The sequence below is a fragment of the Lycorma delicatula genome, chromosome 11, assembly GCF_047948215.1.
Source record: "Lycorma delicatula isolate Av1 chromosome 11, ASM4794821v1, whole genome shotgun sequence".
Lineage (NCBI taxonomy): Eukaryota > Metazoa > Arthropoda > Insecta > Hemiptera > Fulgoridae > Lycorma > Lycorma delicatula.
Window position 1 is genome coordinate 850874 of NC_134465.1, and position 58281 is coordinate 909154.

Here is a 58281-nt window from a genome sequence, read left to right on the forward strand (position 1 = left end):
AGGTGTTAGTGTAACAATGATAGATACGTATAATCACTACACGGTGTATTTTATCGTAATCTTTCTTTCTCTTCTATAACTCATACAAATTTTATTAAAATTTTAAAACTTATTCACTCTATAGATTACAAAAAAAAAACTAACCCCTCAAAGTTGTCTAAATTTTACAATTTGACCAAATACACTCTAAACTTATTCTCTCCTAACTTTCAACCAAAATAGAATTACAAGTAGTAAGTAATTACAAGTAATTTTGAACGGAACTGGTTTATTTATAAATTTCCCTTGCGATTTCGAATATGCTTAGTGTCCGAATTTCGTGCATATAAAACTGTGCGTAGAAGCTTGTGCAAAATTGTATTTCTCGTACAAACTAATTTACAGGTGCCTTAAATATTCATACGTGAACTCAGCAGAAGAATTTTTTTTATCTAAATTTTTTAAAATCTTTTACAGATTTAAATGAATTTACTAAGAAAAGATTTCTGAAAGAAGAATCTCAAAAATAACTCTAAAAATTATCTTTAATCGCTGTAAACATAAATATAAAATACATAAATACGAAATAGATAAATCCTTATTCTGATTGGTATATATTAATGCATTACATAGCTCCACGCCAGGAATGTATACAATTAATTATAAAATTAAAAGATCAGTGTGGTTTTGAAGTCTGTATTTATTATTTATTAATACAGTGCAATAATGTTAAGATTTATTAAAAATTATTCACGATTTCAAAGGCGTTATTGAAAATTATTTTAGCACATTTATGTATATTTTTAACGGGATGCAGAATATTTAAGATGTTTATAATAATAACAACTTATATTCAAAATCATCGTGATAACATAACGGTATATTTGGAAAATCATAATCTGTTAAATTTGTGAAATATTGTTATAATTTTTATAAATTAATGAAATTCAATAGTATATTTTGAATCCATTTAAAACATCCTACCACGTAACGTTTCACGTATATTATATAATTTATTTATGAAGCGCAAGAAAAATTTAACTGGTAATCGTAAAATAAATGCGTAAAAATTTATTAATTCTTGTACAAAACCTTATTATGGTAGAGACTAAGGTAAGAGAATGTTAAATGTATCTGAAATGTATCTTAAACACATTGAATTTATTTAATTTTAAACCACTTTTTGAACTTTATGTTCAAATCCACTCCACCTTGAGTTCAATTTCTACTCCACAAAATAATTTCTTATCTAAGCTTTTTTTTTAATAATTAGAAACTTCTGTGATATTTTAAAAATAATAATTTTTTTTTTCAGAGGGAGGTGGAAATACATTTACACACGGAATGTCGGACCACTCCCCTTTCTACCAGGACTCGACCCGGAACTGTTTAACACATTACTTCTGGTCAAGTCCTCCGATACTAGCCTAATTAGGTGCTACCTAATTTTCAGGACTATCCAGGTCAATCTTTTTGGTCATGAGAATATTGACGAATCGGGCTACGCTTTCCCAGCTGCTCAGATTACGGAGCATCATTGCAACCACATTGTGGGGGCTCAGTGCTTCGAGATCTGCCTATAGTGTCCCTCAACCTGCCGCCCACCGAGCACATTTGAAAAATGTGTGCTCAGTGTCATCCCATACAACGGGGCAATAGCCCCGTTGTATGGGGATAGTCTGGGGATGGTGCTTTTCCTATGACATGGAGGTAAGTGAAGTACCCGTCACCCATTAAAAATTGGGTCATGTAGTACTCCACCTCTCCGCATGGCAATTGCTTTTGAATTTCTCAGACTCTGTGGACTTGAAGAAAATCTTACCAAAATTCTGAAAAGTTGTGGCATTGTTACATAACTGATATTAAGGGACTACATTAAAAGTAGTATGATAAATGTTAAATTTATTTAGATATGTGACAGACATAAACATATTATTTTTTAAAAATTAGTAATAATAACAATCATTCATTACATACTTATCAATAATTTAAATTCTTTAAAAAAACATATTACTACTTACAATTCTAAACAAATGTTCAAACAATTACATTCAAAAAATGAAAATTTATAACTAAATATGTATTTAGATCGTTCAACAATCATCATCAATAGTTAAAAAAGAAAGCAATTAAAAATAAATGTAAATTAAAAATCAAAATATAAAAAAGTTGTAATTATTAAAAAAGTTCTGTATTAGATGAATGTATATACTTATTTTTCATAATTAATTCCTTTTAACTGATTATAATCATTTTACAATAGAAAAGTCTATGTAATTGTGTAGATTTTCATTTTCTGCAAATAGTTCTTGAGTGTTTCTTTTTGCTTTTTTATTTCAAAATTCATTTATCACAACCCTTTTTCTTTATTTCTATTTACATAATTAAAATATACATAAAAATAAAAATATAATTCTAACTTAAAAATAATATCTTGACATTAAATTACATTTCCTTAGGAAAAAATATTGATTATAATAAAGATACTAATATAACAATAATTTCCTACATTACAATCCCTCATTATTTGAAAATTTAATACTTATTGCTTTAGTTATTTTATAGTAGTAAATTATTAATTATTACAACATAGAATTAAAGGTAGTGTTTGAAATTTTTTTAATTTAGAAAAATGTTTGTAAGAATTAATAATATAGAATCAAAGATGTAGGAAAATAATGGCAAAAATGAATAAACAGATGACAGACATATTTAATTTTATAATGAATCCCATAAAATGAAATTCTGCGTCTAACAAGGGAGTTGTTTGCCAATTATCATTTTTGAGCAATAGTAAGCTCAACCTTTTCTGCCTTTAACTTGAAAAGCTTAGGGTTAAGAGGCATTTTTTCACGTGATACAAAATTCATTGTAAACACAGTAATTACTGTGTTATTGTTATTAGACGTCAGCCTGTTACAGTTTGAATGAATATTCTGTCAGATATATTTCTTTGATATATTTATCAATAGAATAAAAGTAAAAATTTAAAAGCTTGAAACAGCAGTGATACTGTAAAAATATATCTTCTAAGAAATATAAAGTACTAAAACTATTGAAACTTGTATTTTTTTCAAGCAGTGAACAACAAATAATTAAATACTCAAATAATTAATGCTCAATGAAGTGAGTTTTGCCTGAATAGTACCCTTCAACTGAGCCAATAGTAAAGCATAATACTCCCCAATGATGATCCTCTCTTTTTATAAACATGCTTCAAAAAAGGAGGGTGTCCTCAATTTGACCTGTAAGTTTTTTAAGCATATGATCACTCCTTATTCTTCATCATAAAAACAGACTATGATGATTTTATTTACTTTAGTTTTTTTATGATTAATAAATCACATAAGCAAAAAGTTTGTGTGTGGAAATATGAAATGGAAAATTTGTAGCATAAGAAAAATACAATGTCTGACAAGGATTTGAACTGGTACTTTCCAGATGAAAAGTTGAGATGCTACCATTCCATAATGGAGTCAACAGAATTTTGTAAAGGTTTAAGGTAAAATGATTTTTTAAATAAAGAATTATATGGTCAATGTACAATATCTTTGTGGTTGATATAAAATATCTTATTTTTTTCATAATCATCTTATAGCTTAGAATTGGATTGTTGTAACATAACTAATTTGGTGACTATATACAGAATAAAACTAATTTTGTTTTACTGAATTATCAAAGAATACAATGCTCTTTTTTCCATGTCACTGACACATGTTTTTATATTAGCTTGCGATAAATTAGTAAAATGTATCAACCTTGAATAACAAGAACTTATTAAACTTATTTACGTTTGTACTGAATCAGTATTTACTATTTGAAACTATATATTATAGTAATATTTTTGCATATCTGTTATAATAAATAAAAAAAATCTAATATATAAGTAAATAAATATTTTTGCTTATCTTGTAATTAAATGCTGTTAATTTTATTATAATAATAAAATATAAGTACTAGAGGAATAATCACCAAAAACTAAATAAAAAAATTGAATGATCAAACACTGAAGCCATTGGAAAGCAACAGAACAAAATTATAATACTAGTAGTATTAAGAAAAATAAGCAAACTTGAATCACAAAAAAACAAACTTAATTGTAGTCATGATTAATATGAAATGATAATAGACAATAGCAACAAATAAGATAAATAAAAAATAAGTAACAAAAATTAATATCAATTATTTGTTAAAAAAAAAAATATTAACAACACAATATAATCTACTTATAAATAGGGTTTCTTAGATACCTTAGCACAAACTTTCTAATTTAATTATATTAACTTAAATCCTAATGGTAATAAAATACAATAACAAATACTTGAATGTTTTTCTATTAATATATACACATAACAATTAGGATAGCTTAGCTAGAAGACTAACCATTTAAGACATGATTAAAACCACGTAGCTAATATTCCATTCAGTTTCAGTGAACAGTATGTAACTTTCATCAATTAGGATAATTAATGAAAGCTAATGATTTACCGCACCATTACAGAGAGAATTTTATAAAAACTTAAATATTTTAACACACTACAAATCAGCCAATACAATAAGTCAAAACCGATTTCATCCAAAGTTGAGCTGTGAGGTACTGATGTTGCTGTCTATTGAACTTCAACAACAAAAATTGAATAGGTACCAACAAAAAATCATTCAGTAAAAAATAATTATATTTTTAAGTAGATCAGAATCTGAATTCTGCAATAAAATCCAGGAAATACTTTTAAGACTGGAAACCTATTAGAATAGATAGGAGCGAAGAAAGTAAGAAATTAATTATTAAAGTATTTTTTTTATTAATGACTTCTTGGGTTTTATTATGAGGTCCATTTGGTAAGTTGTTGGCCTGACAAAGAAGACACATCATTTTCAGACAATGCTTTTTGATAAAATCAATTCATTTAGACCAACAATTTTTCCATATTTTTAATACCATCAGTGTTAGGAAATACGTTGTTTCAATATGTTATTCAATATATTACTTTTCATAATTTATTATGTGGTTGAAGTCATATGTTCATTGTGTATTGTTTGAGTCTAATAAAAAAAATAATTTTTTAAGTTCATTAATACTGAGTGTTGTATACATTTCTGGGTATATACTTGCCGCACTAACACTCAGTCTAATCAGATTTATCCAACTCTGCAAAATCAGCCGTTGATTCAGCTTTGACCTCATTATTTGAAGTGAATTTTTATCTGGTGAGTAATTTCTTCAGGTTTGGGAAGAGAAAGTAAAATTCTGGTAGTCAAATCCAGTGAATACACACATACACTTTGAACTGTAGGTGATGGAGTTTTGCAGCAACAACAACATAGATATGCATACAAGCACATTATCATTGTAAAGAGCAGTTCTTTTTGGGCAGATGTAGGTGTTTTGCCTGAATAATATCTTTCAACTGAGCCAATAGTAAAGCATAGTAATCCTCGATGATGATTCTACCATTTGCCAAGTATTCTATGACCACATCACAAGAATCTCTATAAACCATAGTCATGACTTTTCCTAGAGATGGAACCATTTTTGCTTTCTTTGGTGCATATTCATTTGTTCCAACCCATATTTGGACTACTTTCTTTTGGTTTAATTTCTGGTAGGTAATGGTGAATCCATGTTCCATTTACTGTTATTGTTGAACTGCATTTTCTTTATTGTAAACTGTAAATTTTTTAAAGAACTTATTTTCACTAACCCAAATAGTCTTTCACCAACTTACTTTCACTAACGCCAATTTATAATATTGGTCCTACATAAAATAAGAAACAAATTTAAACAGTAACAGAATTCAGAAACAAAAATTCAAAAATTCTTCATTAACACAAACAGTAACAGAATTCAAATTCAAACAGACATTGAATAGAAAACTTTTTCACACCCAAAATATTGTGTAAAATATATTAGACACAGTCTATCAAAAGGTTTACAATGATAGCAATCTCTTGCATACTTCAGTTGGCAATCATTTATTAAATATGGTATTGTGGATTTTTATGACAATTTAAGAGCCCAAGCGTTCATCATGAATGTTTTTTCCACAATATACAATTCAGCAGCCAAATTTTTACTGTCAAAAATGATACCAGACAGCAAAGACTCCTCAAAGTAGAATCTAACAGCTGGTACTTTAGTTTTAGCCATTTTTTTTAAAAAAGAAGCAAAACTTGTTTGCTTTACTCGTTTACTTTAATTATACTTTAAATCCATTCACTGTTATTGTTGAACTGCATTTGTTGAACTGAATATGATATTTGTAAATATCATATTCATTTGGCCTTACTTACACCATCTTTGTATCTGGCCAAGAACATATTGAATGTCCCTAGTATATTATCATTTAAACAATAAAGATAAAAAAATGATAAATTTTTAAATTAATGAATAATATATTGTTAAAAATTCAGTTAAAAAAAAAATAATAAAAAGGTAAAATTTATTTGTGTATTACATTACATACACAACAGCTTCTAAAAATTGCAAAAATACATTTACTTTTCAAAAACTATACGTTAAAACGTTTTACATGATATTTTCTTAGAGTATTTACGTTTTACAGCTACATTTTTGTCACCATTCATAAATTTATTGGAACTCCTGGAACCTTTCTAAAAACCTACTTCAGATCCTTTTTTTTTGTATAGAAGTCATTAGCATCTTGTATTGGTTTTCCTTCAGAATTTAAACCAAAAAAAAAGAGTAATAGTCAGTTGGTGCCAAACAGAGAAAGTGTGGTCAATGAAGTAGAGATATTACAATGTGCCATATTAACAAACTGCTTGTCCAGATTGAACTGATGTGCTGGCAACCTCTTTGGAACAGTGTGTTGACCACACATAATATGCTTTCAGACAACTAAACAGACAATTGTGGCAATTTCTCAGTCATATTCAAACATCTAATTCTATTTTCAGTAGGTTATTTTTAATCATTTAGAGCACATTCAATCTTTCAATATTTCCGTGGTGAATGATTACCTGCTATAAACTTCATCAACTTTAAGACAGCTCTCACAAAAATGTTTTCGCCATACTATTTTACTTTATACTTTTTCAAGTAATTCTGGATGTAATTTGTTAAATGAAAAATGAAATTTAACATTTGTTTAGTGTTCAACAACAGACTTTTAAACTTTGACAATGTAACTCAAACATACAACTATTATTGATATTGTTCAAGAGAAAATGAAAATAAAAATCATGTAGAAAATAAAGACAATCAGAGAAAATAAAAATAAATCATGGTTTTGTCCATATAATGATGTCACGAACATTGCTAACATATGAACTAATAATTTTATCATATTGCTGTTTAAAAAAAAAAAGTTGGTGATTCTGAGAACTTTTTGAAGAAAATTTTGTATAAAATATATACATAAATAAAAGACAATCTTTATTTTGTGTATGCCCTAATAACTCAAAAACTACGTAACCGATTTAACTGAAAATTTCAAAATTTATTATTATTTGTCCCATAAGTGTTTACATATTAATTTCATGTTATTAGTTTACATATTTACAATGTTTCCAGAAAGACAAAATATTGGTCTCACAAAATAACTGTCCAAGGAAGTCAATATTGACATAAACAACGATCAGTATAGATAATGACAATCTATATAAACGATACCTCTCTATTTATACATTGACATTAAATTTAATAAAAGAAGTTTTAGGCTATTTATTTGTACTTTTTTATGATTTATAATATAGTATTGAGATTGGTGAGGTTTGAACTGTGGTAAACATTATGGGAGTCATAAGAAGAAAGCAAAATGAAGAGTGAATTAATATTGTACATAATTAATACTGTTTGTAATATTGTCTGTTTCACTGTTTTTGTAGGTTACAAAAATGTAAAAAATAATATTAATATTTATATAGAAGATAAAACTTTTACTTTTTAAAAATAACAATCCATCCAAAATGATAAAATATTGGTCAACACACAATTTGAGCCAAGAGAATAAAAGAATACAGAAGTAATGAAAAGGAGGAAGAAACAGTACATGAAATAGATTACATATGTCAAATTTAACACTAAATTTATTTAATTCATACACTTAAATGTAGCAATAGCAAGAAGCACTGCCAGGTCCACTAGTTATAAATAAAAAAGGGATATTTCAATACTGTTTAACAAAATTAGTATTCGGTTAAAAGTGGCTTTGATAAAGGTTTACCCCAGTTGAAATTGTAAAAATTATTTATTAAAGAACTGAAGATCATTGCTAAATCTATAAAAATGAAGAAAAGATTACAAAAAACAGCATGTAACTAACAGGCTGCAAATAAACCTGAACTAATATATCACCTGTGATATTGCAGAATCTTTGTTCAAATCAATTTCACGATACTGTTATTTTGAATTTCATTTGCGCAATCATGTCACTGGTATACTCTTGGTCATTAAAATAGCCTAAATCATTTTTATAACCAGTTTATACAAAAAAAAAGTACATTAATCAAAAACTTTAACAGAGAAAACTTTTTTCCTTAAATGAAAATTACAGAGATTCTTATTTTAGTCTGTAACATTTTGTACAATTTACTATGCTCTGATTACAATTCATTTCTTTGTTTGCTTTTGTTTCTAAAGTCATTTAAAATAAAAATATTAAACTTCATTCATACACTAAGAAAGAACATGATCATGAAGTGTTTTCTATAGACCAAAGGAGTTCTGCAGAAGCTGAAATTCATATGCTGTTCATATCATATAATATTAATACTTTAAAAATAAAGAAATTATGAAGGCATAATTGAAATTAAATTAAGCATGATTTTAATTTAAAATTCAGTAATGGCTCCCCAAGCATTAAGAAGTTGGGTAAACATCTACTTCTGTTCATAATTTTAAATGTGTTCATGAGGTAATTTTACAGGATAGAGAAAATAATGGTGATAAAATTACTGTTAACCAAAGTTTCAGCTATATAAAACTTATCTGCACAAAAAAACCACTTGCAACGGACTTTGGAAAATCTATTTGCATTAGAATTAGCTATTATAAAGTCTCTATCTATAATGAAATCCACTGACTAACAACTGGCAGTGTAGAGTTGAGAGTTGATTTATTAATAATAACACTGATCAATATGATTTTTGTCTCACGAGTACCAATAGGTGTATTTAATGCAGTTTATCTTTTTCAAATATGTATTCGGAATTTCTCCATCACCCACAGGTTTTTTATTATTTTAAAACGTTTTTTCATCCATTTGTCCACTGTAGAGCAGTGGACAAGCTATTAGAGTAGTGTAATTATGATGGGACCAAATGAGCTAACGCAAAGGGTAGTGTTGCTACTGTTGTGCAGGTTCAGATGTGTATAGACATGTACAATGTGACTAGTGTTGCACACACTCATCAGAACGATGCCAGTTGTAAGGTGTTTGTTGTGTTCTAGGCTTCTCACTGCATGGAAAAATGGCACATGCCACACACCATTTTCTATCTCTGTGATTTGGAGGGAACCCAAAGATCACTCTTCTGACTGTTATTTCTGCTTAACAAACATTAAAAAGGTTACTCAAAATCAACATATACAGTGGTGTACCCTAACTTGCAATCTGTAATGAGACCAGTTTCACACTGTGAAGAGCTGCCTATACCAAAGCCTCCAGAACGTGTGACAATAAATAAAGAGAGCTCAGAGTCTAATGGAAGTAAGGAAGAAAAAGAAACAGATTCTGGTAATCAACTTTTGAACAAAGGACAGTTTATCTGAGCCTCATTTACTGACTCAAGAAAATCTTAACAATCTCATACAAGATTTAAATTTATCCATAAAAACAATCTGAAGTGCTTGCTTCCCGGCTAAAAGGATGGAATCTTCTTCAAAAGAGTACAAAGATATGTATTTATTGTAATCATCATTTTGAATTTAAAGACTGTTTTTTGAAGAAAGTGGCTTGTGTTTTGTAATGACATTTCTTCTCTTATGAAGATACTCTGTAATGAAGATAAACCAACAGAATGGCACTTGTTCATTGATTCCTGTAAAGTTAGTTTAAAAGGTTCAGATGTGTATAGACATGTACAATGTGACTAGTGTTGCACACACTCATCAGAACGATGCCAGTTGTAAGGTGTTTGTTGTGTTCTAGGCTTCTCACTGCATGGAAAAATGGCACATGCCACACACCATTTTCTATCTCTGTGATTTGGAGGGAACCCAAAGATCACTCTTCTGACTGTTATTTCTGCTTAACAAACATTAAAAAGGTTACTCAAAATCAACATATACAGTGGTGTACCCTAACTTGCAATCTGTAATGAGACCAGTTTCACACTGTGAAGAGCTGCCTATACCAAAGCCTCCAGAACGTGTGACAATAAATAAAGAGAGCTCAGAGTCTAATGGAAGTAAGGAAGAAAAAGAAACAGATTCTGGTAATCAACTTTTGAACAAAGGACAGTTTATCTGAGCCTCATTTACTGACTCAAGAAAATCTTAACAATCTCATACAAGATTTAAATTTATCCATAAAAACAATCTGAAGTGCTTGCTTCCCGGCTAAAAGGATGGAATCTTCTTCAAAAGAGTACAAAGATATGTATTTATTGTAATCATCATTTTGAATTTAAAGACTGTTTTTTGAAGAAAGTGGCTTGTGTTTTGTAATGACATTTCTTCTCTTATGAAGATACTCTGTAATGAAGATAAACCAACAGAATGGCACTTGTTCATTGATTCCTGTAAAGTTAGTTTAAAAGCTGTGCTTCTGCATAATGGCAATAAATTCCCATCAGTACCTGTGGCTCACTCTGCTAGTATAAAATAAACTTATAAAACTTTAAATTTATATTGGAAAAGCTTCAATGTGCAATGTATGAATGGAATATTTGTGGTGATTTGAAGGTAATTGCACTTATTCTTGGTATGCAGCTTTGCTAAACAAAGTACTGTTGTTTTTTGTGTGATTGGGATAGTAGGGACAGAAAAAACCATTTCATTAGAAAAGAATGGTCTAAATGTGTATCACTCAATGCTGAACAGAAAAATGTGAAACATGACCCATTATGTAAAAATAAAAATGTGTATCTACTTCTGTTATTCATCAAATTAGGATTAATGAAGATTTTTGTCAAGGCCATGGACAATACTACTGGTTTCATGTGCTTAAAACAGAAGTTTCCGAAAATTAGTGATGTAAAAATTAAAGAAGGAATATTTGTGAGTCCACATATACGATCACTAATACATGATGAAAAGTTTGAGGAACTATTTATTGAATCCACTGGAGAAACCAGCTTGGCAAGCATTCAAAAATTTTACTCTGAGTTTTTGGGGAAATTGAAAGGTGGAAAATTATCGTGATATTGTCAATCTTATAACATCTATAAAAATTTGGGTTGTAATATGTCCTTAAAAGTACACTTCCTGCACTTGCACCTAGATTTCTTCCTGGAAAATCTTAGTACAGTTAGTAATTAGTATGGGGAGCACTTTTATTAGGAAATTTCAGTTATGGAAAAGTATTTGCCCTGAAGTTTCAGGGCAAATGGAATCCTAATATGCTAGCTGATAATTGTTGGACTATCAAGAGGGTTGCTCCACAGGCAAAATATAGCAGAAAATCGTAATTTCTTACTTTCTGGGTGAGTCAGATGTTTGAATATTGTGTAGTTAAGAATGCAGAAAGAATTAAAATGTTTGAAATTATAAATACCTGCTCTCGGAAACCTTGCATGATGAGGAAAAACCGATATCATATTTGATTTCAGAAGAAAGAATAATATCAAAATCACACATTTTTCTTCCAGAGACAAAAAAAAATTCTTTTTTGTTTCCCAGTGAAACTGAAACATTTTTTAAGTGTTCAATTCAATCATATTCATTATGATAAAGTAAAACACTAACACTATATTACATGCAGAACCTTTGAAAAATTTCAGCATTTAAATCCCTCCTATCCACACAAAACATTTCCTTACTGTTCAGCAAAGAAAAATGAATTAAAATGAACTGACAAACAAAAGTAACAGAGATCTATTATTACTTGTACTAAACAGATCATATAAGCTGACAGTAACTCATTTGGTTTAAGCAAGCAGTAACAGCACCATAAAGAAAGAATAATTCTTATATAGCAAATAATTTCTGACATGGTATCATGTTATAAAAATTTGGTATTATTATCAAGTATCCTTGAAATATTACACTTACAATTACATATAAAACTGAGGTAGATAAATTTGTTGTTTTTTCATTCACTAACAGATACTGCAATACAGACAGCTGATTGATTTTTTTTCCAACTCCTGACCAATGAACATTAGTATGCATTGTAGCTGAATAATGGATTAGGATTCTGTCATAATAAGGTTTAATATTATGTAACACTAACAGACTTAATTCTAATTTAGCCTATCCAGTGCTAAAATTAGCTGCTATAAGAAGCCTAGATAGAAATTATTAGAAAGGAACCATGGCTACAGTACTCCCCTCATAAGCAGGCATAACCTGTTAATGACTGATGTAGTAGGTGACAAGATTTAAATTTAAGATTAAAGCCTTCTTAACAAAGGACCAGCAGTTTTCTTCTTACCACAGACCCATTAAAATTTGTAATAGATCTGAAAAATATTTAATTCTTCAATCGATGAATAAGGAATCCAGTGCAAGTTATTCTATCCTTTACATTTAATAATATTACTATCGATATCAACTTATATTAATTAATATAACTATCAGTCTTCACAACCTCTCTCTAAAACTATATATAAAATAAAATAAACTAACATATAAAATGGTAAATTTCAACATATGAATCAAATTGAAGAATTAATTTTCAGAGCATTATTCATTAAAAACATTAAATAAGTTTAATCAAATAAACAACATTCAGTCCAAAATATGTTATACTGCTTCTTGAAATAGAGCTGATGAGCTGATAAACTGTAAAAAAAGAATAATATTTTTAAGATATATACATATTAAATTGTACAGGGTGAGCAACATAAAACCAAACGCATAGTGAAACCACTACCCAACATTATTTATGAAAGACTCTCACACAACTAGTGGATGTACGTATATGTTACCACTAATTATTGTTTCTGTTTGTCAGGTGGTTACATGTCAGTGTAGTATACATTTTGTTGCGGTGCAGTATTGTGAGTGCAGTTGTGTTTGTGTAAAACACCTTATTCAATCCAGGAGAGGATAGCTACAATTGAGGCCTACATTCGTTCTTGGTTGTATGAAGAATCACATCAAGTATATGTAGAAAAATTTCCAAATGCCTGAATTCCAGCGAAGAGTAGCATATATGATTTAGTTAAATAATGGTGTACAACAGGTTCAGTTTCAAATGCAAAACGGAATAGGCAACTTTCATTAGGACTCCACAGGCCATTGCCGATATTGAAAAGAGAATTACTGCCAGGCCAAAAAAACTACACAATTTATCCCAACAATCTGGTGTTAAATATACATCTTGTCATAAAATTCTTCATGAAATCTTCATCCATGAATTTTAATTCATGGATGAATTAAAATTGAAACCATATCGTGTTACAACCGTGCTTCAACTGAAGGAGACAGACAACAAGCTGTCAGCAGAGGACAGTAGCTTCCATGTTTCCTAGAGTGGTCTACTTGTGATTTTTTTTCCTTTGGAGCTACTTAAAGGAAGTTTAATGAACTGAAGGTGAACATTAATGAGAAATCAATGCAATTGACAACGTTTTGTGTGACGACTTTCAATATGATCAGTTGAGCACAAAAGTGCATCAATGTCCAGGGTGGTCATTTTGAACATCTTTTGTAACAATAAGGTAAATAAATGCAACATTTAAATTATATTTTATGTTTTTCTTATTTAATTTATGCGTATCAATCATAAAATTTCATTCCAACATAACCTACTGATTCTGCAGCGATTATGTTATGGGTTCAGTTTTATGTTGCTCACTCTGTATTACTCAAAGTAAAAGTTACAAATATAATATTTAAAGACTAGTGGTTAAATAATACAGCTTTGTTTAGTTGCCATAAATATTGTTTTTTTTAAGAGCCAATTTATCAAAATGTTCTCTTTTCCCCTAGGATGTTTCAGTCTAGTATTACAGTGAAGTTATAGTAAGATTCATTCTATCACATCTTTCAAAACATGTCAATAATTCATTTTTATCTAAATAACTAACAGAATTTTCAAATTAAAATTTGTTTATTTGCTTATTTAAGATGTACAGAAATAAAAAAAATCCAATAATAAATATTTTTTCACCTCAGCATGTTAATTCAAGTATATGAAAACATATTTATTTTTATAAAATGAAAATAAAAATACTGTCTTTTGCACAGAATAAACATTTCAGTTACAAGAGCTTCAATAAATCGCAAACTTGTCAGAGAACATGACGTTCTTTTTAATATTTGCTCTCAGAAAGCATTCAGTCAATAACTGACATGCATAAACACATTGATCAAGGCCATTGCCCCTCAATTCATTAACTGTAACTGGATGAAAACATTTAACTTTAAAGTCCTTCTGCATACAGTCTCGCACTGTCCATCTTGTAATGCTTAATTCTGCAGAACATCTGGGCATTGATTTCATTGGAGATTGTTGAATCGATGGTCTCCACAGCAACATGTCTCAGCTCAAGTACTCGACATCCCATTACGTGGTGCATCAAGAACACTTCCCAATGCAAAAGCCTTCTTCTCCCATGTCAGTAACATTTGCTGTGATGGTGATGATTTCCCAAAATGCACAAAGAAGTTATGCATAATATTCTCCAATGTTTTACCAGTGTGTGGACATTCATGAACCCACACACAACCTAAAAAATGCTCTTCAACAGTGAACATACTCATATCTGCCATCATTCCACAGTCAACTACTACTAAGGTCATCCCACCATGAATGAACACATTGGATGACCCACCATGGCTTATCCTCCCCACCTTTTCCAGCAGCACTGAGCAATATCAACATTGAGAATTGGCAGCAGTAGAGAGCCCAATTAAGCTGTATTTATTAATCTTAGTATGGGTGGGGGACTTCCCACCCATATAGAACAAATATATATACTTGCAGCCTATCTTATTAAGAAGAAAATTATATAAAAATTTTAGTAGAAAAGTTGTAGAAAAGTTGTAAATGTAGTAGAAAAGTTGTAAAAATTAGTAGTTTAGAAACAAACTTAAATTAGTAAGATTTAGCACTTCATTATTGTTCCTCTGAGATTCAGTTCAAAATTATGGCTACATAATAGGAGACAACACAATAGTCTAAATAACATTTTGCAGAAACCATTTACAAATATTTTGTAGACTAACAATGATCAACTTGGAATATTTCTTCATTTCTTATTTTTTTAATAATTCTATTGTAAACTTACTACAACCAAAACTAACACTAAAATCTGATACAATTTCACAGATTGCATTAACTACTTTCAAAAATAAACTACTTATAAAAAGTCAGATCTGTGAATTACCACTACATTGGCTTACATAAAGTAACTCATGAAATATTTTGCAGTTGATTAGCACAGATCGGGATCATCAAAATTGGGAAATATATATTAACTAATTTAACATTGTGAATAGTTTCACACAAACCCTATAGGTAACAAATGTTTACAGTTTCTAACTACGATGACAAACCATATCTAACACAGAAAATAATCAAGTAAATATTTAACAAGCAGATTAAAAAAAAATAATTTTATCTGTATTAACCTTAAAGCTTATGCACAGTTAAAAATTATAATTAATTCCTAACAAAGATATTTTTTATCAAGTGGTCCTCCCAAAATATTGATCTTTCTATATTTGTTCATATTATGTTACTTAAATGGTAACAATGATATAATGAAACATAAATTTTTAGGCTGTAATATTAAATGTTTTATCTAACAATATAATCAAAGAATCATTATTATAAATTAAATAAACAACTACTTTTATTAAATGCATCTTAATATCTTTGATCATTGTTATAAGTTATATATTTTATTGGAATATCTCTGGTGATATCAAATGATGAAGTACAATACATTTTTCTTAAAATAATCTCTACCCAAAAGACTGGAGAAAAACTGGTATTTTTAAATAAAAATTGATAAAGCAGACTATACCAATTATTTCTACAAAATAAAATATAATTTAAGTACTGATGTGATCTTTTCAATTGTTTGATTGTTTATATATAAGCAACATATAAATTATATATGGAGTGTACTGGGATGTATTTTCCAAACTTCAGGAAGTGATTCTGAGCACCAAAATGAGCAAAAAACCTACTTCAATTAAATTTGGTAAATCTAAGAATAGTGTCTTGTTCTACAAAATAAAAAAATTTGAAAACGTCACCTTCAAAGATTTCAAAATGGCCGCTATCTTAATTCTTTAATCTTCAATAGCTTTGTAATTATTTGTTTGATCAAATTTTTACTTTTACAAAATTTTATTTTGAACAAAAGTACACCTTATTCATAAAAATCTATTGATATACAATCGAGACTGCAGACAATAACCTGGCAGTACGCTTGGGCACCGTAATGCAAGCTGATAAATTTTTGCCTGTTTTAATTCCCTCCACTAAATGTAATAAAAATTATTAATAATTTTGTTGATTCTGTTTCTTTTTTTTTATCCTACATAAGAATTTGAGTAACCGCTGCCCCTGAACCTTGTCAGCAAAAGTAAGCAAAACATGAACCTCTCTCCACCTGATACGTAATACTAGAATGGCTCTAAGCAGATTAAAAACTTGATTAATGATTGCCAAAATGATGAAATAAATCAGGAGATATTAGTTAGTGATCTTAGGATGCTAACTGAGAATACCAAGCTCCAGAAATAACTACTGAGGAAAATTATGAAGGGTGATAAAACTAGATAAAATTTCAGTAACTAGATCCCCTGACTTTTTGAAAACTTGATAGCATCAATGTCCCTACTGTAAAAATATAGTAAAGTTTAGTGAAAATCGATCTAGTAGTTTTAGAGATAAAAGGCGATTTACATGCCAATATACACACACATACGTATGCACATTTTGTCGCTGAAATTTCGATGCCATTTTTCGGTTTTGTGAGGTCCTTATAGGTCAATTCGTCAAAATTTGGTGAAATTCCGATATGCCCAATTTTGACCGATCACTATACTTTCCTTTCTATATAGCTATAGCTACTACATAGAAGGGAAAGTAAAAAATGAGATTTCGTTTTGAATTATTTGTTTTGGAAATGTCGTTGTTTCTTTACTACGCTGCCGTATGTATGGCACTTAGGATAATAGAAGAGCTTCAGCTGGAGTGACAGAATCCCGACGTAGGTACCCTGGACGAAAGATTCCAAACCGTAAAGTATTTTGTAGAATTTTTAATAACTTTTGTGAGAATAAGCGCTCATTTCCAAAGCTCATGTTTCATCTGAAAGTCAACCGGTACATAGTGATGAAAGGCTTATGACAACAATCAATTCTCAAATTAATTTCAACTCATACAGTTAATTTTGCTAATACAATCTTTTGAAGGTATACATTTATTATACTAAAATAGGATGTTTTAATTTTACAAACTCCTTTTTTTTAATATAATAGTTGATTATTTTGTTTAAGGAATACTTTATTATGTTAATATTCTCAGAAAAAATAAACATGCACGTTTCCTGAAACCAAATTGGTCTTCTCCTAACACTTCTTCCACTATCCTCTCAATTCTTCTGTACAGAATTCTAGTTAAGATTTTTGGATGCATGAATAGTTAAGCTAATTTTTCTGTATTCTTCACATTTATATACTCCTACTTTCTTTGGTATCATGACAATAACACTATTTTTGAAGTCTGACGGAACTTCCACTTTTTCGTAAATATTGCACACCAGTTTGTTTAATTTATCTACTTCTTCCTCACCTGAACTGCGCAGTAATTATAGAAACGTAAATGTATAGTACGTTAATGTATAGAAACATTTATGTATAGGACATAATAAATGGTGAGATTTCAGTAGCAGAGATTAGGCGTTAAGAACATTCTGAGTACTACTGAAGGCCTCTCCAAAAAATGTCTTATTTATTACGTTTTCTGTTCAAGAAAAATTATAGTTTTTCACTGATATGCTGAAGTGAAGTCGGTAATTGTAGTTCAACGTGCATTTAGATGTACATTTGAACAAATATGAAGCTATTATTTGAAAACACTACTTCAAAGAAACAGGATCTGTTCTAAAAAACAGAAATCATCTGAAAGGTAACACATGAACATGTTTATCTAGCTACATTGAATGATTATCTCTTTCTTCACCTGGATTAACTCGAAAATATTAATAAAATTTATTTCCAACAAGAGTGCACCTCCACATTTTAATGCATTTTTTAGCCAAGTTTTCAATCATAAATTTGCAAATACGTGAATATTCTGTGAAGATCCTGGCCCCTATGAAATATATTGGTTACTTGTAAAAATGTCTGATCTGAATCATTTAAAGGGAAGAATTAAGGAAGTAAGAAAGAAATTACAACTGTACAGAAATATGTTATATCGAATATGGGAAGAAACTGGGTTACTTAAATTAGTACCCAATCAAAAGTAGAAAGCCGATAAAAATAGAACAATTTACACGAACACATTCACCCTTCAGTATCACAATATACACTTATCATTAACCGCCTTTAGAGATTACTTAAATTATAACCCAATCAGAAGTGGACAGCAGATTAAAATTGTACCAATGACACACACCTATTCACCCTTCTGTATCAATATACAATTATCATTGACCGCCATTAACAATTACTTAAATTATTACCCAATAACAAGTGGACAACCGATTAAAATTGTACCAATGACACACACACATTCACCCTTCAGTATCACAATATACACTTATCATTGACCGCCTTTAAAGAGAACTTAAATTATTACCCAATCACAAGTGGACAGCAGATTAACTTTGTACCAATGACACTCACACATTCACCCTTCAGTATCACAATATACACTTATCATTGACCGCCTTTAGAGATTACTTAAATTATAACCCAATCAGAAGTGGACAGCAGATTAAAATTGTACCAATGACACACACACATTCACCTTTCAGTATCACAATATACACTTATCATTGACCACCTTTAAAGATTACTTCAATTATTACCCAATCACAAGTGGACAGCCGATAAAAATTGAACCAATGACACACAGATATTCACTTTTCAATATCTGTACATACACTTAACATTGACCGCATTTAAAGATTACTTAAATTATTACCCAATCAGAAGTGGACAGCCGATAAAAATTGTACCAATGACACACACATATTCACTTTTCAATATTTGTATATACACTTAACATTGACCGACTTTAAAGATTACTTAAATTATTACCCAATCGCAAGTGGACAGCAGATTAAAATTGTACCAATGAAACACACATATTCACCCTTCTGTATCACAATATACAATTATCATTGACTGCCATTAACGATTACTTAAATTATTACCCAATAACAAGTGGACAGCGGATTAAAATTGTACCAGTGACACACACACATTCACCCTTTAGTATCACAATATACACTTATCATTGACCGCCTTTAAAGAGAACTTAAATTATTACCCAATCACAAGTGGACAGCAGATTAACTTTGTACCAATGACACACACACATTCACCCTTCTGTAACACAATATACACTTATCATTGACCGCCTTTAAAGAGAACTTAAATTATTACCCAATCACAAGTGGACAGCAGATTAACTTTGTACCAATGACACACACACATTCACCCTTCTGTAACACAATATACACTTATCATTGTCCCCCTTTAAAGATTACTTAAATTATTACCCAATCACAAGTGGACAGCCGATTCAAATTGTACAAATGACACACCCAAATTCACCCTTCAGTATCACAATATACACTTATCATTGACCGCCTTTAAAGAGAACTTAAATTATTACCCAATCACAAGTGGACAATTAACTTTGTACCAATGACACACAGATATTCACTTTTCAATATCTGTACATACACTTAACATTGACCGCATTTAAAGATTACTTAAATTATTACCCAATCGCAAGTGGACAGCAGATTAAAATTGTACCAATGAAACACACATATTCACCCTTCTGTATCACAATATACAATTATCATTGACTGCCATTAACGATTACTTAAATTATTACCCAATAACAAGTGGACAGCCGATTAAAATTGTACCAATGACACACACACATTCACCCTTCAGTATCACAATATACACTTATCATTGACCGCCTTTAAAGAGAACTTTAATTATTACCCAATCACAAGTGGACAGCAGATTAACTTTGTACCAATGACACACACACACATTCACCCTTCTGTAACACAATATACACTTATCATTGTCCGCCCTTAAAGATTACTTAAATTATTACCCAATGGTGAATGTGTGTGTGTCATTGGTACAATTTTTTTCGGATTTCTTTTTCTTTTTCTGCAGTAACTTACGTAATCTTTAAAGGCGAACAGTGGTAAGTGTATATTGAGATACTGAAGGGTAAATGTGTGTGTGTCATTGCTAAAATTTTCATCAGCTTTCTACTTCTGATTGGGTAATAAATTAAGTTATCATTAAAGGCGGTCAATGTTAAGTGAGTATGTATATACTGAATGGTGAATGTGAGTGTGCATTGGTTCAATTTTTGTCGGCTTTCCTCTTCTGTTTTGGTAGTAACCTTAGTAATATTGAGGCGGTCAAGGTTACATATATAACAACAAATAGAGAGGTGAATGCGAGCGTTATCATTGGTTCAGTTTGTATCGGATTTCTACTTCTGATTAATTAAAAATTATGTAAACACTAAGCGCGGACAACGTTACATGTATTCTGTGATATTGAAGGGTGTAGGAGTGTGTTGTATTGAAGGGTGTAGGAGTGTGTTGTCATTTGTTAAATTTTTATCAAATTTCTTGTTCTGTTTGGTAGTAACAAAAATAATCTTAGAAGGCGGTCAGTGTTATGTGTATTCTGAGATTATGACGGGTGAATGTGTGTGTGTCATTGGTTCAATTTCAATCGGCTGACCACTTGTGATTGGGTAATACCTATAGTAATCTTTAAAGCTGGTTAGTATTAAGTGTATGTAGAGATATTGATATGTGATTATGTGTGTGTCATTGGTTCAATTTTTATCGGGTTTCCTTTTCTGATTCGGTAGTAACTTAAGTAATATTTAAAGGTAGTCGATGTTAAACGTTCCTGAGATATTGAAAATGTGAATGTGTATGTTGTGATTGGTTCAATCTTTATCGGCTTTCCACCTCAGAACGGGTGATAACTAAAATTTCTTTAACGCTATCAATGGTTAGTGTTTATTGAGATACTTGAAGGGTGAATGTGTGCGTGTGAATGGTTCTATTTTTATCGGCTTTCCACTTTTGATTATGTACTAATTTAAGTAATCTTTCAAGGCGGTGAATTTTAATTGTATTTTGGGATACTGGATGGTGAAAGTGTGTGTGTCATTGGTACAATTTTTTTCGGATTTCTTTTTCTTTTTCTGCAGTAACTTAAGTAATCTTTAAAGGCGGACAGGGTAAGTGTATATTGAAATACTGAAGGGTGAATGTGTGTGTGTGTCATTGCTTAAATTTTCATCAGCTTTCTACTTCTGATTGGGTAATAAATTATGTAACCATTAAAGGCGGTCAATGTTAAGTGAATATGTAGATACTGAATGGTGAATGTGTTTGTGCATTGGTTCAAATTTTTGTCGGCTTTCCTCTTCTGTTTTGGTAGTAAACTAAGTAATATTTTAGGTGTCAATGTTAAATATATATTGACAAATAGAAGGGTGAATGTGTGCGTTGTCGTTGCTCAATTATTATCAAATTTGGTCTTGTGATTAAGTAGAACATAAGTAAACTGCAAGTGCGATCAAAGTTAAATGTATTTTGCAATACTGAAAGGTGAATGTGTGTGTGTGTCATTGGTCAATTTGTATCGGCTTTCCTTTTTTGATTAAGTGGAAATCTAAGTTATCTATGCGAGCAGTCAATCTTAAGAGTATCCTGGGATTTTGACGGGTGAATGTGAGGGTTGTCATTGGTTCAATTTTTATCGTTTTTCTATTCAAATTTTAACCATCTAACGATATTAAATTGTAGTACATTATGACAGCCTCATTATAACACGCACAATACTTACTATTTAGAGCGTGCTTATGGACCTACCTAAGACGTCTGCAGTTATCACAAGTCGGGCTCTTCGACTTCTTAGAAACTCCACTGGTGTATGTCTCTCATCTCCAAAGTGGAAGCACACTACCACCGGATGTTTACACAGTTCAGCTGTGTGTCCAAACTGGTGGCATTTGTAACAACGTTGAAGATCTACAAATTCTTTGTACTTACACGAAGAGAAGTCAGTAAACAACCTGCCCTCAGATTGGACGCCTTAAATAGTTCAGAACTCACCTGGAAGACAACAACCCGGCTGACGGTGGTCTCCTGCCGGTCGAGGGAGGCTCGTGGACGGAGATTGAAAGCCACTCAATTATGCAGGACAATCGAGCTAAACGGTCATGCAGCTAGTCGGCGTATCGATGTCTCGAACACGAAAAATATTCAAGTCGTCACAGAGACAATTACAAGGGGTTTCATTTTTCCTAATTTTTCTGACTTCCTGTTCGTTAGGCTTGGGTGGCTTGGAATTCAACCTCCTTTAACAATCCTCTCCCGAACAGAAGGTTACAATCGTCAGCATAAGCCACGACGCGACACCCGCTGAGCAACTTCAGCCGCAGAAGTGAATCAAACTCCACCGCTCACAATAACTGACCAACACACTGCCCCGCGGACAACCCTTATACAGTAACTTCCCCAATTCATGGCTGCCCATGAACTCCTTCCATCAGAATGAAAATCCGACGCCCGTCACCATACCTGGGCAACTCACCAGTTAAATTACATACCTGCAAATTATGTTGTGCTAACAAACAGGGAATCGAGGCACCTCAGAATCGTAGGACTTTATACACGAACTAAAGATGACGATCATATTTAGACCATACAGATGCAAGTTCTGATCATCCACACAGTAAACAACGTAATGATATTTTCCGAAATGTCGAATGAAGTTCCTTTCTGCACAGTACAGCAGACAGATTTCTTCTTCTGAGTGAGTACTAACTTAAGTAATCTTTAAAGGCGGTCAATGTCAAATGTATTCTGTGATATTGAAGGGTGAATGAGTGTGTTGTCATTGGTTCAATTTTTATCGGTTTTCCTCTTCGGATTGGGTAACGACTTAACTAATCTTTAAAGGCGGTTAATGTTAAGTGTATTCTGAGATTATGATGGGTGAATCTATGAGTGGTGATTGGTTCAATTTTTATCGAGTTTCATTTTCAGATTGTGTAGTAACTTAAGTAATATTTAAAAGCAGTCAAAAATGCATACTAAGTTATTTAAAAGTGAACGTGTATGTTGTGATTGGTTCAATTTTTATCGGGTTTCCTCTTCTCATTGGGTAACGACTTAAGTAATCTTTAAAGGCGGTTAATGTTAAGTGTATTCTGAGATTATGAGGGGGGAATGTGTGTGTGTGTCATTGGTTCAATTTTTATCGGCTTTCTACTTTTGATTGGGTTGTAAATTATGTAATCATTATAATCGATTAATGTTAAGTGTATTCTGAGATACTGAAGGATGAATGTTTGTTGAAATTTGTTCAATTTTTCTCGGCTTTTCTGTTCGGGTAGGGTAGTTACTTAAGTAATCTTAGAGTGAGATAATGTTCGGTGTTGTTTCTGATATTGAAGTGTGAATGTGCGTTGTCATTGGTTCAATTTTAATCGGCTTTCCTACTCTGATTCGGCAGTTACTTTGTAACCAAAGTAACCTTTGCCGAGCGGTCAATGTTAACCATATATTGTGGTATAAAAACCTGAATGTGTATCGTGATTCTTCTGATTGGGTAGTAACTTAAGTAATCTTTAAGGGGGGTCACTGTAAGTGTATTCTGCGATATTGAATGGTGAAATTGCACAGCCATTCCAGCCGTGGTAATAGCATACACTAAGTAATTGCCAAGTAAATAAACTATACATAATTTACACTTACATTTACCTTTAAATTTATATTTAATTATATTATTCATTAATCACAATAATTTCATACTTCAGATAAATACAGATTTTTAATAATTTGTTAAAAATGCTGTCTACCTAGAACAGACAAAAGATTAGCAAAGAAATTTCTTCTATTGCATTTATTTTCCTGTTGGAGACACTGGTTTCTGTCACCTCCATCATATCGCTCTCGTCGCGTTTGTCATATTTGATGCCTTTCACTTTTCTCCCTTCACCTGAGTTTTATCGCCTTTCTTCGTAACACCTTTCGCTGAAGACAGTCCGGGGGCCAAAACTTTACGTCGTCTTGGTTTTTGTTGTGTCTTCCTACACACTAGGGAACGTGTCAAACTTCTAAAAAACTGTAATTTTCATTAACTGAATCATATTAATCAAGTACACTTCGACTGATCTAACTTATTGTTGCTTGTCAAAAGGGATGTACAACAAGTAGGAAGACAACCGCTTAGAATATATCTTAACTTATTATCTCGAATCAGTTTACGAGGCAAAATAAGATTTAAATAAAGTGGGCTCCGATTAAAATAATGATATTATTTGATATATTAAATTTGGGATCCACAAAGAATAGATTTTGAGGTATATGAAGATGAAAAGTTTCAAATGCATGTAATGGAAAGTTATTAGATTTCTGGCAAAGCAGCGCAATGTACTTTAAATGAAAAGTTTTGTATCATGAATACAATGTAATACTACACTTCAATCAGATTTGACTAATGCATTATTTATGCATGAAATAGGCAAATCTTTATAGAGTTGAATTCCCAATTTGCGAGCAAACTTAGCAAATGTTTTATTGACTGCCGGAATCTAGCAATACACTACACCAGTGGGAATAATCAAAAACATCATTTACATTACATACAGCAGTAGACAAAATTAAATTTTTGTCTAATTGTGAATAATACTCATTATTACTAAACTTATCATTACTTAATTTAAAGGCTGTTTAATCAGTATGGAGAAGTGTGGTGTGTCTCTGTTGATGTAAATAACATTAGTTATTTGAGTAATATTCATTGTTACTATGACCTTTGTGAAACCATATGAGACAACAATTATTATGTTCTAAATAGTCTCTTCGTTCTCATTGGATAAATTTGAAAATTTATGGCATTTTTGTAACTGATGACTGAGCTTACAAAACAAACAATGATTAAAGTTAGATGTAGAATAATAACTAACAATAGGTTTATGTTTCTTGTTAACTTTTGAAGTGGGATGTTTGCAATGAGAATTAAATGCATTGTTGTAATCTTGTCCTTTAACATTTCCAATACTGAATTGTGAGGTTGTAGTACTAAAACTAAGATTTTCCTGAATGTGTCATATGGTCTCAAGAAATTCTAGCAGCTGTTGGAAATTTGCTAAAATTAAGCAAGCTTCACTCATGGTTTATCTCTTAATGATTTGTTGGGCCTATTGTCCAACAGGATTTATTCTCAATAATACTTACATTTAGAATCCATACCTATGTCATGACATCTGACATAGTGAAAATGTTTTCTTAAAAAAAATAATTCCTTAATTAAGTGAAATCTTGAGATACTGAGGGTGATTTTGCTCTTCAGCCTCACCCCCTTGACCTTTTAAGTTGAAAATTTAGTGGCATCAATGCCCCGTTTACAGAAGTAAGAAGTAATCTGACCAAGTTCGATCAAAATCAGTCCAGTATTTTTGGAGATATAAGATGATTTATAGTGCAACACTGAACACACACATATACATAACATTTGAAAAATTTCCATCTGGTTTTTTGGATTCCTTAATGTCACAAACTCAAAATCCAGCCAAAATCATATATGCCCAAATTGGACTGCAATAGCACTAGATGAGAAAGTAAAATTTTTCACTAAAGGTTAGCAACCTAGTGATGAAAGTGATGAAGTCCACAATTTTGAGGAATAAAAGGTATTTTAGGATCGGGACAGAGTATAATCACCGTTAACTGGTTATTACTGTTTTGAAGGGGTCTAGTCATTAGCTCCCTGACATACAAACATTCAGTAACAGGATTCTTTTTATAAGTTATATGTAACATTATTAAGAAAATAAATCATTGAGAAATGCAATTTATAGTCTACTAAAGACAATTAGAGTTGACATATCATTCGTGCTGTAAATGAAACTATCTTGTAATAAATTTGTAGAAAATTTCTATTCTTTGGCAGAATAAGATTTGGGCTTGCTTTTAATGTAGTGTTATCAACTGTTAACTGAATGTATGTACCATATTTAGGTAAGGTTATATGTACATAAGGTTATATTTTTATAACACTGTATGTTCAAAGTGAATAATCATTTTTACACAAAAAGAGTTGTCTGTTCCAAATTACTGAGCTCTCTACTTATTAAGTTAGGGGGTCACAGAATCTAAGAGAATCTCAATTGTTGAAATGTTAGTCTACATTGCTAAAGACACTACGAAAAGGAATTAATGTAAAAGAAGTTTTATAAGATTAAAAAAGCTTTGACACCTGCAGCTATTTTAGACTGAGTAGTTTTGTAACCATAGTTTACAAAAGGGCCTTTTATCTTTAGCTCTGTAAAACTTTACAGTAAATTTGCATTTGGTAACTCAGAATCCATATAATTTTATTAAAACTTCTTTTCCTGTTCACTGGTATTAAGCAGAGTTAAAATCAAAATTGGATTTATTCTTTGAAAGAGGTAATGTTTGAATAATTTCCTCACAACTAACATTGGGATTCATACCATTTTTGGCAGTACAATGAAATTCAAGGGGAAACATTTGTATGTATTCATGTTAATAATAGAAAATTAGGTCAACAAAGTAGAGAAATTGGGTTAAACCCAGAAGTATAAGATAAAATTACCAATTATACAGCAAAATTGTCTATGTACCCTAAAAATCCAAATAATAACATAAAAAAGAATGCGGTGTTAGTTGTTAAAAATAATACACCGCTTAGCAGGCAGGTGCTTCAATTACAGTGAACCTGCAACATGGGAAATTTGTGAGATTTGGAATACGTCAACAATACTGTTTACTGATTATGTACCTCATAGATAACATGAACCATGTTAGAAACAGTTTGTTTTAAATATGCTTGACTGTATTTTAAAATAATACAATATGTTAATAATAAAGCACATAACAATAAGAATATAAAATTTTAATTTGTACTGTTAAAACATTCAGTAAATGACTTAAAAATAAATACAGTAATGCATATGTACATTATGAGTATAATATACTTTTTATACATCCTATAGAAACACGTTAAAAACTACAAGTTATATTACAGGAATGTATATTAAAAAAAAGTACAATTAAAAGACATTATATATTTTCAGTAAAAATTAAGGCCTCATTTAAAAATTCTAATAAATAAATACTTTAAAAAAAAGGTTTACACAATTTTTAGCTGAAGTCTGTTAAGTTTAAACCACGCCAATAATATACATCAAGTAAAGTTAGGCAGTACTGAAAAGGTGTTCAAAACAAAGAATGCACAATTACTTCCAATCTGATTTTATCTTAATAACAGGTAAGATAAAATTTGAAGTTATAAGCAACATAAATAAATACCACAGGAATTGGGTTAAAAGATATAATTTTTTTTTAAATAACCTTTTTTGGAATTTGAGCATTGTATTTTTGTACATAAATAGTGAATATTAATTGTACTTTTTATTATAATTATATAATACATCATAAATAAAAATTTTTAATCATATCATATCCCATGAAAAGTTTAAATAAAAAGGAACATTTCAGGCAAACAAGAAGACAAAATTATTGTTTTACAAATTTTTTTGGGAGGTACTGATCACCTGTAAAAGGTCCAAAGGTGTGCAACTAAACTAATCCCACTTTGAGACAAATGCTGTATTTTCAAGATTTTAAATAGATGCAACTAATTTAACTACGATTGCTGTTTTCAACTTAAATTCCACTCTTTATAAAAAAAGAAAATTGATAGTTGGACTCCAGATCATATGTTTGACACTAAGTAAAGATTTCATTCAACTATAAAGCAGCAGTTTTACATAAGAGCAGTTAATCTTTGGAACCTAATGCCTGAGAAGATGTTATCAGTGCTCCATCTACTGGCATTTTTAATAGTCGATTGGATAAGATATGACAGGATATCATAAGTGCATTCCTGCCAATCAATTGCAGTGTGACTTAAGAATTGTCATTGGTGTACTGACTTGACTTTGTTTTCTATCATTTCTTCTTTGTTTGATACTGTATTGTATTTTTTCCTTTTTTGGTATTTTTGCTATCTAAGGCTCACAAGCACAATGCTTCAGCCTAATTACATATTAATAATAATAATAAAAATTACAACATAACAATTATTGCCCTAACTATTTATGGCAATTGCAAAATTTGGGGTTTCAGACTCCAAAGTGTTTTCACAAAAAATTGTTAACATTACTAACCACTGTATTTAAGAACAACGTTTTGGAGTGGGCTTTGTATGAATGTTCAACTAATCTGTGATGTGACACAATACATAATGCCACTCAGAAATGGACAGTTAAGTGGGTTTAAGGCTTGCTGAATTTGAATCTGAAACACTAAATAAGATTGTGTCTTTAGAGAAGGGCCATTACATGAAAATCATATTTGCTCTTGGGATCATCAGTACAGATATTGGCAGACTTTTAAACGCTAGACTTTTTGGCCAGCCATTGCTAGTGAGAAATACTAACAATAATAAAATAATTAGTATGATATAAGTAGAAGTCTCGATCACAGAATAACCAGTTCTACTGCATACATCTAACTGCTGTCGACAATAACCTCTACACATTTGCACAGCCAAAGGTAAATGGTTGATCCATAAATGTACTTACTGAATAGTCACGGCCAGGCAAGACCGAGTTATTTGCAATAAAACTGACTGAAATCATGCAAGTACAAGATTTGTATAATACAAAGCCCTCACAGAATCCATACAACTTATTCCGGCAATATTTAATGGGCCAATACTTAGACAGGGAAAAGACTACTGGCAGATAAAAAGCACTGGTAATGTTAAATAGTTTTCTAAACGTTCTAGTGTTTTAGTTTTCTTTAATTTTTTGAAGTTATTTTACTTGTGCTGTCCTTGTGTTTTTATATTTCAAATGGCTACACAGGGTTGTGTTAATTCACCAAACTCCTGTTACATTTGTTTATGGTGAAGAAACAGCAAATTACAGACTTTGTTAAAAAGGTGTACTACACCTATTTTAGGGTGAAACATAAGCCCCTTATACGGTTTGTTCTACTTGTGTGGAAGAAAGTAAATGGACAAAAAGTAAGAAAAAGTCTTTTCGGTTTGGAGTATCAATGACCTGGTGGATACCAAAAAATCACAGTGATGATTGCTACTTTTGTTCTTTTAAAGTATAAGGTTCAGTCTAAAAAATAAGAAAGAAATTGTGTATTCAAACTCTTATTATTAATACGCCCTGTACCTCATGGTCCTGGTGCAGCTGTACCTTAAGTTCCATATACTGAACAACTTCAAAGAGTCGCAAGAAGATGATGATAATGACTATGTTGATTTTATTTCTGGTAGTTTCGAACCACAGCTTTTTTCACAGCTTCAACTGATTGACTTTATAGAGATTTAAGTCTTCCTAAAAATTCGGTACAACTTTTAGGATGTAAATTGAAAGAAAAAACCTACTGGCCCCTGGCACTAGTTTCTCATTGTACAGAAACAGAGTAAAAATCTTTACTCCATACTATTGTGAAGATGGAAGATTAATTTATTGTAACAATGCTCCTGGTGTAATGGAGCAGTTGAACATAAAGTATGCTGTGAATATAAATGGAGGCTGTTTACCGACTTCCAAAAGAAATCTCAAAGCTATTATTCTTCATAATGGCAATAAATATGTTTCAGTGCTGATATCACACTCCATGTATCTGAAAGAATGCTATGAGAATTTAGAATTAGTTTTGTCTAAACTGAAATATTGTGATTATGAATGGATAATATGTGGTGACCTAAAAGTAAATTTCTATGCTTCTTTGCAAGCAGGGAGGATTCCCTGCTTGCAAATATCCCTGCCTTTTGTGTGAATGGAACAGCTATGGCAAGAAAGAACATTGGACCAGAGAAGAAGAACATTGGCCACATAGGGTATTATTAGAACCTGAGAGCAAAAATGTAATACGGAAAAGTTTGGTTGAGCGACGAAAAGTCTTCCTACCTACATTTCACATCAAAGTGGAACTGATGAAACAATTTGTAAAGGCTGTATGTAAAGAAGGAGAGTGTTTTAACATGTTAACTGCCATGCTTGATTTTGCAAATTGCCATCATTTTGGCAGCATTGTTTTAGGTGTGTAATGGTTAATTATGATTTATAAAAAAAATTAAAAATAAGGAATAATTTTGGACAGATCAGGTTAGCAAAAATATTTTTCAACAATATTTGCATTGTAAAATTTCCTGCCAACCCAATCGAACTAACACCTACACTTCATTGTTTCACCTGTTCCCGCCTTTACTTCCCCTCTCCAATGCTTTTGCAAGCGCTGGTTGCATGATGCTATAATTACTGCAACTGTTTCCCACCACAGCAATCTGTACAGTGGCCAGTGTTACACTCGGTCATACCATCTCTATTTTGTTTCTAATTTTCCTTACTGAGTTTTGTGTTTGTTTAACAATGAGTGATGACAACCTAGATGATAATGAAATACAAAGGTTTTTAGAATTACCCTTGTCTAGTGAATCTGACTGATGGAATGCAAGTGTGAGTGTTGATGGGTGGGGCAGCTTCATTCATCGACAGCGATGCCGATGATACTGACAATGAGCCTGACTTTGCTCCTAGTGATGCATCAATTTCAGCCAGTGATGATGAAGGTATGTTTGCTGATAATATAGAGGTGAATTAACAAGACATGTATGAAAATATGAATGTGAATGAGAATGCTGAGACTGAAAATACAGGTGTGAATGAAGATTTGAATCACAGAGTACAGATATGGATGATGTAGAAAATAATGATGTACATGTTAGTTTAAATGAAAGGTAGAAGAAGCTGAATAAAGCCGAGAAGGCAAGAATGAAAAATGGCAAATTTTTAACGGCAATCAAAAGAACATTGCTTTTAATGGTAATTCATCTTTTAATTTACCAACGACACAGAAAGACCCATTGATTATTTTTATGCCTACCTTGATACTAACATACTTCAGCTAATAGTTGGTAAAACAAATAGAAACACCGCCCAAGAATTGGCAAAAATCAGATTAAATTGCAGTAGCAGACTTAGAAAATGGCAGTAACAAATATCAAAGAAATGAAAAACTTTCTTGGCCTTATTTTACACATGGGCTTAGTCCCAATGTCCAGGTTGAGTGATTATTGGTAAAAAAACATTTTACACAGAAATTTGATGGCGCCCCAAGTAATGAGCAGGAATAGATTTCAGTTGTTATTATGGTTCTGGCAATTTTTAGAAAAAAAAAAACGTTGATCAAGAAGGCCGTTTGGCTGAGTTTTTGCCACTTATTCCCCATCTCAACCAACATTTTAAAACAAAGAGAATTCCTGGTAAGGATCTGGTTGTAGACGAGAGCATGATTCTCTTCACAGATCGTCTAATCTTCAAGCAATACCTCCTACAGAAAACCCATCAATATGGTAAAAGATCTTCAAGATCTATGACACCACAGATTATAATTTCAAAGTTGAAGAGTACATGGGTAAGGGAACAGAAACTGATGAAGGGTGGACATTATTAGCGACATGTTGTAACGGATCTAATGGTTTCATGATTTAGATAAGGGCCATGTTCTGTATATTGACAATTTTTACACATCTTTAGTTAACATGCTTTTGGCCTGAAATAACCATCTTGTTGGTACAGTAACTAGCAACCGTGCATGGCTACCCATGAAAAGATCATTCCTCAGAGACAGTCTGTAAAGCCAGGAGAAATGAACTGTTTGGAATACCCTAATGGGGTAGTGCACACAAAATGGTTTGATAAGAGAAAAGTAAAACTCAAGTCTACTAAACATTCTGTAGATTTTGTGGACACTGGGAAAAAACAAGTCAGAGTGATCCTACACGAAAACGTTTATAGTGAATGAGTATAATAAAGCCAAATTAGCAATCGATTTATCCAACCAAATGTCTTCCTACAGTACTGCAATCAGGAAATCAATGACTGGTACCACAAGGCAGCTGAGGAGAACTGCTCCTTGGGATAGTAGTAGTGAATGCTTGGCTGGTATATAAGGAAGCTGAAGGCGCTATTGCTCATGGTAGAAGAAAACATGTTTATACTATTACCACATTCAGGGAAAACAATTGTGTATTCACTCCTACCTTTACAAGAAGTTGTGGATCTTGTATGAGAAAATGGCCACCACTACCTTGCTGAATCAGCAAACTTCGTTGGAAAAGGAAAAAATAAAAGGCGAGCAACAAAGAACCGCAAAATTTGTTACCAAAGAGCTGTGAGTACAAGAGGCTGTTAGGCATCCAAGTAAAAAAAATTCCCTCAGAAGCTGTTATATCTTTGCAGAGATTATTTTAAGAACATTCACAAGTAAACAGGAGCAAATTTTACTACTGTCACTACAAGTAAATTTTTATAAAGTTTTTGAAGTAAATTTTTCTTTGTCTCTACCTTTCATTTGATATATTATATTAACATTCTTTTGAAAATCAAATTATAATCTTTGAAGTTAATTAATAAACAGCTCTTTGAATACACAGTTGTATTATTACTTACTAATAAATTACAAACAATTTTTTTACATAAAAAATGACATTGTTTATTTAAAAACTTTTGTATTTTATTATTTATATTTTTGTTACATGGTATACCATGTAACAAAATCATAAGTAATTAATTAGTATATATTTCATAAATGACTTTATTATACTCCTAGTATAAGTTTTATGCTATATACAATATTAAAACAAAACAATAAATTAGTAAAATATTTGTGCCGACCGACCAGACCGGCTAAACTTAGCCTTCTTGTAATGTGTTTTTCACCTATCTACAACTGTCACAATAACGTTATACGTTCTCTGCTTAGTCTGGAATCTCATTTGACAAAGTGGTTCATTCGTTTGCTGGTACAGTTTAGCAGGAAGCACCTAGCAGCAAGAGTGAAACATTACAAATGATGTACTTGTCATTAGGTCGGGTTGGCAGCAAGTTTTATTCAACCTATCTATGCCAATCCAATCAAGTCAGCATGGCAGTTAACATCTTAAATAGATATGCCATAAGTTTCCACAACTCCCAGAAGCCTAAGTGAAAGAAGATGTTTTCAATGGTCCAGATATTCATAAACTTTTTAAAGATGTCTTTCAAATCAAAATGGAGAACATTGAAAAAGAAGCATGGAAAGCATTTAAAGTAAAGAAATTTCTTGGGAACAATAAGATCGCAAATTACAAATTTGAACTTGAAAGCTTAAGTCAAATTTGGGATAAGTGTATAGTGGAAAACATACTAATGAATTCCAAGACTTGGGTTGTTCAATGAGCTTAAAGGTACACTTTTTCTACATTCTCATATTGATTACTTCCCCGAAAATCTTGGTGCTGTAAGTGAACAGGATGAAAGATTTCACCAAGATATAAAGGAAATGGAATGGAGATATCAGGGAAGGTGGAATGTGAACATGACTTTCAGACTACTGTTTGTGCATCCATAGAGACAAGCTGACTAAAACAGAAAATGTGGCCTGAAAAGTGTTGAAAGGAAAAGAAAAAGGCAGTACAAGTCTTCATAGAGGTAAGAAAATGTATAAAAATCTTTAAGTCCTGTAAGTTTTTTATTAATAAAAATTTTTTACAAGGAATAAATATACAACATGCCTTTACTATATTTTCTTTTTCCATTTTCATTTTCTTCATTCAATTTCATTTTTCCATTTTCTTCATTTAGTATTGTGAAAAATTCTTACATTATAGAAAAAAATGGTGGGTCATATTTGAAATCAGCACACAAAATAACATAAAAATCAGTTATCAGATTACAAACAACTTTAAAATTCCTTAATTTTGTTGACTTGAGATATTCAGTAATATAGTTATAACTTTTAGTATTATATTGGTGTGCAGTGTGTTTCTTAACATCTCCCTTTTATGTTACTCTTATACGCACTTTGTGTGTGTATGATACAGGTTAGTGACATCGCACACCAAATTTCTGCATAGGCTGTACATTATAAGGTTTTCTTTTTCTTTTTCTTACTTATTTTAATTAACTTTTATTCTGTTGTGTTGAAATTTTATTTTGTTTTAGGCACGTTACAATATCATGATCACATGATGTTTACCTTGTAATTCAACAAATTTCAAGCACTAGAGAAATTTTTTTTTTGTATTTAGAGTATATTTCTGTATTAGTTTCCTGAAGCTTCAGGGGTGTTCTTTGAACATATCTGAGTGTATATTGAGTGTTTTGGGTATAGGTACCTGTACCTTTAGTAGTTAAGTGTGAAAATATTGATTTTGACACAAATTTTTTTTACTTTTTAACCTAGTTTGGGTTTTTTTAGCAGAGTACCTCTATACTCTGCAGAAGCACACAACAGGTCTGTGGAGGGTGAGGATGCGTTTAGGCCTAGGAAAAGTCTTCCTAGGTCCCCACCACTCCAAGGCATGGCACAGTTATGAGAGAGGATATTGTAATGGTTTTGGACTTGGCCAAGGATGCCAAGGCAGAATATGAGCAAAAACTGATGGACAGAGAGAGCGTCATCTGTCAGAGGTTTAATTAAGAGGGATAAATTATGTAGACGACAGGTGGTGACTGAGAAGAGTCAAACTGAAATTCTGCTAGGTGAATTAAAGGAGGAAGACTGGGGGGGGAGGCTGTATACAGTTGTGGTTTAAACAGCAGATGGTGAAAGGACTCCTATGGAGGCCATACAAAGGACTTTAAACAAATTTGAACTTGAAAGCTGAAGTCAAATTTGGGATAGTGGGGAACCATCTTGGGCTATGTTGCAGAAGATTATTAGAATATTAAGACAAAAGGTTGGGAAAGAAACTGACTATTTATTTTGGTGAAATAACAACCTCTAAGGCAGAAAAGAAGGGTGAAAAGCAAGTGAGTTTGGAGGGAACCAGCACAATGGCGGTGAAAGCTGACGGTATCTCTTATGCGGATAAAGTTAAAAAGGAAAATATAGGTGATATTATTTCCATGAATAAAGGTGGGAGAGAAGCACTTCATGTAAGGGTCAAGGTACCCAAAAAAGGTGTGGAAGCTGTACAGAAGAATACGAAACTAATAGGAAACTAACAGGAGTCAATGTTAGCAGTGGGACTCGAAACAAACTGGTACATCTTTATGTTAAAGATTTAGAAGATGTGTTGGAGTTGTTGTTACTTTCATCCATTAGGGATGATATGGTAATAAGGATTTAGGGATGAAAATCACTTCCATGAAGCTTACATATGGTACCACCAAAAATGCAATGGTGGCTATGCCTGCAAGTATAGTTGAAAAAGAAAGGATCAGGATCTTTGTACGGTGGTTCTGAGGAAAGAGTTGCCGCGATGTTATAAGTGTCAAGAAGCTGGGTATATCGTGGCCTGAACGGTCGGCTAAATGTTTTAACTGTAGCAAAGAGGGGACATATGGCTAACATATGCAGAGCGAAACTGCAATGTTTAAAATGCGACGTTGTTGGTCATATGACTGGTAGGATTGGTTGAACAGTAATCAAAGGACTCCTGTAATAATACTTACAGATTTATAGGTAAAAGAAATGATTTTCAAAATTCAATTTAATACTACTGGGAGTACTAAGGGTTGGTAAGAACCAACACTTGTAATTTTTATGAAAATCAGACAGCAAAAAGCCTGTAACTTCAGATATGATTTTTATTTTAAAATGTTCCCATACATAATTAAAAAATAATTTATGACGTAGATTAGTATAAAATTACAAAATTTTTAAAAGGACTTATATCTGATTACTTCTTACAATATTAAATATGAGAATTTAAGATTTCATAGGATGTTACATTTTAAAATAAAATTTTCATGTTCAATTTGAATTAATTTATAGTACGTACACTTATATAATTAAAAATTAATAATTAACGAATTAAGTAGAAGAAAACTATTAAAATAAATAACAACTTACTGTAAAATAACTTAAAAATAATGATTTATTTATATATATAAATAAAACAGGTGTGACACTGGGTTCTGACAAAAAATAGAGAGCTGTCATGTGCCAAAGGAATGGATTGGGGAGAAACAGTTTGTTCTGTTGTAGGGAGTGTTATTTAAAGTTTCAGCAGTCATGAGTATGTGGCCCGTGAAACAATATGTTTATGCTGCAATGGCATAAATTGAAAATAAGTCTATTATTTCCGTGCAACAAAGCTTTCGACGTAAGTTCAACATACCTCCTTTAGGTAAAGTGCCTTCATACAATATTACCTTAGATTGGTGTTGCAAATTCCACATGACTGGTAGTGTTTTAAGTGTTTATAAAGTAACAATGAGAACTCCAGAAAACAGAGCGACTTAGGCAGGCAATAATTCAAAGTCCACGGCGTTCAGCAAGACGCCATGCAAGATCATTAAACTTGTCAGACAAAAGCGTGCGTAGAATATTGCACTAAGACTTAGGATTTTATCCTTACAAAATATAGATTGTGCACAAACTCGAACCGAATGATTTACTATCAAGATTGCAGTTTTGCAACTCATTTCAGCATGTACTGCATGCAAAATCCTGATTTGTTGGACAATTTGATTATGTTGGATAGGCACATTTTTATTTATAGGGTCATGTGAATAAACAAAATTGTCATTTTGGGCTAAGAGCAACCTCGAAGAACCCACCAAGTTCCACTGTACAGTGAAAAGGTGACTGAGGTGAGATGTATCTACATTCAACATACTTGGTCCTTTCTTCTTTGAAGAAAATAGCCCAACTGTAACTGTCATGTCTTTACATTATATTGATATGCTAAACAATTTCTTGCTTGCCAAATTACAGCAGTTAGGAGTGCAATAGCGTGACTTATGATTTGAACAAGAATGTGCTACAAGCCAAGGGTTTTCAACTACAAGAATACAACATTACTGCAGTTGAAAAACAACATCGAACAGGAAATCTCAGTCATTGGTTTAGATATGTTGCATGGAGTGATGTATAGTGTACATGACCGTATCACAGAATGCACTGAAAAGGGCGGTGGCCATTTAAGTAAATTGATCTTCAAAATTTAAGAAATGTGTTTGTTTAATAAATTTTAACCTTTGAATAAGTTAGTGTCATTAATTTTGTTCATTTCACTTAATTTGTTTATACATAATTTTACATTTAAATGTGCTGAAACTCAGTGCCACACCAGTTATATATATATACACAGTTATACCAACATGCAAGTTAAAATTTGATAATATTCTATCATAGCAAAAATATAATATATATGTTTCAAATTCAAATAAACACAGTGATTGTGGCAGTTATGTTATTACACAGGCAGAAAGTGAAATCACAGATTTACAAAAATTATTAATATAATAATGATATTAAATCTTACATCAGAATAAATAAAGCAGTCACTGAATAAACTGAATTTAATTCACAAACAACTTAAATAAATTTTATGTTTTTTCTGTATAGGCATTTATTTACATATTTACTTCTACACAACAGACTGATGTCTTATTAGCAGCAGCTGATGAACGATAATGAATTTCTTGCTCAAGAAAAAATCTAATGCTTGAATGGGGCTCAATACAGAACTTCTGGATGAAAGGGAGAGATGCTACCAGTCTTCCATGGACATCAGCAAACATTTTACTAAATAAAACTTCTGAAATTAAAGTAGGATCTTATTTTGTTTAAATCCTAAAAAAATAAAATAAAAACAAAATAAAAATGAACATATATAAACATTCCTGATGCATCATAAAAATGAGAGCTTATATTTATTTAAGGTAGTAAAATACCAAACATTTAACAAAAAAATACAATAACATTTAACAGTACATACTTTCTCATGTTTATTGTTAAATGTTATGCTAATATTTGATTGGAAATTGGTTCAGTATAAACATCAACAAAACTTCCAGGACTTGTTGAGCCAGATGGGCTGTTTTCTCTTATCTATAGATATACATGACGGGCTTACTGACAACAAATGGAGTAATTTAATTTAATTTTCTGATTATACTAATATAATTGAGACTTCACATGCTTTTAGTCATTTCATAAATGAAAAATTATATGTACTACAGAATAATGGAATAATCGCTGAGTATTTTTTATTTTTTTTACATTAAATCAGGGTAAACTAATATAAAAATAAAAGAATCTAAACAAACCACTTTTACTTTTTTTATGTGGTGATGAACTGAACAAAGACAGATCAAACAATTTCGTTCAAAATTGGATATCAGTATATAAATGGGGTAGAAAAATCTGAATAAACCATTAGCATATTTATAAGAATTATACAGTAGCTATCTACATATATAATAGCACATCAAAAAATAAGTATATTCTATCTACAGATTAATATGTTTTAAAAGAGGTTGGTTCCTTTTGTATAAAATTAATCTCGACCAAATGCTATTTTTAAATATTTTCAATGATATTTTATATAGTGATAAATGCATTGGAGAATGATTTAATTCATAAGCATTTCTAATATATAAGGAAATCATTTAATTGTGATATTTTCATTTTACATTAATTCATGTGCAGGATGTAGCTGTCACTTGAATAAACTTTGTGGAAATTAATGAAGGCTAGGCAGAACTGGTAAAAATAAAAAACTAATACAAAATGACTGAAAATTGTTTATTCTTTCTAATTCACCAAATAAACTTAAAAAAATTTACTCTTGGAAATATGACATGAAATTCCTTTTTTTTATTAAAGAAGGTTTTTATAAGCTAATTAAGAAAATAAGAATTTGTCTTTAATAGTCCAATAAAAATACGGTTAAAAAAAATTCTAAGATTAATAAATGTTTTTGTAATTTTTACGTTATCTTTACCATGATTCTTTAAAAATCTAAGCGATGTTTAATCATGTTTTTTTTTCTCTAATGTGTATGTTATAATCTGTTAGGACAAGTGAATATTAACCTACGAATATGGTCCAATCAAATGAGGATGATGTGTATAACAGGTATATGAGGTGTAAGTCTTGTACACTCAGGCCAAATTCTTGAGATTTGAGGTTAATTGAACCCCAACCACCAATATACACTGGTATCCATCATCTAGTATTTAATTCCATATAAAAGCAACTAACTTTTACTAGGATTTGAACCTAAGAACTTTCGACTTAGAAAATCAGCGTTAAACTAATCTACGACAATGAGTTAACTACTAGCCAGGGCCCAGGAGGCTAAATCATACTTGATTAGCAAAATCACCATATTTATTAATTTATTATGGAGTTTTCACAGGAAAATAAATGCCAAACATTATTAACATGAATCAAATATTTCTGAGGTGCCAAAAATTTCTGTTTTAAAAATTACATAAATAAGCAAACAGAGAATTAAGCAGGAATTTTTTTAACAAAATTATGTTTTTAACATTATTAATTCCCATCATTTTTTTTTTAATTTTGACTTCTCGTCACAGAATGTATTATTTTGGCTATACCTAATATTTCACTACCATGTAATTTTTGCATATCATGATTCATAGAAGATGCCATTACGATGAATATTATGATTATGCATAAATAGAAATAGATTGTGTTTATAATCAATTTTTTATCTTGTTCAGTTTTTAACTCAAAGTAAACTATTCTTACACAATCTTTTTATATCAGTAAAATAATTCAACATTTTAGAAATTCCTTTATTTTCTGATGCTCACTTAAAAATCAGATGAGTAAAAACTCTCATTCTATTTGCATCCTCAATTCAAGAAATTGTAAACAAACTTGTAAAATCTACTGTCTAATTATTTTTAAACACAAAAAGTCACTTTAATATTAATTTTTGAGAAATAGAACACATGATGAATGGTATATAAAGAATAAGGTAGATTCAAAATAAATTATCTTAACTTGAAACAGTAAATCTAATTGAATCTTGAAATCTAAAGTACCTAAAATAAATAATAATATCGCATTTAAAAACCATGAGAAAATGTAACAAAAAAACCAATAAAGATTTGACAATTCATTTTACTATATCAACACATCGCTAGACACAGTTGATAATAGAAATATTTTAAAAACATCAGTGACTGCTATTATTCGTTTATAAATACATAGTATACAATAAAATAATAAACTACTAATTATTTGTAAATATATTAATAAAGAGGTGATATTTAAATTTATTATTCTATGGTAACATTAAGGCAATTATCACAAAATAATTATTGAAATAAACTGTGTGAACTGTAGAAAAAAACATCAAAAAGTAATGGGAATTTTAAAAAAATTACTCTGTTATGAGATTGACAACAAAATATTTGAATTTTTCACCATCATAATAATAATAATAATAATAATATAACAGCACCCTAAGTAAATACAAATGTAAAAACAACTTATTTATTAACGTAAAACAACCTCAAAAGTACTATACATAGCAATAGGGATGGGAGAAAACAAAATAAAAAGGAAAACCTAATGTAGAATGAAATATCTGCAAGAAAATCTCCATTTCAAAAAAAAAAAACTGTAGTTAATAAAACACTGGTAAGGTAGAACAGTCTTAAAAAAATGACAATTTACAACATTGTTATAGTTCCATGACTGGCTGTGCACTTCAACTAAAAGCTGTACAACTAAAGTAAAGTTACTTCAAGATAACATCTACCTTATAGTTTCATGACAATTCACCAAGAATTCAGGGTAGCACCTTATGTATAGCTAATGTTTTGGCCGCGCAATGTTTTCACCAATATATTTTATTGAAATATAAAATTACATAAATAATAGTACAGTTGACTCTTGATAACACAAAGTTTGATAAGTCAAATTCCACGATAGTGCAATTTTTTTGTCTCCCTTGAGAAAACCTGCTCTACTCAAAAAAATTACTTGAAATTGTACCTCTTTAAGGTGAAGTGATCAAACTATTACTTCTATAACTCGAAAAAACCATGTCTAAATTGAAACCTTACACAGTGTTAACTCTACATATCGAAATTCAATCGTAAACTGTTTTAAAACTTTTGGTTTTTCTGCAAAAAAAAGAGCATAAATGAAGATGTCCAAGAAGATGATGTGAAAGTTACAGGACCAGTAAATGGGAAATCTGATGTAATTGATAAACATATGTTTTTGTATGTGCAGGAGAAATAAAACGAAGTTTCAAAGTTACAATAGTTTCAAAGTTACCAATAAGTTACAAAGTGATTCGAATGAAACCACTGGAGGTGGCACGTGAATTAAAGTATTCCAGTAGCTCAATTTAAGGCAAGCTTGGGCTGGTACAAATGAATTATGCGCCATAATAGACTGTGCTTGCAACACTGTACAATTCTTGCTCGTGAAGATGAACTGGGAGAGGAGAAGGATGAGGTTGATGAGAGGGAATGATACCTAATTACATTTTATGTTAAAATAGAAGTGTTGATTTTTAATTTTAGTTTAAGGTATGTCTATTATTTACTTGTAGATGAAATTTCAATGTGTTTTGATTAAATATATGTGAAAGCAGTCTTAAATGTGACTATTTAATTTTTTCTAGTAAACACCCCTTAAAAACGCAGAGTCATCTTATATGTGAGGTTGTCTTATATTCGGGTCAATACAGTAATTCATGAAACAGGTAATAGAAAAACTAAGGTAAATAACATTAATAAAATTAGAACCCATAAATCCTGATAAAGTAATGAAATGATGACGAATAATAAAATTGACAGTTGCAATAAAACTTGCTTTACAAAATGTAATAAAATGTAGTTTGGAAATTGCTTTACTACAGCTGTCTCTATAAAGCCATTTCAACTGCAACCATGGCGCAGATTTTTAACATTTTATTTAAAATTCCCTTCACTTCTTGCTTCCTTTTATAAATACTTCAAAAATAAATACTTATTTAAAATATGCATATAAGATATGAAAACCTATGATAACAATAATAACAATTAGGAAAGTAAACAACGATCTTGATACCGTCTAGATCGTGATTCTGATTCTCCATTTTGTGACTGTGACAAAGCCCATGCTAAGGCACGATCGTGCTCAGATGAACTACCATTTGTGTCTTGCATTGACAACTGAAGTGCTTTTGCAAGTGCTTCATCTTCACTCTGAAAATAAAAATCAGTGATGCAATTACAAATTATTATATAAAACTATACTTAAGAGAAGTAAAAATATTGATATTTTTAAAAATTCACCTTCTTTTTTTTAAAAAAAAAAGGATGTATTTTTTACATGTGTAGAATATTAATAAACTTCAATAGGAAAATGGATGGTTTTTTTCTAAAAAGGAAGCTTTTTTCTAAAAGCTCTATGATTACATTGATTATGGCTTTACATTTACACAAAAAGCAACCATAAGAAACAAAAGTAGAGTTAATGAATGTGATCTGGGTTCAAAACAGTTTTATTTCTAATGAAAACACCTATATTTACAGAGACCAATAAAGATAAGGCAAATGAAAATTTAACCAACACAACGAATGCAGTTATTTTTTTTGCAATCAGTGTCTTAAATACAGGAATTAGTTCCTTCCTATCAAATAATTTGTGCCATAGAAAATGACTCCTGTACTATGAAAACATTTCAAGTATATATACACAGCCTACGAAAGTATAACAGCAAACAGCACAACATCCCTCTTAAATGTCAAACTAAATTTCTAGTAATTTCTCTATTCTTGAGCAGCAGCTTAAATTCCATCTGAGATGCAATTACAACATATAGGTTTGCATTAGTAAAATAATATTTATGATAATGCATCATGTTAAGTAAATATTTCTCTTATTTTTCTTTACATATTATTTTGTCTGGATTAATAAGAGCATTATTACATAGCCATGCAAGTTTACATGTTTGTTTTATAAGGAAGACAATAATGTAGCTTTGGTAACTGTTAGCAGCAGAATGGTGCTACCCACTCCTTGTGTTTGAAATCTAGATATATTTTAACACCATCCAGAAAAGATTCAAGTCAATCACAATAGATATTTGATACAACTGTGAGAAAATTTTCTAGAAGCACTTGAACAGAAGATTTTTCATTTAATTGGACTAGCCTCAGAATTTTTTAAACAGACCTAATATAATTAAAAAAATATTGGAAACGTGTATGATGTGATGACAGAATAAAAGAACAGAACATGAAAGCAATGAATATATCATTAAAACATAGTAATTAATCAAATGAAATAATACTAACATCTGAAAAATACATGGAAAGACTGTTGATTTTAATATTTTTTTATGAACTATGTGCAACATGAAGTATATCTTTTTTTCAAAGCATTTAACACAATTATTTTAAAACTTACCAAAGTTCCCTGAATGGATGTAATAGCTGATGAATTAACAGTTCCATTAGTATTTTCCCTTCTGTTCATAGCCGCCATTCTGTTAACAATAAACCAATAGCAAGTTAACAAAGCAAGTTTTAACAATATACATTAACCAAGATTAGTAAATAAATCTAATTAATCAAAATTTTACAACCCAAGCCATATGCTGACTTCTGTGCAAAGTAACAGTGTCCTTGTCTTTCATCCACAAGTTGAATTGGTTTGAATCCTGCTCAAGCTTGGCATTTTTTCACATGCTTATAAAAAATTCATCTCATTCCATCACAAAAAAAAAATGGTAACAGGAACTGGAATCAGTATATCCTTTTCACAAATAAGGAGTTTATTAATATTGTTAATATATAAATATAATATATAAATTGATGAAGCAATTAAACACATAAAAGGGGATGAAAATGTAATAATAGTTGGAGATTGGAATGCAAGCATTGGAAAAGGCAAAGAAGGAAATATAGTAGGTGAATACGGGCTGAGCAAAACGAATGAAAGAAGGAAGCAACTTATAGTTTTGCACAAAGTATAATTTAGTAATTGCCAACACCCAGTTTAAAACTCATAATAGAAGAATATACACATGGAAAAAGCCAGGTGATACGGCAAGGTATCCGATAGATTATATCATGGTTAAGCAAAGATTTAGAAATCAACTCATCGACTCCAAAGCTTAGCCTGGGGCAGACATTGATAGTGACCACAATTTAGTGATAATGAAATGTAGATTGGGGTTTAAAAACCTAAAGAAAAGATGTCAGATGAATCTATGGAATTTAGAGAAAGCTTGAGGAAGAGGAGGTAAAGAAGATTTTTGAGGAGGACATCACAAGATATCTGAGTAAAAAAGATAAGGTAGAAAATGTAGAAGAAGGGAGAATATTAAAAAGGAAATTCTTAAATCACCTTATTACTGCACAGTGCAGGTGAGGAAGTGATTGATAGATTATGCAAACTGGTGTGTAATATTTACGAAAAAGGAGAAGTTCCATCAGACTTCAAAAAGAGTGTTATAGTCATGATGCCAAAGAAAGCAGGAGCAGATAATTGTGAAGAATACAGAACAGTTAGCTTAACTAGTTATGCATAAAAAAATCCTAACTAGAATCCTGTACAGAAGAATTGAGAAGAAAGTGGAAGAAGTGTTAGGAGAAGACCAATTTGGTTTCCGGAAAAGTATAGGGACAAGGGAAGCAATTTTGGCGCTCAGATTAATAGTAGAAGGAAGATTAAAAACAAGATTAAGTAGAAGGAAGGAAGAAAAACAAACCAACATACTTGGCATTTATAGACCTAGAAAAGGAATTTGATAACGTAGACTAGAATAAAATGTTCAGCATTTAAAAAAAAAATTAGGGTTCAAATATCGAGATAGAACAATTTCTAACATTTACAGGAACCAAACAGCAACAATAATAATTGATGAACAAAAAAAAGAAGCCATAATAAAAAAGGGAGTCTGACAAGGATGTTCCCTATCACCGTTACTTTTTAATCTTTACACAGAACTAGCTGTTAATGATGTTAAAGAACAATTTAGATCCGGAGTAACAGTACAAGGTGAAAAGATAAAGATGCTACGATTTGCTGATGATATCGTAATTCTAGCTGAGAATAAAATAAATTTAAAACAAAGAGTAACAGAGTAAAACAATGAATAGCATGGATGAAGTTCTATGCAAGAACTACCGCTTGAAAATAAATAAGTACAAAAAAAAAGTAATGAAATTAGTAGAAATAACGAAGATGGACCACTGAATGTAAAAATAGGAATAGAAAAGATTATGGAGGTAGAAGAATTTTGTTAATTGGGAAGTAGAATTATTAAAGATAGACGAAGCAGGAGCGATATAAAATGTCGAATAGCAAGGCAAAATGAGTTTTCAGTCAGAGATATAATTTGTTTTCATCAAAAATTAATTTAAACATCACGAAAAGATTTTTGAAAGTATATGTTTGGAGGTAGCTTTATATGAAAGTGAAACTTGGACTATCGGAGTACCTGAGAAGAAAAGATTAGAAGCTTTAGAAATGTAGTGCTACAGGAAAATGTTAAAAATCAGATGGGTGGATAAAGTGACAAATGAAGAGGTGCTGCAGCAAATTGATAAAAAAAAAGCGTTTGGAAAAATACAGTTAAAAGAAGAGTCAGGCTTATAGACCACATATTAAGGTATTCTGGAATAATCGCTTTAATATTGGAAGGGCAGGTAGAAGGAAAAATTGTGCAAGCAGGCAACGACGTTTGCAATATGTAAAACAGATTTCTTAGGGATTTAGGATGTAGTGGGTATACTGAACTGAAATGACTGGCAGTAGATAGGGAATCTTGGAAAGCTGCATCAAACCAGTCAAATGATTGAAGACAAAAAAATATATATAAATTAAATAAATACTATTATACCTTTTGGAAGAGTAATGTAAAATTTCAGAATAATACATAAAGATGATGAAGGCAAAGAATGTAAAACTAATTTTATAATAAACTCATGAAACGATATTTCAATGGTAGGCAAGGCAGTTCTCTGATAAAACTTTTTGAGTTAGATATATTAGTAGAATGAAACAAGATTTAGATGAGAACTTGTAACAGCAATTTCTCTATATAAAGAAATCAATAAATATTATGAACAATTTTTTAAGCTATCTACTTAAAATCTATTAACATTTCCATTTACTTTTAGTGAGCCCTATTTATTATTTTGCATGAAACAGCAAAAGTAAAAAAGGAATTTAATAATTACTAGGCATGTTCAAAAAATGTTACATTTTATAAAAATCGAAAAATGCACAATTATTAATGAAACTTATATGATGTATTACACAAGCGTACAATTGTTCTACATTTCTGCCATTCAATTGCAAGTATTTGGTCAGCCAGAGTATCAACTTTCATATTTCTGTCTCGCACACCCTTGCCACCATCTCCTATGACCATTCACACACGGCATTCTACACCTCTTCATCATTGAAAAGCATTTTCTTTCTGACCATATGGTCTTTCAAAAGGATGAAAAGAAAGTAGTCTCTTGGTGCCAGGTCGAGACTATGGGCAGGATAGTTCAGAATAACCCAACCAAAACTGTAGAGATCGTCTGTTTTGCATCCAGTTTGGGGCCAAGTGTTATTGTGCAACAAACACTCTCCCTTTGTCAGCTGCCTTCTTTGTTTTGGATGATCTGATGAAACTTTCAGGTGGTCTTGTAGTATCGGTCAACATTTATGGATTGACTAAGAAGTCAAAAAATTGATAAGCAAAATTTCTTTTTGATCCCAGAAAAATGTTGCCATGAATTCTTTTGTAGACTGGTATGTATTGAGTTTTTTTGCCAATGGGGAACCAATATGCATAAACAGCCTTTTGAATTCCAGTATGAGCCACCCAGATTTCATCCTCAGTCACAAAAAAGTTGAAGAATTCTTCACCCTTGATGTCATAACAATCAAGAAACTCCCAGCATAATGAACTCAATTTGTTTCAGTTTCATACAGCGTTCGGTTGACCGACTTCTGAACTCATTACATGAAGTTTATCCATAGTCAAATGGCAAACGAATTAACTTTGTCAACAAACTTGTCTGTCACAATCAACGCTCTTCTGTTTCTCTGTTCGTTGTGGATGTTTACTCTATCATCTTACAACACACCACTCTTACTTTATCACATGACATCCACATTGCTGTAAATAGGAAAATTTCACGGTGAATGTCAGCAGGCTTTTCATTCTTAGCAAATGTGAGTTATTGGATGAGGGCTAGCACTTCACACTTGGCAGCATCAGGAATTGTTGGTTTCACGTTAAGACACGATGCTGATCCCATCTAAGCTTGTTTTCTTCAAAACAAACTTTGAAACAAAAAGTTTCCCTTGGAACTACAGCTTATGTATGTAACCTTACTTTCTAAACATATTCCAAAATAGAAATATATATCTTTCAACTGTGTTCATCAATCCTCCAAAATTTTGGTAATCTGAACTTTGGAAATACCATTTTCATGTCAGAAACATAAGTTTGATTCTATTATTATTGTAAAAATTATACACAAATTACTTCTATCAACATATTTTCTCTACACTTGTTCATAGTATACACTGTTTTGAGTATTTTATTAAGAAATCCAATTTTGAGAGATTACAGACAGTAATAGAGGTTTATATTATTAAATACAGTGAAACAGTGATATTATTAATGTATATACAAAAAAACAACAATAACAATATAAAAATGAAAGATAAAAATATATAAAAGAAGAATCACTTACAATGATTTTTGACGTCGTGCATTTTCACTTCCAATGCATAAGTGATCAGTGGTATGTCTATGTTTTAAACAGAAATTTAATCTACATTCCTTACATATACATGGTATTAACTCCTTGACTTTACAACCTTTCATTGAGCATTTGTTTGTATACGTCTGAAACAAATTTACCAATAACTAAACACTGTAGTAATCAGCCAAACTCATTTTCTATAGTGACTGCTATTTAAGTTGTGCTCTATGAAATAACAAACGTACAATGTGATCATTAAAAAATGTGATACATAAAAAAAAATTATTCGATACTTGTATTTAAATACCAGATGCAGGTTAATGATTTAAAATCTATATTCTGCCTTGCAAAAGTGTTGAATGTATAGTTTTGATTCAATTTATTACTTGGATGATAATAATCTATTAGATTATCGTAAAAAAATTAAATAGTTATGAAATAAATAATAAATTGTTTACATAATTTCATTAAATTATTTTACGGAAATCAAATCAACATAACTGCTCAAGTTTCTCATGAACTACATTTCCTTAAAGTATGTGTGTTTAAATATGTGAAAACCATGTTTATTATGATGAAAGTACATGATACTTCTTTTTACCACCTTCCTATTAATATCATTAAATTTTTAAACTGTATTCTTGCTCCTGTAACTGTGGCATAATACGCATATAAGATAAAATTAATTATTGCCTACACACATAAAAAAATAATCAACAAACTAAAAATATATCCTGTTGAAATAACAATTTTTCTAAAATTTAAATAGTTTTGTCTTAAAAAACTGTCTTTTTGTCTAAAAAAACAGATTGTGTATATTTTAAAATAAATGACAAATATTTCTCAAAGGCAGATATTAGTTCAGCACCACCTTTAATAATTGTTACATATAAAGAACCAATAAAATAATTTCTTTAACAGAACAGGTGAAGCACATACCCATGACAGACGTGAGATTCCTGTAAACAACTTCTTTTTACATAAATGATAATTTTATTGCACGAGGAGAAAGATACTTACAAATGCTAAAGAATATAAAAAGGAAAAAGCTTCCAACTATATCTTGGTATGGAAAAGTGTACACTGAAATGCTTGGAACTTAAAGGTTAAACTTTATGATTTAATATGTTTTTGACCTTAAAATTTGAATAAAACAGAAATGTATCTCTTTTTGAGAAAATATATTATTATAAAATACAAAAAATTAGTATCGCAAACACAATTTTTTAGTTTGACATACAATAATTTCATTAAATTATCATTAAGATGAAATTTTAAGACAAAATTTATAATAGAACTTAATTGAGAGAAAATCTAAATAACGAATTTAATGAAGGGTTTAAGAAATATTACATTAATTTAAATGTTGTTGACATTTATTAACAGAATGAAATGTGAGAGAAAAATAATATATAGTAATTTTAGGCAAAAACAAGAATCATTTCAATTTGGAAAATATTTACAAACAAAATAAATTATTAAAAATTAAAATTACATAATTTAATAGTATTATCTAAATCTCAATATGTTAAAAATATTAACAAATGAAAACTCATTATTTAGAAATAGTTTTTAAAAAATAAATTAAGATTTATTTTATAACTCAGCAGTACTAACATGTGATTTAGTTTAGTAAACATGTGATTTTATTTAATAAAACACGTCTTTCAGCTTGAATACGAACAATATTGAATCCCTTAGTATATATGAATTGTTAAATACATACATTTTCAGGTTATTCATAGTTTTATATTAAACTAATCAACTTTTACATACTTTAAGAATACTCCTATTTATCATCGATATACAATGTCAGTAAATTTAAATTATCTCATGTTTTATGTCTGATCAGATTGATAACTGTATTGAACATTGGTAATCACCAACATCTACGCCGTTAGTTTTCATTATATTCATTCAATATGTGATCAAACAAATTTTTTTTTATATGTATGTTACAATACACCATATTGATCTTTAATAGATGTCATTTAATTTATTAAGACATATTCCGGGTTGAATAGATTGATATTTGTATTCAACATCAGTAATTCTGATGATATATATATAATTTTCAATATATTTCAGGTGAATGTATTCCATTTTCACACTAAAACTAATAAATCTTTATTAACTTTAAGATAACTCATATTTATCAATGTTAAATATTCTATATCATATCTCATTGGTCTGAGGAGGTGGATGTGTTTATTGAACATCGATTTTCCATTAAGCATCTAAAATGTATTAAAATAAAATTTTCACAACATTCATTCATTTTATTACAAAACGAATTTGTTACACATTTATTTTTACATATTTTACAAAAATTCATGTTAATATTTAATGGAGAATGTCAGGTTAATTTACTAAATAACATCTTTCCATCTGAAGAGGTTGATATTTGTATCAAAATTTTATAATAGCTGAACTACCTAAGCCGTGTTAAATAGAAACATAAACATAGTATTCATTACTTTTAATATCAAATTGGTTTTGCATTTTTTTTTTTACGATTAAATTATAGATTTTTTTTTTTGACAATAAAATTACATTTACATCACATGACATCTAAATCACATCATTTACATCTAAATCACATGACATTAGTCTGAAGATGTCTGTATTGGTATCCATGCTAGATAATAGGCAAACCATCTTAGCTGTGTTAAATAATGTAATCATATTCATTTACAATAAAAATTTATTTTTTACATATTTTAATATAATTAATCTTTATTTTTAAAAGGCAATGACATTAAATTTAAAATACTTCATCTTGTGGATCTAACAAGTACAATAATTGGATCAAACATTGGTAATTTCCTACCCGCTATGGCATGTTAAATATCATGTTTTCATAATATTTATTTTTAATAAATGATTTTACCTTCAGATATTTTCTAATCTTGTAATTATTGTTTTGATTTAAAACAATAAAACAGTATATTCTGCAATTTTAAGTTAGTTTTATTTTTAATAGAAGTCAAATTTATTCAACTCTTACAGTTGACATTTCATAGATTTTTTCAAAATTAAATTCTCTATAAACTTTGTTCCAAAATTTTACTTGATGCTGGAAATTTAATGATGTTATTGATTTCAAACTTTAAATGATATAACGAGACACTAATTTTGTATTTTACTACAGTATTTCAGAAAGTAGCTTGCAGTATACTTTAAAATTATGATATATTCTTTTTTTGAGTTGCGACTGAATGTGCTTTGTTTCGTTTATCAGAATAGTTGTGAGAAATATAATGGTTGTTTCAGCAGAGGAATGCATTTTTCTCATTGAACACATCTTTCGTGAATGTGACTACTTTAGTGAAGCACTTCTGATAAGTTTCCGAATACTCCTCTTCCTTCACCACAATGGAGTTCAAACTCTTTTCGAAAAGTTTCAGGCAACAGGCTCTGTTGATGACACTGATTGAAGTGGAAGATTTCCTAACTAAATGAACAGAAGCTGCTTGATATTTCTGATGCTATGTCCGAAAGTCCATCAAAATCTATGCTTAAGATAGGAATAGTTGTATGTTAAGCACAGCAGAAAAATATAGGATTTGCTACCGCACATAAAGCTGTAAGAAAAAGAACTGTAACTTTTCCCCTACAAAATAATGTGTGTTCAAGAACTGAAACCTACAGATCATGCTAAAAGACTAAATTATTGTCAATGGTTTAAATGTTTTATTGACCAAAATTCTGCAGGTATCTCGACATTATGTTTTTTATAGATGAAGCATGGTTTCATCTGGAAGGGTATATTAATTCACAAAATACATGAATATGGTTGACAACTAACTCCCATGAATTCAAGTTGAATTACGAACAATCTTTACACCAAGCAAAAATTAGTCTGGGTGAGTAGAACACGCATTGTGGGTCCAATCATTTTTCAAAATACAGTTAATAGTGATTGTTATTGTGTTGTTTTAACAAACTTCATTAGTTAGTTAAAAGAAGTGGAAAAAAATCACGATTGGTTCCAACAAGATGGCACCATTGCACATACAACTAAAAGGTCAATGACTATTACAAAATAGCTTTTCATTGATGGGCAGTGAAACAAGCAGTTTATCGCAACAGACCATGCTCAATTGAGGAATTAAAAAATTCTCTAATAATGCATATATAAGAGATATTCCAGCACATTAACTGGTTAAAGTGTTTGAAAAGAAACTGAAATGTGTACAGTGTTGTATTGATGTTGAGGAGGCCCGTTTTCAACACCTTTTATAAACTGTATAATGTCCTAAAAATTATGACTAATTATATTTTAATCATTAATCATAATCAATCTGTTTTAATCAATCTTTCAGGCTAAAAATCATGTGAAACCATCAACTTCAATGCTTAATTAAAATTCTAAGAATTTCAGGAGGCATAATTTTGCCCATTAAGTTGAAATAGGGGTGAAATTTTTACAAGGAAAAACTTAAAAATCAATCCTAGATTGTGTTTATTTAATTTCACATTGTTAACTTTTTTTATTTATCTTCACTTGTAGAACAAATTCTGGAAATTTTTACTTTTCTTGTAAGACACTTGTTTATAACTTTAATAGAAAACTACAGAAAATCAATGCAAATTAAAAACTAAATTAACATAACTAGGGTACAAAATTTATATAATTTACAAAAAAGTAATGCTTTTGTTCTTTTAAAGTATACAAATTTAAAAAGTAAATACAAGTGCATGAATTTCGATTTGGAATCTTAGCCGAAATAAAATTTAAAAGAAATTAAAATATAGATAAATTAAATAAATATTTAAAAAATATAGCTTTGTTTAGGAAATCAAGCATAATAAAATTACTTAAGAGTGTGTATATATATATGTATGTATAATTTCTTACTGAAATTAATCCTTTTAAGAGTCATATTATTCCCCTGTACTGTTAAATTAAAATTAAATTTTATTAAATACACTACCTTTATTTTGTTTCACGAAAGTGTGCAGCAAACAAAAACATAACATTATTATGATTCTAATGTAATTTTATTTGGTACAATCCTTCTTGCACCCTAGTTGACTAACCTTTTATAAAAGCATCTTTTGTGCTCTGTATTTCATTAGCTAACCATATCCTTTCCTGTACAAGTCCTGCATTAACTCAAGTTTCATCTACATAATAGTCTTACCCTCTTCACAAAATCACTTTATTTCTCTTAAATATTCCTAAGTCATGAAATAATATTTTTGCATTCAATCAATAAAGAATTATTTTTTCTGAACATGAAATGAAAATGCATTGATTTTAACACATTACAACAATGAATGTACTTCTAGAAAGATTTGGCAGTTCTGAATGAGTATTTACGGCATTTAATATTTTGTTCAATTTAAGAAGCCTATTATTGAAATAAAACAAATGAACTTTTTTTCATAGCAGTTTTAGTAAAATAGTTCAACTTTTCAATCATTTTAACATTTTTTGAGCCTTTTTGGGGCTAACATGTTTACCATAAATTTTGTGTTTATAATACTAAAATTGTTCTTCCGCTAACGAATGTTGCGCACTACTTGCTTTCCGAGCAATGTCTTGGACTGCAGTTTCAGGGTTATCTTATTTTAAGTTTATATATACGTTGCTAATTTTTTTTTTCAGAGCTTCTTAAGGGTTTTCCCAGATTATTTTTCATGACAGAATCACTTATTTTTAACCTTTTCCCATCACAATGATCTGCGGTTGATTAGCGCTCTGCGAAAATATGTTGGTATCTGATTGCCTCCCTTCATAGTCTTATGCTACCCTCTTGTGAAAATAATTTCAAAAAACTACAGTATATTACAGAGATTTATCCTCATAGCAATTATAATACACAAGTTACACACACACACAAGCACATTTCTGAGAAAAAAATGGTCATATTCTTTCTAGTCTAAATAAAACATTTAACATCGTATAAACGTTGTTCCAATTGTCTAATAAAAGATTCCTTTGTGAATACAAAAAAAAAATAACTGACTTAGATCCCATATAAAATGATTTTTTAACAGCGTTTTAAAACTGACACCGCACATAACCAGTTCCAAGGCTACATGATCTGAAAAGGTTAAAACACGATTGGCACAAAAATACAAGGTAAATTAAAATTAATGATATTATAAAAATGAAGTATAAAACTGTATTGTATGTATAGAGTAATATGATAACATAGATTGAAATATTTTCTTTCTCTGAACTGCATAATTTTGTGAAGCATTACAAATGATGTAATCATTATAAAACTTCAGAGACTCAACAAAATTGCTTATATTTAGCAAGTCATGGCGCCAGACAAGTGATAGCTTACAGTACATTATCATACATATAAAGCAGTAATTGCTATTGCACATGGGAGTGATAGATACAAACATAAATGAAAAAAAGATTAATTTTAAATATTATAACCTGCCTCATAACAACAATTTTTCTAAAATGTAACAAAATGTCATATAAAAGTAAATAAATATAAAAATAACAAACCTTTCGTCTATCCTTAGCTGGATCTGATTGGCATTGTGTGTCAATGTGAGCAGATACTGCTACATCGGGTGGCTGTCCTCTAGCAAATGGAATAGGAATGTTACATAAGGGGCATACTGGAACTTGTACATTTTTCTTATATAATGATTCACAATTATGACTTGCATATTTCATATGCTCATGGCTAAAAAAAAGGAAAACAGAATAAATAAATCTAAAATTAATTAATATTTACTTTCTAAATTAATTATATAAGCATAATTATGTACTAAAAACGATAAAGATAATATTGCAAAATATCAATGCATATGCATAATTTTTTCCCTAAACAAAAATAATTAATTTAGTATTACACATAAGAGTTACACATACTATAATTTTTAATGGTGAATCAAACCAAATATAACTTAGTGCAATATTTTACAAATTCATGTAAAAACACTTCTGAATTATTGATGATGACAACAGCAACTTTCAAAGTTATATTAAAATATGGTTTAATTCATCATTAAAAATTAATAATTTATGAAATGTTAACAGTGATCATGGGCAAAAATATCACAATATAAACATGTTCTATGATGAAACTGGCATATCTCAGGAATATATTCTGCAAGTCAACCTACAATAACAAACTTAATCTCACTTGCTAACCAAATCAAACTAAGATTAAATATTGAAATTATATATAAAATAATAACAAAGGTGATATTAAAACTAAATACAATAATTAAAATACAAAATGTAAACTGAAAACTACAAAAATCAAGTGGCCCCCGTTAATACATTAGTACCACAAAGAACATGTGAAAACAAGGATCCCAAAACAGTTGAAAAATAAAACAATTACACTTATTGTATAAACACAACATAAAATATATTATTTGATTATAGAATTTAAGAAGTTCCACGATTTTTTTATAGATTGGCAACATTAACAGTTCATGGACAACTTCACTGATGGTGGCTAGCAATTAGTTTCAAGGTTCTTTGTTAGGAGTTGCAATATTTTAAAAATAGTTTAACATTTTTAAGTAATATATATTTTGTCATGCTGTTTAAAAAAATATTCGTATGTGGTAAGGGGTACGAATCAAAAACTGATGTCATTTTATCAAACATGACTTGTTACTTTTCAACACTGCATAAAAATAACCAATGAGACCAATTGTGTATGTGTTTTTTAATAAACTTACTACTTAAAACATTCGTTTTTATGGGTAGATTAGGTTTATAAATAATAACGAAAGCAGAATTTGTACTCACCAGTAAATATTCTCACAGGCATCACACTTCACTGGCAGGAAATCTGAAACATAAAAAAAAAATAGCTATTATAAAGTAATTTCAATAACTATTCAACACTAAATACATAATAATTATAAAGATATCAAAAAATTTTCTGTAACATAAAATATGAATTAAAAAATTACTAAGCAAAATAGTAAGGTTAGTTACCCAGCTGTTTACATGAAGGCTCAGAACAATGTTTTCCTAAATCTGGAAATTCCATCCTTTTTTTAACACTTTAAGCTACAGAGAAATTAAAACAAAACAGATAAAAGAAATAAAAATTAAAATGTCATTCCCGGACGTACACAGCAAATTACGATATTAAGCTGTCCTTCTACAACACGAATTTCCTGTATGTGTTCTAACTGAAAAACTACCGTATACTAACTACACTAGTCGAAGCAATATTTATATGAATGACGTCCCCTCTACTACGGACATCAAAACTCTTTTACCTATTCAAATGTTTGGTTTATAACTGAAGATTATTCTCATAAAATTTTGAACGGTGTGAAAAAATAATTAAATGTTTACACCAGCCATCATTCAAATTGTTTCTCCCGATAATAAGTAAATGGAATAAATAAATAATGACTTCAATATATTTTTTATTTTCTCTTATTTCATGATTCATATTTCTTGAAAGTTCTAAACGAATATCACGTAATTGCACAACTTCATGTTTACATTCGTCATAATACAAATACGATAAATAAATGTCAATTAAGTTCGCTTTAACGCAATTTGTTGAAAAGTTGGCTTTAATTTTGGCCGTCTAAGAGTATTTACATTTAATTCTATAATATAACGAAAATTTAGGATCATTGCATTATAACTTTAAAAAATGATAATACTAGATTTATTATAACAACTATGTTTATCACATGTAACGTATTTTTATCACATTCGCGAATATAAATTTTTATATTCAGGACATATTCTATACCTTAAAATCATCTTTAAGTTTACTAATGATATAAAAATAAATACCGCGTATATTTTTGTGCATTCAAATTTTAATTTAAATCTAACTGTTCAAATATCATTTAGAAATTTATCAAAATTATGATTTTGCTTAAAAATAATAATCCGATTATTTTACAGTTTTCATTTCAACAATTAGCGAATTAACTATTAAAATATAGTGAACTATGCATTCCCGTTATCGGTTAAAAAATAATAAATATCCAAACTCCCAAAACAGTAATGCAATACTAAAGCTCTATAGGAACAAATTATTGGGTAATTTTTCGGAATCAGACAGCAACTTTTTTTCAATTTTTTCTTCCAAATCAGAGGATATTTGTAGAAAAATTATACTGTAACCAAACTTAACCTACGCTCGCTAGTCACGGTTAGCGAGCCTTCAATTCAACCCCTTTCACCTTTGAACCAAATTTCCTAATTAAACGAAACATCTTCACACTGTGAAGATGTGATTGCGCTGTGAAGTTCACAGCGAATTTTTTACAATTAAAATAGTGAAATCTAAACGCAGGAATAGACTGGTACATCTTGAAGATAATTTGTGCGTTGGCTTGTCAACCTTAAGGCCACGTGTTGACAAACTCTGTAGAATACACCTAGCCCAGTGATTTTTAAATTATGTTTATAATAAATATGTTTAAAATTCAAGTATCGCGTGGGCGAGGCCGTGACGGGTAACCTGCTAGTATGTGTATATATTTTGTTAATCGGAATTCCGGTATAGATAAATCGGTATTCCAGATATTAACATTTCTCTTTTTTTGACGCAGCTCTACATGCTGTTGCATTTAAAAGAATTCGTCCACTTGCGCGATAATATCAGTTTATGTGCACTGCCTGTCTTTTGCTTTGAATTAGATATTACAGTACATATTACTTTATTATTATTATCGGTATTATCATTGTTATCAATCCAAAATAAGTGTGTCACGATATTGTTGGCGTTCACTGAAGTGTGTCGTCCGTCAAAAAAGGTTGGGACCACTGTTGCTCAAGTACAGTTTTTAACTGATCCTTTTGGCGCTGTTTACTTCAATTTTTTTTCTTCTCATGATATCCCAGTTAGTTATCACCTTTCCTATTTTGAAATTGTTTGATTAAGCTTCTGTTCTCATTCAGTTCCTCCTGTTACTTATTCATTTTTCATCGGTCTTTTTGCTTAATTTTCTTCGATTTCCACGCTCGCATTTCAAATCCCTTCAGCTTTTATTTTTCTTATTCTCCACGTTTCATCCCAAGAGACATACTCTCCAAATATAATTCTTCATTAGATGCTTCTTTAATTTTAATAACATCTACATAATTACAGTTTCTTTCTGTTAAATAATTTTTATTTCGTTTTCACTTTCGTAATCTTTTTTTTTATCATTTTATTAAATTATTTGTACTGTTTTGCTCAATCCTTTCTTCTTTTACGAAGATATTCTTTTGATTTTTGTCAGTTTTGTTTTACTAAGATATACTTTCATTCTACTTTTTTGTTAAAGTTTTTGACAAATATTTTTTGAAATCATCTGTTGAATACCCTGCGTTTCATATTCAAAAAACACCATGTCATGTACAAAGCTTACAAAATTTATTTTACTTTTCTCCGCTGAAAAAATTAACACATACAATTTTAGTAAAACATAATGTAACAAGACTGGTATACCGGACCTTAATAACGAATTCCTGCCAATTAAGAAG

At 30.3% G+C, this 58281-nt stretch overlaps 1 protein-coding gene across 2 annotated transcripts; it reads right to left on the bottom strand.

The window, feature by feature from the left end:
- Positions 1–33860: 33860 nt before the first annotated feature.
- LOC142332398 (AN1-type zinc finger protein 2A) lies at positions 33861–56084 on the bottom strand. 2 transcript variants are annotated; one of them, XM_075378828.1, is made up of 7 exons: positions 55774–56084; positions 55582–55624; positions 54316–54499; positions 47829–47983; positions 43531–43609; positions 42187–42323; positions 33861–37935 (listed from the first exon to the last, which is right to left on the bottom strand). In XM_075378828.1, the coding sequence occupies exons 1-7, from the start codon at positions 55826–55828 to the stop codon at positions 37929–37931; spliced, it is 660 nt and encodes a 219-aa protein (XP_075234943.1). In that variant the 5' UTR covers positions 55829–56084; the 3' UTR covers positions 33861–37928. The 2 variants fall into 2 exon arrangements, with proteins under 2 accessions (XP_075234943.1, XP_075234942.1); XM_075378827.1 differs by having other exon boundaries at positions 33861–42323; positions 55774–56083.
- Positions 56085–58281: the final 2197 nt, after the last annotated feature.

Coding starts and splice junctions, on each gene's coding strand:
- LOC142332398 (XM_075378827.1), bottom strand. CDS start 55,828: ATGGAATTTCCAGATTTAGGAAAACATTGTTCTGAGCCTTCATGTAAA. Junction 55,625..55,773: donor GCCTTCATGTAAACAGCTGG/GTAACTAACCTT, acceptor TTTATGTTTCAG/ATTTCCTGCCAGTGAAGTGT. Junction 54,500..55,581: donor GCCTGTGAGAATATTTACTG/GTGAGTACAAAT, acceptor CCTTTTTTTTAG/CCATGAGCATATGAAATATG.